At 43.7% G+C, this 72089-nt stretch overlaps 1 protein-coding gene across 4 annotated transcripts; it reads left to right on the top strand.

Moving 5' to 3' along the window:
- Positions 1-17667: 17667 nt before the first annotated feature.
- On the top strand, positions 17668-47668 carry LOC132394468 (uncharacterized). Of its 4 annotated transcripts, none has more exons than XM_059970664.1 (3): positions 17668-17744; positions 38944-39078; positions 39908-47668. In XM_059970664.1, exons 2-3 carry the CDS (start codon positions 38991-38993, stop codon positions 43678-43680), a joined length of 3861 nt encoding a protein of 1286 aa, XP_059826647.1. In that variant the 5' UTR covers positions 17668-17744; positions 38944-38990; the 3' UTR covers positions 43681-47668. The 4 variants fall into 4 exon arrangements, with proteins under 4 accessions (XP_059826647.1, XP_059826646.1, XP_059826648.1 ...); XM_059970663.1 differs by lacking the exon at positions 17668-17744 and adding an exon at positions 22677-22750; XM_059970665.1 differs by lacking the exon at positions 17668-17744 and adding an exon at positions 29681-29776.
- Positions 47669-72089: the final 24421 nt, after the last annotated feature.

Consider the following 72089-nt stretch of genomic DNA (forward strand, 5'->3'; position numbering starts at 1 on the left):
TGGTCACATGGGTATAGTTAGGTGATATGGGCTCATGGGGCCGGAAGGGCCTGTCACTGTGCTACGTCTCTTAATAACGAATAAATAAATCGTGTGTGTGTGCGCGCACAAATTTTTGCCACTGTGCAAAATGCCCAGCTATACATACATTGGTGTGTGTACATAGTGCTGCCAATTAAACACAACATATGGTAAAACACACCAGAAAATGACTTTTCCCAGCACCTATATTGCTTCAAACAACTCAGAAGTTCACCACATTTTTTTGAATAGTCACCTATTTCCAGTTACACAACTCTGGTTTACTCTGGTCCTGACGAAGGGCCTCGGCCCGAAACATTGACTGCTCATTTTGGGATGCTGCCCGACCTGCTGAAGTACATGTTGCTTTAACCACAGCATCTGCAGTGTACTTTTGTGTTTCTGGTTTACTCTAACAGCTTCCAAATTCAAAGGATTCAAAGGTACATTTAATGGCAGAGCAATGCATACAATACACATCCTGAAATGCTTTTTCTTCGCAACCATCCACAAAAAACAGAGGCGTGCCGCAAAGTGTTTGAACCCCAATCCCCCATAGCTCCCCTCCCTCCTGCATGTAAGTGGCAACAAGCAATGATCTCCCTTCCCCCACTGGCAACAAAAAGCATCGGCACCACCACTGTGCACTCAAGCGTGAGCAAAGCACAGCAAAGACAAGTCTTGCAGCTGCTCCAAAAACTGCTCATTTACCCAGTACTCGACATACCACAGGCTCTCTCTCTCCCTAATAGGGGAGAAAGCGGTGCCTCTGTTTCACAGCAAGAGGGAAGACATAACAAATAACTTGCTGGATTATAATGTTAAAAGTCCATTGTTTCCAAGCTCTGTGCCCAAAGATCTTGGGCCCCTGGGCACACAGCCTTAGATCTTCCATCTCCCACGACACGCTGATCTCCTGCCTGGACACCGACCTCCCGATCCCTCATCTCCAGAGCCACGAAATCTCGGACCTCTGAAGCTGAGCGAAGTTCTTAGGCCGTGCCTTTGGTGTGTCAAATAACGGCCAGTCATGAAACCCTGAGAGCGGGTCCCATTCCACATAAAGAATCGTAGTCAGCGCCCTCTAAAGAACCCTGAAAGGGAAAAATGGAGATTTTAAAGAAGGAAATAGAGCTGTTTCCGAAGATGTAAGCAAAGGAATTGCTGTTAGACGCCACTGACTCTTCCTAAGTTCCTCCTTATCCGGAACATATATTCAGATTTTACCCACTCTTGAGAGACCTGCTTCTGGTTTAATCTTGGCAAGTTAGTGTCTGAGTCCCCGGCTCAGGGTCTACTTCTGCGACTGATCACTGCTGCTGGTCATCACATATTGTGACTTTTACCCCATTTCTTCACATACTTCCCAAACGTTGATTAGGCCTTTGTTGTTGTTGTTGTTGAGTGCTGGTGACTCTATGGATAGTGCAGTAATCCATAGGGTTTTCGTGGCAAGATGTGGAAGCAGGTTGCCAGGCCATTCTTCTGCACAGATACTGCTGCTGTCCAGGCCAGGTTGGGACCTGGCCAGATTCGAGCTCAGGTCCTTCCACCTGGACATCCAGTGTTGATGCCACTGCAGCCGTAACACAGTCTTAATCCTAATTCCTATCTTTAGAAACATGTATTTCCTTAACTTCATCACATTCTTGCTGATGGCATTCTACAGTTAACTTTTAGATCACCAAAAGGTTTATCTGAGGTTTGTAATCTCTTAAGTTGCACTTTCCCACAATATTTCAGGTTCCAAGAACTTCTTTCTGCCGGTTTTGGAGTGCTTACAATGATCTTATCCACAAAGCTGTAAAGGTATCTCTGCTGTATTCTCACTTGATGCTGAATAGGAGCCCATGACATGAATTTCATTCCCTGTGGCTCTTTTACTGTAATTCTAAACATAGAACACGGAATATCGAAATTTACAGCCCATTACAGGCCCTTCGGCCCACAATGTTGTGCTGACCATGTAACCTACTCTAGAGACTGCCTAGAATTTCCCTAGCGCGTAGTCCTCTATTTTCCTAAGCTTCATGTACCTATCTAAGAGGATCTTAAAAGACCCTATTGCATCCGGTTCCAACACCATCAATGGTAGTGCATTCCATGCAGCCACCACTCTGTGTGAAAAACTTACCCCTGACATCCCCTTGGTACCTATTTCCAAGCACTTTAAAACCATGCCCCCTCATGTTAGCCATTTCAGCCCAGGGAAAAAACCTCTGGCTAGCTTCATGATCAATGACCCTCATCATCTTACACAGCTTTATCAGGTCACCTCTCGTTCTACATTGCTCCAAGGAGAAAAGGCCAAGTACATCAGCCTATTCTCATAAGGTACACGCCCCCCAATCCAGGAAAAATCCTTGTAAATCTCCTCTGCACTCTCATAATGGTATCCACATCCTTCCTTTAGTAAGGTGACCAGACCTGAACACAATACTCCAAGTGGGGTCTGAACGACGTCTTACACAGCTGTAACATTATCCACAGCTCTTGAGCTCAATCCCAGGGTTGATGATGGCCAACATTGTATACGCCTTCTTAACAACACTGTCAACCTGCGCAGCAGCTTTGAGTGTCCTATGGACATGGACTTCAAGATTTCTCAGATCCTCCACACTGCCAGGAGTCTTACCATTAATGTTATATTCTGTCTTCACATTGGACCAATCAAAATCAACTTATGTGGGTGAAGGAGATTCTCAACATCTCCTCCACAGCAACGGAGTATCCTCCCAATATCTTACTTGAAGTCACCCTGGCTGCTGCAGTTCATGTGTGTATGTGTGTGCCTGTCTGACTAGCCATTATTGAGATCTTTTTGGTACTTTCATTATTGAACTATTTTGTGCGTCTCTAATATTACTGACAGGGCACTGCCCCAGATCTCGTCACTGAGCTGATCTCCTGCAAAAGGATGGTGCTGGTTTTGCCTTGGGTGCCAGCTTTATGTTCCCTCTTATGGTGTGCGCATGTGCGGATGCACACATCTTTTGCTATGAGCGCACAAAGGAATTTAAACTACGCACAAAAGGTTATCACCATCTGCCTCATTGGCATGTTAAGTATACTTCACGATCGTACACAATCATATTTCCTTTTCCGGTTTCTGCTGCCGACGGTGTTGACAACGTGGAATTTGAGATGATTTCTCTGCAGATTTGAGAACTGGCTTATTTATATTGTTTTGAATACATTATTCAGTGCGCACATATTGCACAGCACAAGATTTTTGCGCCACTAGTTTTACAAATTTGGCGGAACGTTGCCTGCCATTGACCCTGGCATGCAGCTGAAGATCCGGACCCCTCTGCTGAAGAAGTAGACCGATGATTTTGGGGGCTGTTTGGTGAAATGGTCAGGCTGTTAACCACCGCCATCTAGTGGTAGCTAAGGGAACTGCAGCAGCAACGGCTACGGAACACTGGAAAAATACACAATGTATTAGTGTTTCTTTAAAGCAAAACTTGTGGAGGGAAATGAGCAATCGATCTTTCCGGACAAGATTTTTCATCTGGACACTGAATTGGTCATATCGTTAAACCACTCTCGGGGGCATGATTGAGGCATACAGAATTATGAGGTGGATAATAAGAAATTCGTCCCCTTAGCAGAATTAACTAAAACCAGACGCCATAGATTAAAGTAGGAGATAAGTGGCTCAGAGAGGTTCTGTAAAAGGTAGTCGGGATATCTTCCTGGCTATCTGAACTTTATCTTCCAGCCCAGATGAAGGGTCTAAGTTCCTCCAGCACATTTAGTGTTTCCACCAATCATTCACATGTTAGGGGCTATTTATGATAATCAATTAAATGATCAATCCACATACCTTTGGGATGTTGGAGGAAACTGTACCCAAGGGAAACTGACAACATCATGCCTCAGGATCTAATGGGGTAGACACCATATTATTATAGAAAGTGAGGGAAGAGGTTGCTGCATCTTTGGCGGTCATAATTGCATCCTCACTGGCCACAGGGTTAATACCAGATGATTAAAGGGTGGCAAATGTATATTCCTTTGTTCAAGAAAGGTGTAGGAATAACTCTTCTAATTAGAGACCAGTGAGCTTTAGTGGTGGGCAAATTATTGGAGAATGTTCTTAGAAACAGGACTTACAAGCATTTGTAGAAGCATAGTCTGATTAGGGATAATCAGGGTACTGATTGTGTATGATCAGCCATGATCATAGTGAATGGTGGTGCTGGCTAGAAGGGCCGAATGGCCTACCCCTGCACCAATTGTCAATTGTCTAATCAGCATGGCTTTGCGAGGGGAAGGTCTTTCCTCATAAGCCTGTATGAATTCTTTGAGAATGTGAAAAAACACATTGAAGGTAGAGCAGTGATTGTGGTGTAAATGGTGTAAGGAGTTTGATAAGGTTTCCCATCGTAGGAGTCATGGAATCCAGGGAAACCAGAGTGTGCGGATTCAGAATGGTTTTTCCCATATAATGTAGAGGGTGGCTGCAGATGGAATATATTCTGTTTGGAGATCGGTGACCAGTGGTGTAGCGCAGGGATCTGGTCTGTTACTCTTGCTTATTGAGACATAGTTTGGATGAGGAAGTGGAAGGGAGGGTCAGAAATTTTTCAGATGACATGAAGATTGAATTGTAGATATTGTAGAAGGTCATCGTAGGTGACAATGGAACATTGACTAGAGGCAGAGCTGGGCTGAGAAGTGACAGATGAGGTTCAATCAGTAGGAGTGTGAAGTGATACACGTAGGAAGGTCAAGCTTGAATGCAGAGTGCAAGATTAATGGAAGGATTCTCAGCAACATGGAGGAACAGTGAGATACATGAATTCCCCAAAATTGCTGCACAAGTTGGTAGGGTTGTTCAGAAGACATACGATGTGTTGTTTTGATGAACGGTCTTGGCCTGAAACGATGACTGTACATTCCCATCCATAGATGGTGCGTGAGCTGCTGATCTCCTCCAGAACAATGTGTGTATATGTAGTGTTGGCCTTCATTATTCAGAAACTGAGTTCAAGAGCCACATGGTAATGTTGCAATTCTACAAAACCCTGAATAAACCACACTTGTAATATTGGGTTCAGTTCTGGTCACCCATTATAGGAAGAACATGGAAGCTTTAGAGCGGGTGCTGAGTAGATCCACCAGGATGCAATCTGGATTAGGGAGCATGTCTCATGAGGTTAATTTGAATGAGCTAGAGCTTTTTTCTCTGGAGCACAGGAGCATGAGAGATGACTTGATAGATATTAACAAGATATTAACAAGCAGAGATCGAGTGGACATTTATAGACTTTTTCCCCCAAGACAAAATAGCTAATATGAGGGGTCATAGTTCTAAGGTAATTGAAAGAAAGTATAGAGGGGTGATGCCGGAGTTTATTTAAAAAAAAAATTAACAGAGATGTGGGTGCATGGAAACCCCTGCCAGGAGTGGCTATAGAGGCAGATAAGGGGCATTTAAGAAATTTATATACAGTACAGACATGTAGATGATAGAAAATGGAGGGGTATGTAGAAAGGAAGGGTTAGCTTGATCTTACTAGTGCCTCACCAATGCCTTATAAAGCCTCAGCATCGCATCCCTGCTGTTGTATTATAGACCCCTTGAAATGAAAGCTAATGTTCTATTTGCCTTCCTCACCATCAACACATGCAAGTTAACCTTTAGGAGTTTCTGCACAAGGACTCCAAAATTCCTTTGCATTGCAGATTTTTGGATTTTCTCCCCATTTAGAAAATAGTCTGCACATTTATTTCTCCAACCAAAGTACATGACCATGCATTTTCCAGTAATTTATTTCATTTGCTACTTTCTTGCCCATTCTCCTAATCTGTTTAAGTCCTTCTGCAGCCTACCCATTTCCTCAATACTACCTGTGTCTCCACCAATCTTCATATCATCTACAAACTTGGCAACAACGCCATCTATTCCATCAGCAAAACACCATCTATTCCATCCTACTTGTAGTCTCCTCAAAGAATTCCAACAGGTTCATCAGGCAAGATATTGCCTTAAGGACAGATTGAGGTGAGATTGAGTCACCTGGGACTGACTTGCTGGAATTCACAACATTGAGAGGAGATCTTATAGAAAGATATAAAATTATGAAAGGGGTAGTTAAGATAGAGGCAGAAAAGTTGTTTCCACTGGTAGGTGAGACTAGAACTAGGGGACATAGTCTCAAGATGTGGGGGAGTAGATTTAGGATGGAGATGAGGAGCTGCTTTTCCCAGTGAGTGGTAATCTGTGGAATTCTCTGCCCAATGAAGTAGTGGAGGCTACATCAGTAAATATATTTAAGACAAGGTTGGATAGTTTGTTGCATTGTAGAGGAATTAAGAATTACGTGGAAAAGACATGTAGGTGGAGATGAGTCCATGGCCAGATCAGCCATGATCTTATTGAATTCTGAAAATCCAAGTACATAACATCCTTTGTCTATCACGCTAGTTATTTCCTCAAAGAATTTCCGATAAATTATCAAGCAAAATTTTCCTTTAAGGAAACCATGCTGACTTTGGCCTATTTCATCATGTGTCTCCATGTACCCCGAGACCTCATCCTCAATAGACTCCAACATCTTCATAACCACCAAGGTCAGAAAAACTGGCCTACATTTTCTTTTCCGCTGCCTCCCTGCTTTCTTGGAGTGACATTTGCAATTCTTCAGTCTTCTAGAATCATGCCAGAATCCAGTGATTCTTGAAAGATCATTATTAATGCATCCAGAATCTCTTCAGCTACCTCTTGCAGAACCCTGGAGTGCAGTCCATGTGGTCTATGTGATTTATCTACCTTCAGACCATTCAGCCTACCAAGCACCTTCTCCCTAGCAATTACAACTGCAATCACCTCTGTCCCCTGACACTATTGGACTTCCAGCATGCTGCCAGTGACTTTCACAGTGAAGAGGGATGTCAAATACTTTTTCAGTTCATCTGCCATTTCACTGAACCTTATTACAAACTCTCCAGTGTCCTTTTCCAGTGGTCTGATATCTACTCTCATGCAGTTCCTATTCCACTGCCAGATAAGCTTAACTCTCCCCACAGCTCTCGCAAAGCTGCCGTAAGTATATCAGTCTCCCTTGAGTTCAGGTGTATCCTGTTCTTTTTGTACAAGTCATACTTTCTCCAGAAGAGATTGCACAACCAGAAGTCTGAAATTCTGCCCCCTGCTACAATTCCTCAGGCACGAATGTATCTGCTAAATCATCCTACTCTTACCCTCACTCTCATGTGGCACAGAGAGCAATCCAGAGATTACTACCACTAGAGGTGCTGCTTTTCAGTTTACTGCCTAATTCCCTATATTGCATCTTCAGGACCTCCTTGTGTTACCTACCCATGTTGCACAATGACATCCAGCTAATAAACCCTTCTCTTTTACAATGGTGTGGACCTGATCCTAGACATCCCTGACCCTGGCACCTGGGAGGCATCATTCCATTTGAGTGTCTCTTTCACGTCCACGGAACCTACTTTCCCCTATCACTATTGCACTCCTCTTCTCTTCTGAGTAGAGAGCCAGACTTGTCCCTGCGGCTTCCTCCTAATAGGTTGCCCAGCCCTCCAACAATATCCAAAATGGTATATTTATTGTTAAGGGTAATGGCCACAGCAGTACCCTGCACTGGCTACCTTTTCCCTCTCCTCCCAGTTACTCAGGTACCTCCCTGTCAGGAACAGGGACAGGACTGGACCCAAATGCAGGATGCAGGCACTGAAGTACTAGGGGTACCACAGGATGGGGATACCATGGCATGCAAGGGGTAACGCAGGTGGGGCTGGATCCCAGAGTTCAGGTGGGGCAGAAGAAGTCCTCAGGGCAGGCCACATTGATCCCAGGCAGGGCTGCCTCCCAGGCAGAAACTCAGAGACCTGGGCAAGGTGCAGACACCTGGGCAGCTGCAGGGCACAACCCATGGGAAACAAGGGGAGGAAAGGGTAGGAGTCCTCAGGGTGGGCCACATGGATCCTGGGCAGAGCCACCTCCCAGGCAAGAAACATGCAGGCCTGGGCAGGTGCAGGACACAACCCATGGGAAACAATGGGTGGAATGGGGCAGAACCCCCACCAGACAGCAGCAGTCCAGCCAGACCTGCCCAACAGAGGCAAGGGATCAGAAGGAAGCTGGGTCCAGGGGGAGCAGCAGGGCTACCGTGATACACCAGGTACATTGGGAAAAGCAACCGACACTGTGACAGCACAGGCAAGGCAAATAAGGCAGAACAGCAGGACCAGCACACATGAGAGAAACAGGTGAACAAGACCAACCAGACAGAACAGATACAGAACAGGCCAGCAAGCAGGGCAGAACAGGATTCAGAACAGGCCAGCAAGCAGGGCACAGAGCAGAATGGCAACCAGAACAGAACTGGATCCAGAGCAGGATTCAAAGTTGGCAAAACAGGTACAGAGCAGGATTCAGAGCCAGCCATCCAAGTACAGAGTGGGTTAAACCAGCTTCAATCCCACAACTAGGCTCAGTCCCCAAGCCCCTTATAAACACCAGCCCCCTAATAGGCGACAGGTGTACCTCCTTAAGCCAAGATGATCCAATGGCTCCTGGTGACAGGAAGGCTGGCTGCAAGGCCCGGGCTCCAGGCCAGACCCTAACACTCCCTCCTGCAATTTAGGGGTGACTACATCCCTGCAGCTCCCATCTATCACCTCCTTTTCCTGTAAGAGCTGAGGGTCATCCGGCTGCAGCTCCAGTTTCTTCACGCGGTCTCTAAGGAGCTGTAGCTTGATGCACTTCATGCAGCTTTCATTATCATGGAGATTGGAGGTCTCCCAAATTTTTCACCACTCACACAAAGAATATAACACTACATCCAGACCCATTCTCTGTGCACTAGCTGTGTACCAACAGAGAGAAAACAAATCTTACTGGAAACTTACTTACTTGCTTGCTTCCTTAGAACTTGTGACGCTGCTCGCCTCAGTCGTTTCCTGCCTGCACATGCTGAGCCAAAGGCAGACAAATCTAACACTGTCCCGCTCACACAACGGCTGCTCAAACACCGCTTGCACTTCCTTTCTTTTAATTATCCACACCCCCCCCCCCCCACGCTGATTTCAGCCCACAGACACAGTTACGGATTTCATCAATGAAATATAGAAACATAAAAAACCTAGAGTAGAATACAGGCTCTTCAGCCCACAAAGCTGTGCCGAACATGTCCCTACCTTAGAACTACCTAGGCTTTACCCATAGCCCTCTATTTTTCTAAGCACAAAGTAGCCATCCAGGAGTTGCTTAAAAGACCCTATTGTTTCCGCGTCCACCACTGCCACTGGCAGCCCACTCCACGCACTCACCACTCTCTGCGTGAAAAACTCACCCCATTAAAAGACCGCATTAAGGAGCTGGAGCTGGAGTTAGATGAACAAAGGATCATTTGGCAGGCAGAGCAATTGATAGATAAGACTTTTGAGCAAGTAATTGCATACAGAGGGCAGGATTTGAGGAGTAGATGAACAGCAAGAGAGGTAAAGGGAGAAAGAAGTCAGTGCAGGGTACCCCTTTGGCCATACCCCTTAAGCAACAGGTATACCCTTTTGGATACTACTGTGGACTACTGTGTAAAGCAGCAGCAGCCGGAGCAATATTATTGTGGTCAGCTCTGGGCCTCAGAATGGTGGGATGAAGTCAGGCTGAGCTATAATCATAGGGGACTTGATAGTTAGGGGAAGAGATAGGAGATTCTCTGGCAGCAAAAGGGATGCCAGTGTGTTGCCACCTGGGTGCTAGGGTCCAGGATATCTCTGAGTGATTGCAGCATATTCTTGAAGGGGAAGGTGAGCAGCCAGAGGATGTGGTACATGTTGGTACCAAAGGCTTTGGCAGGAGAGGATCGATGTCATACGCAGTAAGTTTAAGGAGTTCGGAAGGAGGCTGAAGAGCAAGACTTCCAAGGTGGTATTCTCTGGATTACTCCTGGTGCCATGAGCTAAGGAAGGGAAGAACAGAAAGACAGCACAGAGGAATGAGTGGTTGAAGAGATGGTGCAGGGGCAGGGTTTCAAGTTCTTGGATTGTTGGAAACTTTTCTGGGAATGGAATGACCTGTACAAGTAGGATGGGTTACAACTGAACTGGAGGGGAGCCAATATCCTCAGAAGGAGGTTTGTTAATGTTATTGGGGAGGGTTTAAACTAGATTTGCATGGGGGTAGGAACCGAAGTGAAGAGGCAGAGAATGGTGCACAAGTAGAGACAGCTTGTAGGGAGTTTGAGAGGATAGAGAAGATGCATTCAGCCTGATGGTTTGAGATGTATCTATTTTACCTATCCACATAGAAGGTGAGTTAAGACCACATGGAAGGTTAGTTAAGAAGGTTCAGTCGTTAGGTATTAATGCTGGAGTAATAAAATGGATTCAACAGTGGCTAGATGGGAGATGCCAGAGAGTAGTGGTGGATAATTGTTTATCGGGATGGAGGCTGGTGACTAGCGGGGTGCCTCAGGGATCTGTTTTGGGCCCAATGTTGTTTGTAATATACATAAATGATCTGGATGATGGGGTGGTAAATTGGATTAGTAAGTACGCCGATGATACGAAGGTAGGAGGTGTTGTGGATAATGAGGTGGATTTTCAAAGCTTGCAGGGAGAGTTATGCCGGTTAGAAGAATGGGCTGAACGTTGGCAGATGGAGTTTAATGCTGAGAAGTGTGAGGTTCTACATTTTGGCAGGAATAATCCAAATAGAACATACAGAGTAAATGGTAGGGCATTGAGGAATGCAGAGGAACAGAGAGATCTAGGAATAACTGCATAGTTCCCTGAAAGTGGAGTCTCATGTAGATAGGGTGGTGAAGAGGGCTTTTGGAACGCTGGCCTTTATAAATCAAAGCATTGAGTACAGAAGTTGGGATGTAATGCTAAAGTTGTACAAGGCATTGGTAAGGCCAAATTTGGAATATTGTGTGCAGTTCTGGTCACCGAATTATAGGAAAGATATCAATAAATTAGAGAGAGTGCAGAGACGATTTACTGGGATGTTACCTGGGTTTCAGCAATTAAGTTACAGAGAAAGGTTGAACAAGTTAGGTCTCTATTCATTGGAGCATAGAAGGTTGAGGGGGGATTTGATCGAGGTATTTAAAATTTTGAGAGGGATAGATAGAGTTGACGTGAACAGGCTGTTTCCATTGAGAGTAGGGGAGATTCAAACTAGAGGACATGATTTGAGAGTTAGGGGGCAGAAGTTTAAGGGAAACACGAGGGAGTATTTCTTTACTCAAAGAGTGATAGCTGTGTGGAATGAGCTTCCTGTAGAAGTAGTAGAGGCCAGTTCAGTTGTGTCATTTAAGGTAAAATTGGATAGGTATATGGACAGGAAAGGAGTGGAGGGTTATGGGCTGAGTGCGGGTAGGTGGGACTAGGTGAGATTAAGGGTTCGGCACGGACTAGGAGGGCCAAGATGGCCTGTTTCCGTGTTGTGATTGTTATATGGTTATATGGTTATTTTACTGCAAAGAGTATCATAAACAAGGCAGATGAACTTAGAGCATTGATCAATATCTGGAACTATGACGATGTGGCCATTACAGGGATGTCACAGGGGCAGGAATGGTTGATGTGTGGTCGGGCATTAGGTGTTTCAAAATGGAAAAGGAGGGAGGCAAAAGAGATGGGGGAGTGGCATTGCTAACCAGGAATATTATCTTGGCTGCAGAAAAGGAGGAAGTCATGGAGGGATTGTCTACTGAGTCATTGTGGGTGGAAGTCAGAACTAGGAAGGGACAATATTTCTATGGGGTGTTTTTATAGAACTTCCAATAGTAACAAAAATATCAAGGACCGGATAAGGAGGCAGATTCTGGAACAGTTGCTGTGATGGGTGATTTTAATCTTCCTATTGTTATGAAGGATGAACAACTCTGATGGGCAGAAGGGTACAGAGTTGCCCATGTTCCCCCCCCCCACAGAATCACAAACTGCTACTGTTACCACGCTGCTAATGACACAGAAAGAGAGACAAAGGGAAAACATACTGGGACTAGAACATCTGCTTCAGACAAGGAAGAGATAACACCGGGGGAGAGAGACTTGTTGACTATTATGACTCCTGAAAGACTTATGGCTCCAGAGAGGGCTGTTTACTTGGTACCATTCTGTTCATTAAAATTCCTCAGTGGACAGCCGGAGTGGGCTGGTTTTATGGGCTAAGCCATTCAAAACTGATTGACTCCTGAGACTCCGTGAGTGGGGATAAAAGTGAGGTCTGGGGAGACACCCCTCAGACACACCAGGAGACACACTAGTGAGCACTGCTTGAGTGTTGGAACCCACGAGAAGGTGTGGGGCATCGGGGACCGAACAAAGGATTGGTCAGTTTAACTCAGTGTTTATAGCAGGGCCGGTGGGGGCTTGTGTATGTGTCCACTCATGCCAGAGAGACGAGTCCACCACAGAAGAACGGTCTAGCAGAAGGATGGAGAGGTCATAACTGAATGACCACACCAATACGATGGATTAAGAAAGCAAAGGAAAGTTTGCCTGACTGTAGCTGTTACATCTCGCTCGCTCTCTCTCTCTCTCTCTCTCTCTCCAACGATTACAATACAACAACTATAACTACCTCAGCACGTATGAACTGAACTGAACTTTATATTCATATATGACAATTTATTATCCCCCTAGACATTGACAGAGCTTGCTTATTATTGATTATTATTATACCCACACTTTTAGCTTTAGTATTGCTAATGTGTATTATCTATATATTTGCATTGTTGATATTGATTTGTATATTTTACTAATAAACACTGTTTGAAAATAGTACCAAGGATTCTTCCATCTTTGCTGGTCAGACACCCAGTTACGGGGTACGTAACACTATTATTCACTGGCATCTCCTTGGAGCAAGAGGTTTAGTTAGGATGAAGTTTATTAGGTGTGTTCAGGAAGGTTACCTGATACAATATGTAGATACACCAAGTAGAGGAGAGCCTGTACTTGATCTGGTATTGGGAAATGAACCTGATCAGGTGTTGGACCTCTCAGTGGGACAGCATTTTAGAGATAGTGATCACAGCTCTATCTCCTTTACCATGGTGCCAGAGAGAGACAGGAGTAGACAATTTGGGAAAACATTTAATTGGGATCGGGAAAAATATGATGCTGTTAGAAGGAACTTGGGAACATAAACTGGGAGTGGACTTTCTCAGTGAAATACATGGTAGAACTATGGCAAATGGCCAGAGAACATTTTCATGGCATTCTGTTGAGATATGTTCCATTGAGGCAGGGAAAGGATGGTAAGGTAAAAGAACCATGGTGTACAAAGGATAGTGTAGAAAATATAGTTAAGAAGATAAGAAAAGCTTACAAAAGGTTCCAGAAACTATGTACTTTTAGAGCTCTAGGAATTTACAAGGGTGCCTGGAAGGAGCTCAAGAATGAAATTAGCAGAGCAAGAAGCAGCCATGAGAAGGCTTTTGTGAGCAGGATTAAAGAAAATCCCAAGGCATTCTACAAGTATGTGAAAAGCAAGAGGATGAGCTGTGTAAGAAAGGAGTATTTAGGAACACTAGTGGGCATGTGTGCATGGAGTCAGAGAAAGCATAGGTACTTGATGAATACTTTGCTTCGGTATTCACCAGTGAAAAGGACCTTGGCAATTGTGGGGATGATGAACAGTGGACTGAAATATACTAAGGAGGATGTGCTGAAGCTTTTGAAAAGCACTGTTCGATAAGTGAACGGGACTGGACGAGATATGCAACAGGCTTCTGTGGGAAGTGAGGGAGGAGACTGCTGAGCCTCTGGCAATGATCTTTGCATTATCAATAGGGATGGGAGAGGTACCAGAAGATTGGAGGAATGCAAATGTTATTCCCATGTTCAAGAAAGGGAATAACAAAAACCCAGGAAATTATAGACTAACGAGTCTTACTTTAGTGGTGGGCAAGTTATTGGAGAACCCAAGAGGAAGGATTTATGAGCATTTGGAATGACATAATCTGATAAGGGATAGTCAGCATGAATATATCAAGGGCAGGTCATGCCTGATTTAATTCTTTGAGGATATAACAAAATACATTGATGAAAGTAGAGCAGTGGATATAGTGTATATGGATTTCAGTAAGGCATTTGATATGTTTGCCCACGCAAGGCTCATTCAGAACGTAAGGAGGAATGGGATCGTAGGAGACCTTGGATGGGTTAGTAAGATAGTCTGGAGGGTTGTCCAAGATTATAGCATGATATTGACAGGATGTAGAATTGGACTGAAAAGAGGCAGATAGAGTTCAACCCAAATAATTGTGAAGTGGTTCATTTCAGTAGGTCAAATTTGAAGACAATATATAATAGTAATATTAAGACTCTTAGCAGTGTGGAAGATCAGTGAAATCTTGGGATCCACATTGATAGGACACTCAAAACAGCTGTGCAGGTTGACAGTGTTGTTAAGAAGGTGTATGATGTGCTGGCATTCATCAGCCATCGGACTGAGTTCAGGAGCTGCGAGGCAATGTTAAATCTACATAAGACCTTAGACACCACTTAGAGTAGTGTGTTCAGTTCTGGTCACATCACTACAGGAAGGATGTGGATAGTATAGAGAGAGTGAAGAGGAGATTTACAAGGATGTTTCCTGGATAAGAGAGTGTGCCTTATGAGAATAGGTTGAGTGAACTTGGCCTTTTCTCCTTGGACGGAAGAACCTGAGAGGTGACCTGATAGAGGAGTATAAGATGATAAGATTGATCACTTGGATAGCCAGAGGATTTTTCCCAGGGCTGAACTATGTCCCAAGGGGATATAGTTTTAAAGTGCTTGGAGGTACGTAAAGGGGGATATAAGAGGTAAATTGTTCACATGAGTGGTGGGAGTGTGGAATGCACTGCCAGCGAAGGTGGTAGAGGTGAATACAATGGGGTCTTTTAAGTGATACTGAGGTAGGTACATGAAGCTTAGAAGATTTGAGGGCTATGCAGTAGGGTCATTCTGGGCAGCTCCTGGAATAGGTTACATGGTCCGCTGGTCGGGACAACATTGTGGGCCAAAGGGCTTGTAATGTGCTAAAGAGTTTCTATGTTTCTATGATTCCATGTTTCAATAACCCACTTTGTCTCTTCTCCTGTCAGTAGAAATGGTTCATGAAGACCAGGATGCTGGACTTGGTTGACCGAGGCTATTTGAGTCACACACCATTGGGAGCATTTAATAGGTAGTGGTGGAGTGCATAATGAAGAAAGCTATCAAAATTTCAGGGCAATCTTTATCAGCTGTGTAGGTGAGCTGAGGAATAGCTATTAGAGTTTACTTCACTGAAGTGTGAGGTGTTGCAATATGCAAAGTGAAATCCAGGTAGGACTTAAAGAGTAAATGGCAGGGACTTGTGGATTGTTGTAGAATGGAGTTTGATTTGTTGTATATGGGATTACTGGAAGAGATCGTGGTAAAGAAAGCTTTTAGCATGCTGGCCTTCATTAGTAAGTCATTGAGTATAGAAGTTGGGAGGTCATGATGTAGCTTGTTCTGGTGATGTGGTAATTGCAGTGTTGGGTTTGGATTTGATCACCCTGCTATAGGAAATATGTTACTAAATTGGAAAGAGTCCAGAAATAATTTACAAGGAAGCTATCGGGACTTGAGGGTCTAAGTTATGAAGGATGAGTGGGAGGGGTTTGCAAAAGCTAGCACATTATTCCATGGAGTGTTGAAGATTGAGAGGTAACCATACAGAGGTGCATAACATCTTAAAGGGATTATAGTGTGAATGCACTTAGTCTTTTTGCAACCTGTGGAATGTAGAACTGGAGGGCATAGGTATAAGGTAAGAGGGAAATATTTGATCGGAACTTGATGGATAACATCATTTTTCACCAAGAGTGCTATAGATATGGAATGAGCTGCCAGACGAAGTGTTGCCAAGCACAATAGCAACTTTTAAAAAGACAGTTAGATGATACATAGATTAGAATTGGTTAGAAGGATATTGATCAAACGGTAGAAAATTGGAACAGCTTGGATATAGCATCTTGGTTGTTACAAATAAGTTGGGCTGAAAGGGCTATTTCTGTGATGTATAACTCCAGAACTCCATCGAGGCTGCAGAAGTAGATGCTAAATGATGAACTGAGGTTCAATGCACCTGTCCAGGGGTACAGTATTGAAGATGCACACTCTTTTACTGTACTTCAAAGAGCTAACCCCATTATAATAAACCCTCAAAATCTATATGCTTTGAAGCGACCAATGGTGTGAATGGGAGTGCTGAGGCATTGTGTGTGTGTGTGTGTGTGTGTGTGTGTGTGTGTGTGTGTGTGTGTGTGTGTGTGTGTGTGTGTGTGTGTGTGTGTGTGTGTGTGTGTGTGTGTGTGTGTGTGTATGTGATAGAGAGATAGAGTGAGAGAGAGAGAAACTTTTCTCCTGTCCTATTGAAGGGTCTCGGGCCAAAACATTTTACACGTTTCCATAGATGCTGCCTGGTCTGCTGAGTTCCTCTAGCATTTGAGAGAAAATTGGGGATTGTATGCGTTAGTGTAGCATACCTCCTATGAAAATCTGCTCCACGTGGTTTTATACAAGTGTGCAGTGTACATTTCCACGATCTATTTAAAATGTCAATGCTTCTTCAAGTTATAACATCCCCGTGTAAAAAGAAAAGCTGTAATTTTTCCAATGAACAGCGTGGATATTAAGTGAAGGAAATGTGAAATCCAGCTGAAAATGCATCGTGATGGCTGTCAATGGAAAAGTGAAACTGTGTGAGGCTGGAGTCGGGAAATGTTAATGGACTGTTTTATGTTTGTTGTTGCCTGAACAGCAATCTCAAACCAACACGTCGCTACTTATTGCAAAGAACAGCTAACATTGGGTCAATTTAGGCCTTGTTACTTTCTGCTGTTCCTTCTGGCAGAGCTGTAAGAGATTCTGCAGAAGACAATAAACTAGAGCAATGCACAGAGAATGACGGAGGAACTGAGCCGGCCAGGCAACGTCCATGCCAGACAACCACGATTCTTACTGAGGACTTTAAAGGAAGAAGCAAGAACTTCGAATAAGATAATAGTGGGGTAGGGGAAGTTAAGGGGTTGGAGAAAGGGTGGGCCATGTGAAGAACTGAGACGTGAAAGGAGAGGTAAAGAGAAGAAAGGTGCCTGAAGGGAAAGGGCAATGGACCATGGAATAAACTATAGGACTGTTGCCATTTGAGGTCAGCTAGGAAATTTGAGAAGTATTTGTTGGCTTCATAGAACAGCGGAGAGTTTGCACCTCAGGAAATGGCTCTTTGACTCCATGCGCCTGCGCAGTCAATACTGGAAATTGTATTTTCTCTGCCTGCACATTATCCGTATCTGTCCGAGTTTTGCATTTTCAAACTCCTCTGTAACTGTCTCTTAAACTGTACTATCCTATCTGCGTCCATCAACTTGAGCCTCGACTGATGCCTATTGGTGTGAAGACTGAGTACAGCAGGTTTGTTGCTGCTTCTGTGTACGTGAGATGCACAGCGTCTGTGGTTCAGTGTCACTCCGGTCTGTGTCAGCGTGTTCTGTAAAGGTTCTCCGTCCAGAGAAAAGCGGAAATGTAAGAAATAGAAATCTCATCTGTAGAACTCAGTCCGAGTGTTTGAAGAAGTTGCGCAAGACAATTCTTGTACTGAATGAGGATGTGTGTTCTGACTCAGGTGCTGACAGTGTACAAAAGAACTGGCAGGCAAACGATTCCTACCATTGTCAACCCTCCTCAGCTGCGGGCGGATGCTATATCTACCAGTGAGTGAGAATTGTGGGGGCTGGATCCGGGAATATTAATTGATTGTTTTATGTTTATTGTTACCTGAACAGCAATCTCATACGTCGCTGCTTGTTGCAAAGAACAGATAACATTGAGTTAATTTATGCCTGTCTGTTTGGTGCTGGTCCTTCAGGCGGAGGCATAAGATACTCTGTAGACGCCAGTAAACCAGAGCAACGCGCAGGGAATGCCAGAGAAACTGAGGCGGCCGGGCAACCTCTCTGGTGGAGGGAGAGTAGGGCGGAGTGTGTGGAGGAGCATAAACAGACAATTGACTGAGACCTTTAATGAGGACTTGAAAGGAAGAAACAAGAGGTTAGCTTATGAAAATGGCGGGGCATTGATAGGCGAGATCACCTGAGGGAGAAGGCAGGGGGTGGGCGAATGGGGTGAGGTGAAGAGTTAAGACATGATAGAAGGAGAGTTAAAAAGAAGGGAAGTGTCTGATGTGAAAGGACCATGGATCATGGAATAAAATATCACATTGTTGTCATTTGATGTCAGCTAGAAAATCTGTGTAGTACTCTTGCTGGCTTCGTAGAACAGAAGAGACTTTGCCCCTCAGGAAATTGCTCTTTGACTCCATGCGCCTGCGCAGTCAATACTGGAAATTGTATTTTCTCTGCCTGCACATTATCCGTATCTGTCCGAGTTTTGCATTTTCAGACTCCGCTGTAACTGCCTCTGTGAGATACCAAGAACGTCCTTCAATATATGATTCCGCTTGTGAGCGACGTGAACAAGCCATCCCGCTGCTTGTTTAGTAACCAACGTTGAACTCTCTGTAGAAATCTTCTCCCAGTCTTTCTGCAGCATTGATAGGTGCACATTCCCACTTATATTTTTCAAGACAATGTTTCTTCAAGAAATAATTTCCCCGCTTAACAGTTTCAATCTGCAATATTCTGCAATGAAAAGAATAGATATTAAGTAAAGGAAATATGAGATCCAGCGGAAATTGCTGTCAATGGAAAACTGAAATTGAGGAGGCTGGAAGCGCGGAATATTAATTGACTGTTTTATTTTTATTGTTACCTGAACAGCAATCTCATACCAAATCGCCGTTACTTGTGGCAAGGAGCAGATAACATGGAGTTAACTTATGCCTGCCTGTTTTCTGCTGTTCCTTCAGGCAGAGGCATAAGCGATTCTGCAGCCGCCGGTAAACTAGAGCAACGCGCAGAGAATGCCAAAGGAACTGAACCGGCCAGGCAACCTCTCTGGTGGAGGGAGAGTAGGGCGGAGTGTGTGTGTGTGGGGGGGGGGGGGTGCAGAAACAGACAACCTCAATTCTGACTCTATTTATGTGTGAGAGAGAGGGAGAGAGAGAGAGAGAGAGAGGAGAGAGAGAGGGGAGAGAGAGAGAGAGAGAGAGAGAGAGAGAGAGAAAGAGAGAGAGAGAGAGAGAGAGAGAGAGAGAGAGAGAGAAAGAGAGAGAGAGAGAGAGAGAGAGAGAGAGAGAGAGAGAGAGAGAGAGAGAGAGAGAGAGAGAGAGAGGGAGGGAGAGGGAGGGAGAGAGAGACAGAGAGACAGAGCGAGAGAAAATCTGTGGATGCTACAATTCCAAGCAACAAATACAAAATGCTGTGGGAACTCAGCAGGCATGGCGGCTGTGGAAAAGAGTACAGTTGATGTTTCGGCCCGAGACCGTGCAGCAGGACTAGAGAAAGGGCTTTTTCCAGGCAAAGCTGAAGGGTCTGGCCCTGAACTCCTTTCCATAGATGCCGTCTGTCCTGCTGAGCTCCTCTAGCATTTGTAATAAATTGGGGTTTTGGTGCATTAGAATCAAAATCAGGTGACATGAAATTTGTTAATTTAGCAGCCGTAGATCAATGCAATACATAATCCAACAGAGAAAATAAAATAATAAATGAAATAATAATAATAATTCATCAAGTTTATCAACTACAGTATACGTAATGGAATAGAACTTGCAAAAACAGAAATACTATATGTTTAAAAAAGTGAGGCAGTGTCCAATGCTCATTTAGGAATCGGATGGCAGAGGGGTAGAAGCTGTTCCTGAGTCGCTGAGTGTGTACCTTCATGTTTCTCTACCTCCTACCTGATGGTAACACTGAGAAAAGGGCATGCCCTGGGTGTTGGAGGTCTTTAATATTGGACGCTGCCTTTCTGAGACACCGTTCTCTCAAGATGTCCTGGGTACTTTGTAGGCTAATGCCCAAGATGGAGCTTACTAGATTTACAACCTTCTGCAGCTTCGCTCGGTCCTGTGCAGTAGTCCCTCCATACCAGACAGTGATGCAGCCTGTCAGAATGCTCTCCACGGCACAACTATAGAAGTTTTCTAGTGTATTTGTTGACACGCCAAATCTCTTTAAACTCCTAATAAAGTATAGTGTGATATGCTGAAGGAGGCGTTCAGTGTTTTTAGAGAAACCAAGTGGGTCCTTTGTGTGTGAGTTGAACAGACCAGCCCCTGCTCGTTCAGTAGCCACGTTAACCCTCGATGAAATCTGCTCCTCGCGGTTTTATACCAGCGAGCAGTGTACAGTTCCATGTCCTACTTAGCATGACAATACTTCTTCAAGTGATAAACAAAGTCAAACCTGCAATATTTTGCGAGGAGCAGCATGGATATTAATAATGGAAATGTGAAATCCAATTGAAAATTAACTGATGTCTGTCAGTGGAAAACTAGAGCATCGCACGAGAGAATGCCGCAGGAAATGAGCGGGCCAGACATCCTCTATACTGGGGGGAGGGAGGGGGAGGGTGGGACGGAGGTGGAGGGGCAGGGAGAGTAAACCGAGGACCACGATTAAGACTGAAACTCTTACTGAGGACTTGAAAGGAAGCAGAAAAAAGTGAGAATAAGAGAATGGTGGAGGCGGGGGGGGGGGGGGGATGAGTTGATGATAAGTGAGAGCAGCTTAGGTGGAAGGGCTCCACAGGGGACTGTCCGGTCTCCCGTTCTCTTCAACCATCTACACCTCCGACTTCAGCTACTGCACAGAGTCTTGCCATCTTCAGAAGTTTTCTGATGACTCTGCCATAGTTGGATGCATCAGCAAGGAAGATGCGGCTGAGCACAGGGCTAAGGTGGGAAACTTTGTCACATGGTGCGAGCAGAATCATCTGCAGCTTAATGTGAAAAAGACTAAGGAGCTGGTGGTGGACCTGAGGAGGACTAAGGCACCGGTGACCACTGTTTCCATTCAAGGGGGTCAGTGTGGACATGGTGGATGATTACAAATACCTCTGTTGGCACGTGGCCTAGTGGACAAGGCATCGGAGGTCACTGAAGGTCACTGGTTCGAGCCTCAGCTGAGGCAACGTGTTTGTGTCCTTGAGCAAGGCACTTAACAACACATTGCTCTGCTACGACACCGGTCCAAGATGCTTGGGTCCTAGTGCCCTTCCCTTGGACAACATCGGTGGCGTGGAGAGGGGAAGGCCTGCAGCTTGGGCAGCTGCCGGTCTCCATACAACCCTGCCCAGGCCGGCGCCCTGGAAAAAACCTTCCATAGCGCAAACCATGGTCACATGAGACTAACGGATGCCTAAAAAAAACAAGTACCTGGGGATAAGAATTGACAATAAACTGGACTGGTCAAAGAACACTGAGGCTGTCTACAAGAAGGGTCAGAGATGTCTCGATTTCCTGAGGAGACTGAGGTCCTTTTAACATCTGCCGGACGATGCTGAGGAATGTTCTACGAGTCTGTGGTGGCCAGTGCTATCATGTTTGCTGTTGTGTGCTGGGGCAGCAGGCTGAGGGTAGCAGACACCAACAGAATCAACAAACTCATTCGTAAGGCCAGTGATGTTGTTGGGGTGGAACTGGACTCTATGACGGTGGTGTCTGAAAAGAGGATGCTGTCCAAGTTGCATGCCATCTTGGACAATGACTCCCATCCACTCCATAATGCACTGGTTAGGCACAAGAGTACATTCAACAAGAGACTCATTCCACTAAGATGTAACACTGAGCGTCATAGGAAGTCATTCCTGCCTGTGGCCATCAAACTTTACAACTCCTCCCTCAGAGTGTCAGACACCCTGAGCCAATAGGCTGGTCCTGGACTTATTTCCACTTGGCATGATAAACTTATTATTATTTAATTATTCATGGTTTTATATTGCTATATTCAACACTATTCTGGTTGGTGCAGCTGTAATGAAACCCAATGTCCCTCGGGATCAATAAAGTATGTCTGTGTGTCTGTCTGTAGGTGGATGGGGGAAAGGGTTTATGTGAAAGACTGAGATGTGTTAGAAGGAGAGGTAAGGAGAAGGGAGGTGTCTGATGGGAAAGGACAATGGACCGTGTAATAAACTATAGGACTGTTGTCATTTGATGTCGGTTAGGAGTTCTGAGTAGCATTTGCTCGCTATATAGGATAGAGGAGAGTTTACACCTGAGGAAATGGCTCTTCGTCTCTCTGCCTCGGTGCAGTTCATATTGGAATTCTAATCCTCACTGCCTGCACATTACCGTATCTGTCTGTGGTTTTTATTTTCAAACTCCTCTGTAAATGCCTCTTAAACTGTACTACCCTATCTGCCTCCAACAACTTGATCTCGACTTGTGCCTATTGGTGCGAATACTGAGTTAGTTGCTGCTTCTGTGTACGTGAGATGCACAGCGTCTGTGGTTCGGTGACACTCTGATCTGTGTCAGCGTGTTCTGTAAAGGTTCTCCGTCCAGAGAAAAAGCGGAAATGAAAGAAATAGAAATCTCATCTGCAGAATTCCGTCCCAGTGTGCGAAGAAGGAGCGCAGAGATTGTTGTACTGAATGAGGATGTGTGTTCGCTGCAAGCATCATCACTTTACATTGGTCATAAAGCGAAGATTCGCTGAAAGCACCTGAGCACATCAAGTTAGAAACACTGGGCCTTTAGTGAGCCCAACTCGGGTCAGATTCAGACTCACGTGCTGAAGTGTACAAAAGCACCGGGAGGGAAACGATTCGAACCATTGCCGACCGTCCTGACCACAGACAAACGCTTCATCTATCAGTGAGTGAGACTTGTTTATGTCCAAAGGTTTCTGTTGAGTATGAGTGCGGATCCGCGGATTGTGTGTGTGTGTGTGTGTGTGTGTGTGTGTGTGTGTGTGTGTGTGTGTGTGTGTGTGTGTGTGTGTGTGTGTGTGTGTTGTGTGTGAGTGTGTGTGTGTGTGTGAGAGAGAGAGAGAGAGAGAGGGAGAGATAGATAGATGGGGATATTACGCATTACCTTGGGATGTTGAGTGAAGCAGTCAGCTTTTCTGTGAGATACTGTGAGAATAGCGGAAATGTAAGAAATAGAAATCTCATCTGTAGAACTCAGTCCGAGTGTTTGAAGAAGTTGCGCAAGACAATTCTTGTACTGAATGAGGATGTGTGTTCTGACTCAGGTGCTGACAGTGTACAAAAGAACTGGCAGGCAAACGATTCCTACCATTGTCAAACCTCCTCAGCTGCGGGCGGATGCTTCATCTACCAGTGAGTGAGAATTGTGGGGGCTGGATCCGGAATATTAATTGACTGTTTTATGTTTATTGTTACCTGAACAGCAATCTCATACGTCGCTGCTTGTTGCAAAGAACAGATAACATTGAGTTAATTTATGCCTGTCTGTTTCGTGCTGATCCTTCGGGGGAGGCATAAGATACTCTGTAGACGCCAGTAAACCAGAGCAACGCACCAGGGAATGCCAGAGGAACTGTGGCAGCCGGACAACCTCTCTGGTGGAGGGAGAGTAGGGCGGAGTGTGTGGAGGAGCATAAACAGACAATTGACTGAGACCTTTAATGAGGACTTGAAAGGAAGAAACAAGAGGTTAGCTTATGAAAATGGCGGGGCATTGATAGGCGAGATCACCTGAGGGAGAAGGCAGGGGTTGGGCGAAGGGGGTGAGGTGAAGAGCTAAGACATGATAGAAGGAGAGTTAAAGAGAAGGGAAGTGTCTAGATGTGAAAGGACCATGGATCATGGAATAAAATATCACATTGTTATAATTTGATGTCAGCTAGAAAATCTGTGTAGTACTTGCTGGCTTCGTAGAACAGAAGAGACTTTGCACCTCAGGAAATTGCTCTTTGACTCCCATGCGCCTGCGCAGTCAATATTGGAAATTGAATTTTCTCTGCCTGCACATTATCTGTATCTGTCCGAGTTTTGCATTTCAGACTCCGCTGTAACTGTCTCTTTAACTGTACTATCCTATCTGCGTCCACCAACCTGAGCCTCGACTGATGCCTATTGGTGTGAAGACTGAGTACAGCAGGTTAGTTGCTGCTTCTGTGTCCGTGAGATGCACAGCGTCTGTGGTTCAGTGATATTCCGGTCTGTGTCAGCGTCTTCTGTAAAGGTTCTCGTCCTGAGAAAAGCGGAAATGAAAGAAATAGAAAGCTCATCTGCAGAATTCCGTCCCAGTGTGCGAAGAAGGAGCGCAAGAGAATTGTTGTACTGAATGAGGACGTGTGTTCGCTGCAAGTATCATCACTTTACATTGGTCATAACGCGAAGATTCGCTGAAAGCACCTGAGCACATCAAAGTTAGAAACACTGGGCCTTTAGTGAGCCAACTCGGGTTCAGATTCAGACTCACGTGCTGAAGTGTACAAAAGCACCGGGAGGGAAACGATTCGTACCATTGTCGACCGTCTTCAGCTGCAGACGATTGCTTCATCTAGCAGTGGGTGAGACTTGTTCATGTCGAAACGGTAACTGTTGTGTAGGAGTACCGATCGACGTATTGTGTGTGTGTGTGTGTGTGTGTGTGTGTGTGTGTGTGTGTGTGTGTGTGTGTGTGTGTGTGTGTGTGTGTGTGAGAGAGAGAGTGAGAGAGAGAGATATGGGGATATTACGCATTACCCTGGAATACTCAGTGAAGCAGTCAATATTTCTGTGAGATACCAAGAAAGTCCTTCAATCTATGATTCTGCTTGTGAGCGACGTGAACAAGCCATCCCGCTGCTTGTTTAGTAACCAACGTTGAACTCTCTGTAGAAATCTTCTCCCAGTCTTTCTACAGCATTGATAGGTGCACATTCCCACTTATATTTTTCAAGACAATGTTTCTTCAAGAAATAATTTCCCCGCTTAACAGTTTCAATCTACAATATTCTGCAATGAAAAGAATAGATATTAAGTAAAGGAAATGTGAGATCCAGCGGCAAATGCAGTCAATGGAAAACTGAAATTGAGGAGGCTGGAAGCGCGGAATATTAATTGACTGTTTTATTTTTATTGTTACCTGAACAGCAATCTCATACCAAATCGCCGTTACTTGTGGCAAGGAGCAGATAACATGGAGTTAATTTATGCCTGTCTGTTTTCTGCTGTTCCTTCAGGCAGAGGCATAAGCGATTCTGCAGCCGCCGGTAAACTAGAGCAACGCGCAGAGAATGCCAGAGGAACTGAGACGGCCAGGCAACCTCTCTGGTGGAGGGAGAGTAGGGCGGAGTGTGTGTGTGTGTGGGGGGGGGGGTGCAGAAACAGACAACCTCAATTCTGACTCTATTTATGTGTGAGAGAGAGGGAGAGAGAGAGAGAGAGAGAGAGAGAGAGAGAGAGAGAGAGAGAGAGAGAGAGAGAGAGAGAGAGAGAGAGAGAGAGAGAGAGAGAGAGAGAGAGAGAGACAGAGAGAGACAGAGAGAGACAGAGAGACAGAGCGAGAGAAAATCTGTGGATGCTACAATTCCAAGCAACAAATACAAAAATGCTGTGAGAACTCAGCAGGCATGGCGGCTGTGGAAAAGAGTACAGTTGATGTTTCGGCCCGAGACCATGCAGCAGGACTAGAGAAAGGGCTTTTTCCAGGCAAGCTGAAGGGTCTGGCCCTGAACTCCTTTCCATAGATGCCGTCTGTCCTGCTGAGCTCCTCTAGCATTTGTAATAAATTGGGGTTTTGGTGCATTAGAATCAAAATCAGGTGACGTGAAATTTGTTAATTTAGCAGCCGTAGATCAATGCAATACATAATCCCACAGAGAAAATAAAATAATAAATGAAATAATAATAATAATTCATCAAGTTAATCAATTACAGTATACGTAAAAGGAATAGAACGTGCAAAAACAGAAATACTACATGTTAAAAAAGTAAGGCAGTGTCCAATGCCCATTTAGGAATCGGATGGCAGAGGGGTAGAAGCTGTTCCTGAGTCGCTGAGTGTGTACTCTCATGTTTCTCTACCTCCTACCTGATGGTAACACTGAGAAAAGGGCATGCCCTGGGTGTTGGAGGTCTTCAATATTGGACGCTGCCTTTCTGAGACACCGTTCTCTCAAGATGTTCTGGGTACTTTGTAGGCTAATGCCCAAGATGGAGCTGACTAGATTTACAACCTTCTGCAGCTTCGCTCGGTCCTGTGCAGTAGTCCCTCCATACCAGACAGTGATGCAGCCTGTCAGAATGCTCTCCACGGCACAACTATAGAAGTTTTCTAGTGTATTTGTTGACACGCCAAATCACTTTAAACTCCTAATAAAGTATAGTTTGATATGCTGAAGGAGGCGTTCAGTGTTTTTAGAGAAACCAAGTGGGTCCTTTGTGTGTGAGTTGAACAGACCAGCCCGTACTTGTTCAGTAGCCACGTTAAACCCTCGATGAAAATCTGCTCCTCGCGGTTTTATACCAGTGAGCAGTGTACATTTCCATGTCCTACTTAGCATGACAATACTTCTTCAAGTGATAAACAAAGTTAAACCTGCAATATTTTGCGAGGAGCAGCATGGATATTAATAATGGAAATGTGAAATCCAATTGAAAATTAACAGATTTTATCAGTGGAAAACTAGAGCATCGCACAGAGAATGCCACAGGAAATGAGCGGGCCAGACATCCTCTATACTGGGGGGGAGGGAGGGGGAGGGTGGGACGGAGGTGGAGGGGCAGGGAGAGTAAACCGAGGACCACGATTAAGACTGAAACTCTTACTGAGGACTTGAAAGGAAGCAGAAAAAAGTGAGAATAAGAGAATGGTGGGGGCGGGGGGGGTATGAGTTGATGATAAGTGAGAGCAGCTTAGTAGAAGGGCTCCACAGGGGACTGTCCGGTCTCCCTTTCTCTTCACCATCTACACCTCCGACTTCAGCTACTGCACAGAGTCTTGCCATCTTCAGAAGTTTTCTGATGACTCTACCATAGTTGGATTCATCAGCAAGGGAGATGAGGCTGAGTACAGGGCTACGGTGGGAAACTTTGTCACATGGTGCGAGCAGAATCATCTGCAGCTTAATGTGAAAAAGACTAAGGAGCTGGTGGTGGGCCTGAGGAGGGCTAAGGCACTGGTGACCACTGTTTCCATCCAAGGGGGTCAGTGTGGACGTGGTGGATGATTACAAATACCTGTATTGGCACGTGGCCTAGTGGACAAGGCATCGGAGGTCACTGAAGGTCACTGGTTCGAGCCTCAGCTGAGGCAACGTGTTTGTGTCCCTGAGCAAGGCACTTAACAATACATTGCTCTGCGTTGACACCGGTCCAAGATGCTTGGGTCCTAGTGCCCTTCCCTTGGACAACATCGGTGGTGTGGAGAGGGGAAGGCCTGCAGCTTGGGCAGCTGCCAGTCTCCCATACAACCCTGCCCAGGCCTGCGCCCTGGAAAAACCTTCCAAAGCGCAAACCATGGTCACATGAGACTAACGGATGCCTAAAAAAAAAGTACCTGGGGATAAGAATTGACAATAAACTAGACTGGTCAAAGAACACTGAGGCTGTCTACAAGAAGGGTCAGAGACGTCTCAATTTCCTGAGGAGACTGAGGTCCTTTTAACATCTGCCGGACGATGCTGAGGATGTTCTACGAGTCTGTGGTGGCCAGTGCCATCATGTTTGCTGTTGTGTGCTGGGGCAGCAGGCTGAGGGTAGCAGACACAAACAGAATCAACAAACTCATTCGTAAGGCCAGTGATGTTGTGGGGATGGAACTGGACCCTCTGACGGTGGTGTCTGAAAAGAGGATGCTGTCCAAGTTGCATGCCATCTTGGACAATGACTCCCATCCACTCCATAATGCACTGGTTAGGCACAAGAGTACATTCAACAAGAGACTCATTCCACTAAGATGTAACACTGAGCGTCATAGGAAGTCATTCCTGCCTGTGGCCATCAAACTTTACAACTCCTCCCTCAGAGTGTCAGACACCCTGAGCCAATAGGCTGGTCCTGGACTTATTTCCACTTGGCATGATAAACTTATTATTATTTAATTATTTATGGTTTTATATTGCTATATTCCAACACTATTCCTGGTTGGTGCAGCTGTAATGAAACCCAATTTCCCTCAGGATCAATAAAGTATGTCTGTGTGTCTGTCTGTAGGTGGATGGGGGAAAGGGTTGATGTGAAAGACTGAGATGTGTTAGAAGGAGAGGTAAGGAGAAGGGAGGTGTCTGATGGGAAAGGACAATGGACCGTGTAATAAACTATAGGACTGTTGTCATTTGATGTCGGTTAGGAGTTCTGAGTAGCATTTGCTTGCTATATAGGATAGAGGAGAGCTTACACCTGAGGAAATGGCTCTTCGTCTCTCTGCCTCTGTGCAGTTCATATTGGAATTCTAATCCTCACTGCCTGCACATTACCGTATCTGTCTGTGGTTTTTATTTTCAAACTCCTCTGTAAGTGCCTCTTAAACTGTACTACCCTATCTGCCTCCAACAATTTTGAGTCTCGACTTGTGCCTATTGGTGCGAATACTGAGTTAGTTGCTGCTTCTGTGTACGTGAGATGCACAGCGTCTGTGGTTCGGTGACACTCTGCTCTGTGTCAGCGTGTTCTGTAAAGGTTCTCTGTCTGGAGAAAAGCGGAAATGAAAGAGATGGAAAGCTCATCTGCAGAAGTGTCTGATGTGAAAGGACCATGGATCATGGAATAAAATATCACATTGTTGTCATTTGATGTCAGCTAGAAAATCTGTGTAGTACTTGCTGGCTTCGTAGAACAGAAGAGACTTTGCACCTCAGGAAATTGCTCTTTGACTCCATGCGCCTGCGCAGTCAATATTGGAAATTGAATTTTCTCTGCCTGCACATTATCTGTATCTGTCCGAGTTTTGCATTTTCAGACTCCGCTGTAACTGTCTCTTAAACTGTACTATCCTATCTGCGTCCACCAACCTGAGCCTCGACTGATGCCTATTGGTGTGAAGACTGAGTACAGCAGGTTTGTTGCTGCTTCTGTGTCCATGAGATGCACAGCGTCTGTGGTTCAGTGATATTCCGGTTTGTGTCAGCGTCTTCTGTAAAGGTTCTCCGTCCTGAGAAAAGCGGAAATGAAAGAAATAGAAATCTCATCTGCAGAATTCCGTCCCAGTGTGCGAAGAAGGAGCGCAAGAGAATTGTTGTACTGAATGAGGATGTGTGTTCGCTGCAAGTATCATCACTTTACATTGGTCATAACGCGAGGATTCGCTGAAAGCACCTGAGCACATCAAAGTTAGAAACACTGGGCCTTTAGTGAGCCAACTCGGGTTCAGATTCAGACTCACGTGCTGAAGTGTACAAAAGCACCGGGAGGGAAACGATTCGAATCATTGTCGACCGTCTTGAACCACAGACAAACGCTTCATCTATCAGTGAGTGAGACTTGTTTATGTCCAAAGGTTTCTGTTGAGTGTGAGTGCGGATCGGCGTTGTGTGTGTGTGGGTGAGACAGACAGAAAGATAAATTGATAGAGATAAAGAGAGATTAAGAGAGAAAGAGAAATGGGGATATTACGCATTGCCCTGGATGCTCAGTGAAACAGTCAGTGTTTCTGTGAGATACCAAGAACTTCCTTCAGCAGATGATTCTGCTTGTGAGTGATGTGAAGAAACTGCTTGTTCAGTAACCAACGGTAAACTCTCCATAGCAATCTTCTCCCCGTCTTTCACGCAAGCGCGAGCGCGGGCTTTAAACAGCGGCCCACGTTCAGGAGCGGGCAGTGTCGGTGCGAGCAGCGGAGCGGGAGTAAGGAGTGCTCGTGATCGAAAGACGACTGGAAATCAGAGGATCAGCCGTTGTAGGTAGGCCGAGACCCTCGGACCTACCTGGAGAGTACCTGAGGAGGAAGGTAAAGCTGCGCAGGCGCGGGTGACGTCAGCGGCGAGCGCGGGCTTTAAAAAGCGGCCCACTTTCAGGAGCGGGCAGCGTCGGTGCGGGCAGCGGAGTGCGCAGGAGCCGAGTGCTGGGCTTTGGCTCAGCGGGCTTCCGCGCAAGAGGACTTCGGCAAGAAGCATGCTTTCATTTATTCTGACTAATCTGGGATCAGGTAATGGGGGAGACAGTTAGAGCAGTGCTCTGCTCCGTATGCAGTATGTGGGAGGTCAGGGTCAACACAGATGTCCCTGATGACCACACCTGCAAGAGGTGCATCCAGCTGCAGCTATCAGACCGAGTTCGGGAATTGGAGCAGGAGCTGGATGAACTACGGATCATTCGGGAAGCAGAGGCTGAGATAGATAAGAGTTATCGGGAGGTAGTCACACCGAAAAGACAGGAGGTAGGCAAATGGGTGAGAGTCAATAGAGGCAGGGGGAGCAGACAGAGAGAGAAGAGCACCCCTGTGGCCATTCCCATCAAAAATAAGTATACCGTTTTGGATACTGTTGATGAGGATGACCTACCAGGAACAAGCTGCAGTGGTCCAGTCTCTGGCACTGAGGTTGGACCCTCGACTAGGAAGGGGAGAAGAGAAGAGAGCGGTATTGATAGGGGATTCTATAGTCGGGGGGCGGATAGGAGATTTTGTGGGGAAGATCGGGAGTCTCGGATGGTATGTTGCTTCCCTGGTGCTGGGGTCCGAGACATCTCAGATTGGGTGCAGTTATTCTCGAGAGGGAGGGCAGGAATCCAGATGTTGTGGTCCATGTAGGGACCAGTGACGTGGGTAGGATGAGTGAGGGTGTCCTGCGTAGGGAGTTCAGGGAGTTAGGAGCGAAGCTGAAGAGCAGGACCTCCAAGGTATCAATCTCAGGATTGCTACCTGTGCCACGTGCGAGTGTGGGAAGGAACAGAAAGATTATAAAGATTAATAAGTGGCTGAGAGGATGGTGCAGGAGGGAGGGCTTCAGGTTTGTTCCAGGGAAGGTGGGATCTGTTCCGAAGGGACGGTTTACACCTGAACTGGAGCGGTACTAACATTCTTGCAGGGAAGTTTGCTAGTGCTTCTTGGGGGGGGGGGGGGGTTAAACTAAATTTGCAGGGGGCGGGGATCCAGAATGTGAGAGAGGATAGCGAGAGGAAGAATAAAGGACAGGTGGGGACTACACGGTTCCAGAATATTAAGTGTGTAGTAGAGAAAGGTGAGGCAGAACAAGTGATAAGGAGGACACACGTACAGAGGGATGGTCTGACGGAACATGGAGTTAAATGTGTTGAATGAATAAGTAAATTTAGGAAGGACAACAAAATTCTAGGGGTGTATAGCCTGATGGGAGTTCGGGGAGCTGGGTTAAGCACAATAGGCAGCGATTCAAACAGAGAGAGGAGAAATGGGCTAAAAGATCTATATCTGAATGCACGAAGTGTCAGAAATAAGGCGGATGAGCTTGAAGCTCAGGTGCGAATGGGTAACTATGATGTTGTTGGGATAACGGAGACATGGCTGCAGGGAGATCAGACCTGGGAAATGAATGTACAAGGGTATACGTGCTATCGTAGGGACAGAATTGTGGGCAAAGGGGGTGTGGTGGCCCTGTTGGTGAGGAATGAGATTCAGTCCTTTGCAAGGGGGGACGTAGGGTCAGGAGAAATAGAGTCTGTGTGGATAGAACTGAGGAACAGTAAGGGCAAAAGGACCCAAATGGGTGTTGTCTACGGGCCACCAAACAGTAGCATGGATACTGGGTGCAAGTTGAATAGGGAGTTAACATTGGCATGTGGCAAAGGTAATGTCGCAGTAGTTATGGGGGATTTCAACATGCAGGTGAACTGGGAGAATCAGGTTGGTGCTGGACCACAGGATAGGGAGTTTGTAGAGTGCCTATGGGATGCATTCTTGGAACAGCTTGTACGAGAGCCGACCAGGGACAAGACTATTCTGGGTCTAGTGTTATGTAATGAACAGGATTTGATAAGTGATCTTGCAGTAAAGGAGCCATTAGGAGGTAGTGATCATAATATGATAAGTTTTTATCTGCAATTTGAGAAGGATAAGGGCAGCTCGGAGGTGTCAGTGTTGCAGATGAACAAGGGAAACTATGGAGCCATGAGGGAGGAGCTGGCCAAAGTTAACTGGATGGATATCCTAGCAGAAAAGACAGTGGAACAGCAATGGCAAGTATTCTTGGGAATAATGCACAAGGTGCAAAATCAGTTCATCCCCCAGAGAAGGAAGGATTCAAAGGGGGGAAAGGGGCCACAGTGGTTGACAAAGGAAGTCAGAGATTGCATAGCATTAAAAAAAAAAGGAAGTATGACAGAGCTAAGGTGAGTAGGAGGACAGATGATTGGGAAGTTTTTAAGGAACAACAGAACTTAACTAAAAAGGCAATATGGGGAGAAAAAATGAGGTACGAGCACAAGCTAGCCAGGAATATAAAGGATATAAAGCTTTTTTAGGTATGTGAAGAGAAAGAAGATAGTTAAGAACAATGTTGGGCCCTTGAAGAATGAATTGGGTGAAATTGTTATGGGAAACAGAGAAATGGCAGAAGAATTTAATGAGTACTTTAGATCTGTCTTCACTAGGGAAGACACAAGTAATCTCCCAGATGTATGGATGGGCCAGGGACATAGGGTAACAGAGGAAATGAAACAGATTGACATTAGGAAGGAAATGGTGATGAGTAGACTGATGGGACTGAAGGCTGACAAATCCCTAGGTCCAGATGGTCTGCATCCTAGGGTACTAAAGGAAGTGGCCCTGGAAATTGCGGATATATTGGTAATCATTTTCCAATGTTCCTTAGATTCAGGATTAGTTCCTGAGGATTGGAGAATGGCTAATGTTATCCCACTTTTTAAGAAAGGAGGGAGGGAGAAAACAGAGAACTATCGACCTGTCAGCCTGGCATCGGTGGTGGGGAAGATGCTAGAGTCCATTATTAAGGATGAAATAGTGGCATATCTAGATAGCAGTGATAAGATTGGGTAATCATGCTTGACTAATCTATTGGAGTTTTTCGAGGATGTGACAAGGAAGATCCAGTGGACGTAGTGTACCTCGATTTTCAGAAGGCATTTGATAAGGTCTCACATAGGAGATTGGTGGGTAAAATCAAAGCTCATGGCATTGGGGAGAAGACAATGACATGGATAGAAAACTGGTTGGCAGATAGAAAGCAAAGGGTAGCAGTGAATGGGTGTTTCTCGGAATGGCAGGTGGTGACTAGTGGGGTGCCACAGGGCTCGGTATTGGGACCACAGCTGTTTACGATTTACATCAACGATTTAAATGAAGGCATTGAGAATAACATCAGCAAATCTGCTGATGATACTAGGCTGGGTGGCAGTGTGACATGTGATGAGGATGTTAGGAGAATTCAGGGTGACTTGGATAGGCTGGGTGAGTGGGCAGATACTTGGCAGATGACGTTTAATGTGAATAAGTGTGAGGTTATCCACTTTGGGAGTAAGAACAGGAAGGCAGATTATTATCTGAACGGTGTAGAGTTAGGTAAGGGAGAAATACAAAGAGATCTAGGAGTCCTTGTTCATCAGTCACTGAAGGTGAATGAGCAAGTGCAGCAGGCAGTGAAGAAGGCTAATGGAATGTTGGCCTTTATTACAAAGGGAATTGAGTACAAGAGCAAGAGCATTTGTACAGAGCCCTGGTGAGACACACCTGGTGTATTGTGTACAGTTTTGGTATCCAGGGTTAAGGAGGGACATCCTGGCTGTAGAGGAAGATTCATGAGGTTAATTCCTGAGATGTCTGGACTGTCTTACGCAGAGAGGTTAGAGAGACTGGGCTTGTACATGCTGGAATTAAGGAGATTGAGAGGGGATCTGATTGAAACATATAAGATTATTAATGGATTGGACAAGATAGAGGCAGGAAATATGTTCCAGATGCTGGGAGAGTCCAGTACCAGAGGGCATGGTTTGAGAATAAGGGGTAGGTCATTTAGGACAGAGTTAAGGAAAAACATCTTCTCCCAGAGAGTTGTGGGGGTCTGGAATGCACTGCCTCAGAAGGTAGTGGAGACCAATTCTCTGGATGCTTTCAAGAAGGAGCTAGATAGGTATCTTATGGACAGGGGAATCAAGGGATATGGGGACAAGGCAGGAACCGGGTATTGATAGTAGTTGATCAGCCATGATCTCAAAATGGCGGTGCAGGCTCAAAGGGCCAAATGGTCTACTTCTGCACCTATTGTCTATTTTATTGATCGGTGTAAATTCCCACTTATATTTTTCATGACAATGTTTCTTAAAGAAATAACTTTCCCGCTTAACAATTTCAATCTGCAATATTCTGCAATTAAAAGACTGGGTATTAGTAAAGGAAATGCGAAATCTATCGGAAAATGCTGTCAATGGAAAACTGAAATTGAGGAGGCTGGAAACACAGAAAACTAATTGACTGTTTTATTTTATTGTTACCTGAACAGCAATCTCATACCAAATCGCCGTTACTTGTGGCAAGGAGCAGATAACATGGAGTTAATTTATGCCTGTCTATTTTCTGCTGTTCCTTCAGGCAGAGGCATAAGCGATTCTGCAGCCGCCAGTAAACTAGAGCAACGCGCAGAGAATGCCAGAGGAACTGAGCCGGCCGGGCAACCTCTCTGGTGGAGGGAGAGTAGGACGGAGTGTGTGTGTGTGGGGGGGGGGGCATAAACAGACAACCTCAATTCTGTTTGTGTGTTTGAGAGAGAGAGGGAGAAAGAGAGAGAGAGAGAGAGAAAAGAAAATCTGCGGATGCTGGAATTCCTAGCAACAAATACAAAATGCTGTGGGAACTCAGCAGGCATGGTGTCTATGGAAAAGAGTACAGTAGATGTTTTGGCCTGAGACCCTGCAGCAGGACTAGAGAAGGGGCTTTTCCCAGTTAAGATGAAGGGTCTGGCCCCGAAATCTTTTGCATAGATGCTGTCTGGGCTGCCGAGTTCCTCTAGCATTTGTGAGAAAATTGGGGGTTGGGTGCATTAGATCAGAATCACGTGACGTGAAATTTGTTAACTTAGCAGCAGCAGATCAATGCAATACATAATCAAGCAGAGAAACTAAAATAATAATAAATAAAATAATAGTAATAAATAATCAATGTAATCGATTACAGTATATGTAAATGGAAATGAAAATGCAAAAACAGAAATACTGTATATTTAAAAAAGTGAGGTAGTGTCCATAGCTTCAATGCCCATTTAGGAATCGGATGACAGAGGGGAAGAAGCTGTTCCTGAATCATTGAGTGTGTGCCTTCAGGCATCTGTACCTCCTACCTGATGCTAAGAGTGAGAAAAGGGCATGCCCTGGGTGCTGGAGGCCTTTAATAATGGACAGCTCTCTCAAGATGTCCTGGGTACTTTGTAGGCTAATGCCCAAGATGGAGCTGACTAGATTTACAACCTTCTGCAGCTTCTTTCGGTCCTGTGCAGTAGCCCCCCCCCACCCCCCCCCCCCCATCCCCCCCATACCAGACAGTGATGCAGCCTGTCAGAATGCTCTCCACGGCACAACTATAGAAGTTTTCTAGTGTATTTGTTGACACGCCAAATCTCTTTAAACTCCTAATAAAGTATAGTTTGATATGCTGAAGGAGGCGTTCAGTGTTTTTAGAGAAACCAGGTGGGTCCTTTGTGTGTGAGTTGAACAGACCAGCCCCTACTTGTTCAGTAGCCACGTTAAACCCTCGATGAAAATCTGTTCCTCGTGGTTTTATACCAGTGAGCAGTGTACATTTCCATGTCCTACTTAGCATGACATTACTTCTTCAAGTGTTAAACAAAGTCAAAACTGCAATATTTTGCGAGGAGCAGCATGGATATTAGTAATGGAAATGTGAAACCCAACTGAAAATTAACTGATGGCTTTCAATGGGAAACTAGGGCAAAGCACAGAGAATGCCGCAGGAAATGAGCGGGCCAGACATCCTCTATACTGGGGGGGGGAGGGGGGGCGGAGGAGGAGGGGCAGGGATAGTAAACCGACGACTGCGATTCTGACTGAGACCTAAACTGAGGACTTGAAAGGAAGCAGAAAAAACTGAGAATAAGAGAATGGTGGGGCGGGGGAGTGGGTGATAAGTGAGAGCAGCTTAGTGGAAGGTAGGTGGGTGGGGGAAAGGGTTGATGTGAAAGACTGAGATGTGTTAGAAGGAGAGGTAAGGAGAAGGGAGGTGTCTGATGGGAAAGGACAATGGACCGTGTAATAAACTATAGGACTGTTGTCATTTGATGTCGATTAGGAGTTCTGAGTAGCATTTGCTCGCTATATAGGATAGAGGAGAGTTTACACCTGAGGAAATGGCTCTTCGTCTCTCTGCCTCTGTGCAGTTCATATTGGAATTCTAATCCTCACTGCCTGCACATTACCGTATCTGTCTGTGGTTTTTATTTTCAAACTCCTCTGTAAATGCCTATTAAGTTGTACTACCCTACTTGTTTCCACCAACCTGAGTATCAACTAATGCTTATTGGTGTGAAGACTGAGTACAGCAGGTTTGTTGCTGCTTCTGTGTACGTGAGACGCACAGCGTCTGTGGTTCGGTGACACTCTGGTCTGTGTCAGCGTGTTCTGTAAAGGTTCTCCGTCCAGAGAAAAGCGGAAATGAAAGAAATAGAAAGCTCATCTGCAGAATTCCGTCCCAGTGTGCGAAGAAGGAGCGCAAGAGAATTGTTGTACTGAATGAGGACGTGTGTTCGCTGCAAGTATCATCACTTTACATTGGTCATAACGCGAAGATTCGCTGAAAGCACCTGAGCACATCAAAGTTAGAAACACTGGGCCTTTAGTGAGCCAACTCGGGTTCAGATTCAGAATCACGTGCTGAAGTGTACAAAAGCACCGGGAGGGAAACGATTCGTACCATTGTCGACCGTCTTCAGCTGCAGACGATTGCTTCATCTAGCAGTGGGTGAGACTTGTTCATGTCGAAACGGTAACTGTTGTGTTGGAGTGCCGATCGACGTATTGTGTGTGTGTGTGTGTGTGTGTGTGTGTGTGTGAGAGAGAGAGAGAGGGAGGAGAGGAAAGAGAGAGAGAGAGATTGGGATTTTACGTATTACCCTGGGATGCTCAGTGAAACAGTCAATATTTCTGTGAGATACCAAGAACGTCCTTCAATATATGATTCCGCTTGTGAGTGACGTGAACAAGCCATCCCGCTGCTTGTTTAGTAACCAACGTTGAACTCTCTGTAGAAATCTTCTCCCAGTCTTTCTACAGTATTGATAGGTGCACATTCCCACTTATATTTTTCATGACAATGTTTCTTCAAGAAATAATTTCCCTGCTTAACAATTTCAATCTGCAATATTCTGCAGTGAAAAGAATGGGTTTTAGTAAAGGAAATGTGAAATCTAACGGAAAATGCTGTCAATGGAAAACTGAAATTGAGGAGGCTGGAATCTCGGAATATTAGTTGACTGTTTTATTTTTATTGTTACCTGAACAACAAACTCATACCAGAATACTGTTTCTAGTGGCAAGGAGCAGATAACATGGAGTTAATTTATGCCTGTCTGCTTTCTGCTGTTCCTTCAGGCAGAGGCATATGAGTTTCCGCAGCCGCCGGTAAACTAGAGCAACGCACAGAATGCCAGAAGAACCGAGGCAACCTCTCTGGTGGAGGGAGAGTAGGGCGTAGTGTGTGTGTGTGGGGAGGGGCATAAAGAGACAACTTCAATTGTGACCGAGACCTTTAATGAGGACTTGAAAGGAAGGATCAAGAGGTTCGCGTATGAAAATGGCGGGGCATTGATAGGCCAGATCACCTGAGGGAGAAGGCAGGGGGTGGGCGAAGGGGGTGATGTGAAGAGCTAAGACATGATAGAAGGAGAGTTAAAGAGAAGGGAAGTGTCTGTTGTGAAAGGACAATGGATCGTGGAATAAAATATCACATTGTTGTCATTTGATGTCAGTTAGGAACCCTGTGTAGTATTTGCAGGCTTAATTCTCTGCCTGCAAATTGTCTGTATCTGTTCGTGCTTTGCATTTTGAAGATCTTCTGTAACTGCCTCTTAAACAGTACTATTCTACCTGCTTCCACCAACTTGAGAGTCCACTGATGCATATTGGTGCAAAGACTGAGTAGACCAGGTTTGTTGCTGCTTCTGTGTACGTGAGATGCACGGCGTCTGTGGTTCAGTGACACTCCGGTCTATGTCAACGTGTCCTGTAAAGGTTCTCTGTCTAGAAGAAAGCGGAATTGAAAGAAATAAATTCAAAAGAATTCATTAAGTACCTCTCCCATCTCCTCCAGTTCCATACACACTTTTCCACTGTCACGCTTGATTGGTCCTATTCTCTCACCTCTTATCATCTTGCTCTTCACATTCTTGTAGAATGCCTTGGAATTTTCCTTAACCCTGTCCGCCGAGGCCTTCTCATGGTCCCTTCTGGCTCTCCTAATTTCATTCTTAAGCTCCTTCCTGCTAGCCTTATAATCTTCTAGGTCTCTGTCATTACTTGGTTTTTTGAACCTATCGTAAGCTCTTCTTTTCTTCTTGACTAGATTTACAACAACCTTTGTACACCACGGTTCCTGCACCCTACATCCTTTCCCTGTCTCATTGGACCATATCTGTACAGAACCCCATGCAAATACCCCTGAACATTTGCCACATTTCTTCTGTATGTTACCCTGAGAACATCTGTTCCAAGTTCCTACCTGAAAGCCTCATATTTCCCTTACTCCATTTAAACATTTCCCTAACTTGTCTGTTTCTATTACTCTCCAATGCTATGGTAAAGGAGACAGAATTGTGATTTACTATACCCACTAAGCTTCATGGCTGTGCAGCCATCTAGTAGCCGAAATGCTTCCATGCACATAGTCTTTGTTGGTGCACAGCTGGCACTTTCTTTTATATCAAAGTGCCAGGCCACTTTGAGGTTTCTACTCAGAGCAATGGTTAGTCCATCCAGCTGTAAAGAACAATTAGAGGGAACCCTGGATGATGAACAGACAGGTCTGCATATGGCAGGACTCATGAGCAGGCAAATTACAAATTCAGTCTATTGCATCTTGAGGTAATCTCAAATACTTTATATCTAAAGGAGGCCATCTGCAATACATTGACTGATGTATGCCAACTGAATTCAGCTTTTTTAAGTGTAATTATATTTTAGGTTTCAGGTGAGCGGTGTTGCCTGAGTCTCCAGCTCCTGGTGCAGACATGAGTGAGGTGATACAACTTGCTACCCTGGGCCGTCCTTTCCAGTTGGGAATGCTGTACGACTGCCGTTCAGATGTTCTGATCCCAGGTATAGGAATACAATCATATTAATCAGTTTAGATCAATGCAGCACGGTTGATTCAGGTTACCAATCTCAAGAGAGCCACCAGATTCTCTAGTTAAGCAAGGGAATAAGGATAGTCTGGGAATAAAGATTCTGAATTGTGGTATGGCTGATTTCAACATCATACAGAACCACTTGACAAAAGTAGACTAGTAGCAGCCAGCTGCAGATAAATCTCCATCTGACAAATCACCCAGTAACCAAGGAGGTAAGGAGTGATGCAAGTGAGAAAAGGTACAATATCTGACAGGGTGTGGGCAATGGTTTAATGCAGCAGTTAGACACAAATTATGGTATTGTGTTATGTATCTCTCATGAGGCCCATATATGTCTCATAAGGTCCATGCAGATAAACTCCACACCAGCAGAACTTCTTGATGAGAGCAATAATTTTCAATTGCTGTTGTAATTCCTTCTATCATAAGGCTAGTATTGCTGAAATCCACAAAACAGACCATGTTTAAAGCAGCAAGACCTGGATGACAGTCAGCCACGAGCTGATGTTGTAAATTACATTCCTGCCTCTGTAGTGTGGAACTGGGGACCCATTTTGTACCAGCTGGTGAGCAGAGGTGCTGTCAGTTGGCTCAGGGGTGAGGAAAAATTTTCTGTTTTAAACCAGTGAAATATTTAGTTCAGTGAGGGCAAAGGATTGTACAGTCAGTTCAAAATACAGCCAGTTTAGGAAGATAAACATAAGCACAATAGATGCTGATGTGTTGGTCGACTAAATATCAATTAGCTTAAGCACTTTACCTCAATTTAACAATTTTTAATGCTGTTTTCTTTGTAGGCATCACATTGTGGGATTTACAGACACTCCAAAGCAACGTTGGCACGCGTGATCAGCCCAGCACTGAGTTTCACATCATTGCATCTGATGCCATGGATGAGAAAGCTTCTGCACTTAATGTGTCAGGATCTATGAAAGTCAGTCTCATGTGTGGGCTAGTGGAAGTGAAAGGGTCTGCAAAATATCTCAAAGACACAAAGAGATCAAAGCAACAAGCACGAGTTACTCTTCAGTACAAAACAACCACCAGGTTTGAACAACTGACGATGAGTCACTTAGGGAGGCAGAATATCACCTATCGGAGTGTGTTTGATGAGGGATCAGCAACCCATGTTATAACAGCAGTGCTCTATGGGGCCCAGGCTTTCTTTGTGTTTGATCGAATGGTTTCTTCAGCAGAGAAATTGCAGGATATCCAGGGTAATATGGAGTCGGCTATTAAACGTCTCCCTAAGATTGCAATTGAGGGTGAGGCCTCCTTAAAAATGACAGAAGTACAAAAATCAAATGCTGAGAAATTTAGCTGCACCTTTTATGGGGATTTCTCACTGAAGAACAATCCCACCACATTCCAAGATGCCATCAGCATCTATGCAACACTTCCAAGCTTACTGGGACCAGATGGGGAACATGCAGTGCCCATGACAGTCTGGCTTTATCCTCTCAATAAACTAGACTCAACTGCTGTTCAACTGGTGAGGGAGGTAAGTGTGGGGTTGCTGACTCGCTGCCAGCATGTCCTAGAACAGCTCAGTGAGTCAGTGATGAGATGTAACGACATGCAGAAAGACAGAGTTGCCATTCAGTTTCCCGAGGTCAGGGACAGGATAGTACAATTCCGAGAGTTGTGTCAGGAATGCAAACTAGTTTTCCAGAAGACTTTAGCGAAAGATCTTCCAATCATCCGGGGTGGTGTGGGTGAGGAACAGTTACTGGTGGATATACTGAAAGAAAAAGCAGAGTCACCTCTCAGACACCAGTTGCTGATCACATGGCTGGATGACAAGGAAAGAGAGCTGAAGGTACTGGGACATTATCTCAGGATATTTGAAGACATACCTTATGTGAAAATTGTGCGTGATTTGGAGGATGAATTGATGGATTGCACAATGGACTATGTGGTTTGCTTTGCCTTTACAACGCTGCATCAGGAGGATATCCATCTGTCAGAGGCAATCAATTACCTCCAATCGAACGCAGCTCCGAAGATGCAGACACCTATTCCTGCTGATGGAGACTGCCGAGCACAACGTGGTGAGCAGTGGTTTCATTCAGAAGTTGTAAAACGAAAGATGAAAGAACAATCTCAGTTATTCCTTGATTTTGCCGTAGCCAACAAATCACATGGGAACGTAAAATTCCTTGTTGCTTCTGTGAAGGATGATAGCCACATAGGAGCATCAATTTACTTGTATGAGGGTTCGTGTATAAAGAACCGATGCTTTGAACCTCCATCGCAGCCCCCAAGAGCTATGGCTATTGGAACAACACATGACAGTGTGACACTGCAGATACATCCTCCTAGGTATGGTATGGGTGAGATTGTGGGTTACAAGATAGAGTACAAAGGTACCCAGCAGGAGGAATGGACAACTGTGAATACACATGATAAATCTGAGTCTTTTACAATATCTGGGTTACAACCACATCAGGAATATTATTTCCAATGCAGAGCTGTGACCAAGGTGGGGGTCAGCAAGGCCAGTGATAGCTATAGGGTGATCACACTTCCTACAAGTTCACCTGGTAAACTGGTCTTTGAAGATTGTTCACCCATTGCAAAACTATCCTGGGATAGCCCAAGTCATATTGGAGATGGTGTTAAAATAGTTCAGTACAGGATTGAATATAGAGAAGAAACAGCACTTGCATCCAACACAGAGGCTTCATTCTGGATTAAAGTAATTACAGCAGAGAGTGAATGTCGCTATAATTTAATGGGACTGCAACTTCAGACAAATTACAGAGTCCGAGTGACTGCTGACTGTGGAGAAGCAGGTTCTAGTGTCCCAAGTGAAGAGATTGTAATAAAAATAGGAGAAACAACAAAGGAAATACCCCAGACTCTTCCCACAGAAGGGCAATTAATATCTACAGGAAACCCTTCCATTTACATGTTGAACCTCCAGAAGGAGGTATTTAATGAGTCGAAGCATCTTGTGAACTGCTTCTTTGGAAAACCCAGAAGAGGAGAAAGAATGAAGACAATTATGGTTATGGGAGCTACAGGGTCAGGAAAGACAACCCTTATTAATGGGATGATTAATTACATTTTGGGTGTGGAATGGGGTGATAACTTCAGATACAAGTTAATACAGGAAGAGACAGGAAAGTCCCAGGCTGAAAGTCAGACATCCTCCATCACTGCATACAACCTACACTATCAGGTGGGATTTAAAATTGATTACTCGTTGACAATAATTGATACACCAGGATTTGGGGATACCAGGGGGATAAGCCAGGATAAAATGATTACTGACAACATTCGTGAGTTTTTCACCTCCCCACATGGGGTTGATCAGATCGATGCCATATGTTTTGTTGCTCAAGCATCTTTGGCTCGCCTGACTCAGACACAGAAATATGTCTTTGATTCGATTCTTTCTATTTTTGGCAAAGATATTGCAGAGAACATTCAGATATTGGTGACATTTGCAGATGGAAAGCATCCCCCTGTTCTGGAGGCTTTGAAGGTAGCTGAGGTACCATGTCCCAAAGATAAAAATGGTATGCCAGTTCACTTCAAGTTTAACAATTCTGTCATATTTGCCCAACGTCCAGTATCTGGAAATGCTGCCAACAAGAGGAGCTCTGATGACAGTGAAGAAGAAGGGGATGATGATAACTTTGATGCAATGTTCTGGAAGATGGGAACTAACAGTATGAAGAAATTCTTTAGAGCTCTTGACACAATGGAACCAAAAAGCTTAGTTTTGACCAAAGAAGTTCTGAGGGAACGTAACCAGTTGGAAGCTACAATGAAGGGTTTGCAGAATCAGATCCAAGTTGGGCTGACCAAATTGGAGGAACTTAAGAAAACACAAGAGGTTCTGGAACAGCATCAGAACAAACTGGATGAAAATAAAGACTTCGAGTTTGAAGTTGAGGTCACGTATAAAGTACGGAAGAATCTTGAACGCAATGCTTCAATGGTAAATGTTTGTAAGAAATGTGAATTTAATTGCCATGATCCCTGTACTTATGCAGCATCTATTTTAAAATATTGGTGTGTATCAATGGATAAGTGGGGCAATTGCAAAGTCTGTCCTAAAAATTGTGGCATGAGTGATCACTCAAGGGAAAGGTACAAGTATGACTATGAAAAGATAAAGAAGAAGAAAACCTTGGGTGACATAAAGAAGAAGTATGAGAAGGCCTGTGGTGAGAAGATAACACAGGAGAAGATCATGGAAGAGCTTAAGCAGGAATTTGAGGGGGTTCGGAATGCAGTGCTGGATTTGATTGTACAATTATCAGAGAGCATTAGAAGACTTGAAGAAGTAGCTCTGAGACCAAATCCTCTTTCCACCCCAGCTTACATTGACCTCCTGATTCAGTCTGAGAAAGATGAAGGAAAACATGGGTACATGGAGCGAATTCAGTCACTGATGATGGTGAAAAAACAGGCAGAGTTAATTGAACAGCTAGCCTGCAATGACGAGCAGTTATCAGAGGATATGGAACAAAATCTATTGACAGGAAAGAAAGATGTTCGTCAATTGATCAAAAGTAAATGTTCTAAATTTTCTGATTGGGTGTTCGGTGATAAGTAACCGGCAGACATTTCAAATGTTTTTGATGTAGGAAGTCAAAGCTTTATATAGCTGATTTAAAAAAAATGCTTATTATATATTGCCTCCATTCCATTCCCCGTCTTCCCTCAGTGTTTAATAGTGCATCATCCATCCACAGTGCTGACTTCCTCCAACCAGCCTGGTGTGTCATCCAGGTGGAGTTATCACCAGAGATTCTTCTGAAACTAGCTGACATGAGCTGTTCCCTATCTGTGTCCGTTGCTTGGAGGCAAACCTGCACAACATCAATGCTTTCCTTTTTCACAGGGTGCCCTAAGATGTATTTCCTTACTTCCTCCCTCAGTACCCTCTGTCTCTGTACCTCCATCCATGCAGGGTGACTGGAAAACTTCTCCCAAGTGATGTCAAAGAACATAGAAGGTCATTCAGCCCACTGACCCAATGTTGGCTTTCAAATCATCCCATTTCCCTGATATGCTTGTCATTTGCTCTCGATTAAATGCCAACCAACCCACTCATTCACATGTAAAGGAAAGTGAATAAAGCTGCAGATGTTGAATATCTGAAATTAAAACAGAAAAGTTTGGAACTGCTCAGTGGGTCGGACAGCATATAGTGAGAGTGAACTAGTTAATGTTTCAGATCTTTGATCTTCATCAGAACTTTCAGAGGCATCTCAGCATGAGAACAAATACAGCAGAGATGTAGATTAAAGTGAACAGCCCAGACCCAGTCTTTAACAGTCTCTTTCTTCAGAAATGCTGCCTGCCTAACTGAGTGCTCCTAGCATTTCCTGTATTTACAGTAATTCTCCCATCAATCACATCCATGGGGGCTGGGTGAGGCAATGGGTGTCTGATGGAGAGATTTACAATAACCAATTAGTTTATTGACAATAAGATAGTCTAAAAGTCATAAATCTAAATGAGGAACATAGGGGTTTGGGGTACAGATGCTTCAAAATTTGCAAATGGTAGATCAGAATCAGATTTTAATGAAGACTCAGATCAAACCTCGATGCAAAAACCTGCACATGTTTAAAGTCTGAAACAAAGAGACATTGATTCAATTCATAACATGATTTACGCCTCCTTAAAATTAGCAAAATTTAAAATTGATCAGTGCTGTGAACTTTACTCAGGGTTGCACTCCAGGCAACTCTCGGTTCCTGCAACTCCCTCCGAAGCTAAAGAACAACTGGACATTGGTCAACAGCCATGGAGCTCAGCAGGGATGAATGGTCATAAATGTGGTAAATTCCTGGAATGGTAGGATTTCATCTGAAATTATTGACTGGAGGGAATATTTCCATTCAGACCCATCTACCTCCTGAACCTCGGAGTGACTTCGATAACCCATGCTAAAACGAAGAAGCTGTCTCCACAAGGTGTGCGGGTATCCATTATTGACTTCAGAGGAATCTCCTATGACTTTGAGTTGTGTGCAGTAGATTCTTTTGGCAATGGAGAATATCTAGTGCCTTCAAGTATTTCTGAAGGATTCAGTCCTTCCACTTGGATGTTCAATGTCATGAATCAGTCTCTAAGCCACTCCTCATTCATTGCAGAAGTCCACACATCTGTGTCCTCTCTCTTTGTTGTTTGGGATTTGCTCTAGCTTCCTCCTCCAACATCTGACTGGGAAACTGGAGGGAAATGTATTCCCTCAGAAGGTCAATTAGAAACGTTCCCAACCCCTCATGCCTTAAGGGCAAATACAGAGGATGTATCGATCACACCAGGAATTGACAGTGATGGTAACTCAGAGGAACTTCTCACCTCACAAACATATTTTGCATTGATTTCATCATCACACCGAGAAGGACAAATGGAATGGGACATGACATGAATGAGTACCCTCCTTCCCATTCCCTATCCTGACCACTGGGGAAACGGCTCCTTTGACTGCTGGGCACTGTTGTATGAGGAATAATGAGAGAATTCCCGTGGACAACCTCTATAGAGGACATGCCTCAAGGGAAGGACAGTCATTGGACCCCACGTACACTGGAGAAACATTTGTAAGAGGATCTTTAAAGTATCAGACATCAAAATGCAGCTGGAAGTCAAGTGTTGCAATTATTAGAATGTGTTTCAATTCAGCACAGATTCCACTGTGATGTTTACAAAGAACTGTGCAAGTATGAAGAAGTACACAGAAATTTTGGGATCAGATGGACTGCTCTTGTACAGACTGGCTGGACTTAAAGGAATCTCCCTGTGCTCAAACCCTTGGGTATACATCCTCAATCTCTGTATTTTATTTCACCAGGCAGTGAGGTTCCATTAGTGAGTCCTTATTCAATGTCTCAAAATCGGAAATCAGAAGATTTGATGAGGTACAGCTTGATGCATTCCTGACCATTTGCTCACTTGGGATGGAGGCAGAGTGTCCGTAGCCTAGCTCATGATGAGAGTGAGTGTTCCTGCTTCTTAGTGTTGTTGTGGCACCAGCCCAACCTGTAGCTCATGTATATTGGAATGGAGAAGGGAAGAGCTTGAGGCACTCGCTCTATCGTGCTCCCACCAGTACCCCCAATACCAGCCAAGGAGATTACAGCTCTGACTTTGCTGCTGTCCTCAAAAACTTGCAATAAAGACCTCTAGGGATGCAGGGAAACCACCGTGTATACTCAGAATCCTTTGTTATGTGACCACTAATGCCAGGCAGACAATCTCTAAAGAAAATTGATAATATCTGGGGTCACCCGTCTTATAAAAACACTGCCCAGAAAAAAGCAATGGCATACCACTTTTGTATAAAAAGTTGTCAAGACCAATCATGGTCATGGAAAGACTATGATCGCCCACGTTATAGGACACGGCAGGAAACGAACGGAATACTCTGTATTAAGCCTGCCAGTACAGAAACAGGCCTCCATCTGTGTCTATGTTAGCGAAGTATTATCTCTATTGATGTAATTGCACAGTATTTGGCACGCAGTCTCCTATACTTTGGCATTACAAGTATTTGAAGGGCTCATCTAAATTCTTCCTAAGTGTGAGATTCTCTGCCTCGAAGATCCCGTTCGGCAGTTTGTTCCAGTTTTCAGCCACCATCTGTGGCAAAATGATTTTCCTCAAACCCGTCTGAATCTTCTACTTCTCTACAATCTTTTACTGCGTGAGGGAGTCTTTACCTTTAATGCGAGCCAGCGAATCCTGTAGGGATGTTAATACGTGCTCCTCAAAGAACGTATTTCTCTATCAGGAGCCCGCTGTAGCATTGTTTTGCCCAACTGGGAAAAAAAAAGTCTATGCTGTCTCTCCTTAGGACTGAAATGCTACAAATTTCAGCCAGCATGCTAGTGACTCTGCTCTGCATTCTGTCCCATACAATCGCATTCTCCCTGCGGCGTGTCAGCCAGAATGACACACAATAATCCAGATCTTTCTTGAAGGATGTTATATAAACTGTACTGTAACCACTCTTTACTAAGAATCTATGACTTGGAGTACAAAGACAAGAATACCCTTTGGCTTCTCTGCTATCTCTGCTGGGACTGCAAGGTCACAAGCGTCGAAACAGAAACCAAAGGTTTCGTCCGATCAAGATGGCGCCAGCGAACAACGATTCCGCGGGCAACAACTTCCAGATAGCCAATCATTTCAGCTGTTCTATATCTACCACTTTTTAACTTAATTTTATTTTCGAAATTGTTGGAGCCCAGGACTTACAGTCTGTAGTTCGATCGAGTGAGCTAGCTCTCTGCTACGAGGAGAAGCTCAGGGACGAGATGGGGGGTCATGATTGACTACATCTGTCGCGGATTAAAGCGTCGAGGTAGATTGGAACATCGAAGGAGAGCGAGCTGTTCTCAGAGAGCCCGCTGGTTCGAGTTGCTGCCGTCGGAGAGGTCGTTGCGTCCCGAAGCTGATAGGTGATAGATGATATCGAAATTCTGAGACATATCGTTTGGACTGTAGTTCACGTTGGCCTCTTTCAGTCTATGTTTTTTCGCTCATTCTTTCTTGTTGGGGATTGGCAGGCTAGCGGGAGGGGTTGGGTGAGCTGTTAGTTTTTGTCTGAGGGAGGGTTGGTGGGCTTTTTTTTGGGAGGGGGGTTTGCGAGTTTTTGTTTCTTTATCAATTCTTCCGGGGCGGGTGGCGGGGGTGATGGGTAATTGATGTCTTTCTTTCAACTACCTATATGGCTTTCTGTATTCTACGGCTGTCTGGAGAAGAGACAGATTACAGAGTTGTATTTTGCATACGTACTTCGATAATAAACTGAACCTTTGAACTTCAGAATGTCACAACATCACCCTTCCCTTCCTTTACCAAATCAATTTTGGAGCCAATTTGTATTGGATTCTACGTGCTCTAAACTTTTGATTTCTTTTCCACATGTGGTCTTGTCCAAGTCAACATGTATCAATCACAACAATACATTTTGCCCCTTTAAGTTTTCAATCAAACTGATCAAAGAGGAACTACTCGGAACACCCCTTCCCTGACAATCTGACTAATTCCTGACTTTGGTGTGTAAATGAAACCCGTCCTCCAGTATTCATCCCCATACCTTCCTGACTACTGATTTAAGTCATTTATCCCTGTAATTAGCTGGTTTATCCCCGGTGCTCTTCTTAAAACAAACCTATCAGATTTGCTGTCCTTACCTTTCTCCTTTCTGTGGACACGTTGCCCCTGAACTACTATTCCAGTCTTACATGATTTTCAGATGTCAGAGAGTTTAGACTGATCACTTAAGAGTTCAAACCTTTCAAGTATGATTAATCTCTAATCTAAAGAGCAGGAGGACAGTGGTACATAACGTGAACCAAACATTATCCAATGTAAATTTTTAGAAACATAGAAAACCTACATCACAAAGCTGTGTCGAGCATGTCCTTAGCTTAGAACTACCTAGGCTTACCCATAGCCCTCTATTTTCCTAAGCTCCAGGTATCCATCCAGGATACTCTTAAAAGACCATATCTTTACCACCTCCACAACCGCCACTGGCAGCCTATTCCACGCACTCACCATTCTCTGCGTAAAAAACTTACCCCTGACATCTCCTCTGTACCTGCTTCCAAGCACCTTAAGACTATGCTCTCTCATGCTAGCTATTTCAGCCCTGGGAAAAAGCCTCTGTCTGTCCACATGATCAATGCCTCTCAGTACCCTGTACACCTCTATCGGGTCTCCTCTAATCCTCCGTTACTCCAAGGAGAAAAGGCTGAGTTCACTCAACCCATTCTCATAAGGCACACTCCCCAATCCAGGCAACGTCCTTGTAAATTTCCTCTGCACCTTTTCTATGGTTTCCATGTCCTTCCTGTAGGGTTGCGACCAGAATTGAGCACAGTACTCCAAGTGGGGTCTGGCCAGGGTCCTATATAGCTGCAACATTACCTCTCGGCTCTTAAATTCGATCCCACAATTGATGAAAGCCAATATACCATATCCCTTCTTAACCACAGAGTCAATCTGCATAGAAGCTTTGAGTGTCCTATGGATGCAGACCCCAAGATCCCTTTGATCCCCCACTCTTCCACCATTAATGCTATATTCTGCCATCATACTTGACCTACCAAAATGAACCACATCGCACTTATCTGGGTTAAACTCCATCTGCCACTTCTCAGCCCAGTTTTGCATCCTATCAATATCCTGTTGTAACCTCTGACAGCCCTCCACACTATCCACAACACCACGAACCTTTGAGCCATCAGCAAATTCACTCACCCATCCTTCCACTTCCTCATCCAGGTCATTTATAAAAAACACAAAGAGTAGGGGTCCCAGAACAGATCCTTGAGGCACACCACTGGTCACCAGCCTGCATGCAGACAAGGAACCGTCTACAACCACTCTTTGCCTTTTGTGGGCAAACCAGTTATGGATCCACAAAACAATGTTCCCTGGAATCCAATGCATCCTTACTTTCTCAATAAGTCTTGCATGGGGTACCTTATCAAATGTCTTGCTAAAATCCAGATACACTGCATTTACGGAACTATCTATTTAGTCACATCCTCAAAAAATTCAGTCAGGCTTGTAAGGCACGACCTGCCTTTGACAAAGTCATGCTGACTATTCCTAATCATATTATGCTTCTACAATTTACCTAGGGACTATTCATCTGAAGAATTTACATTGTTAGTACTGTACTGCATGTTAAAACGTGCAAACCTTATAGACAGTGTATTGTTAAAAATGTCTCATTTGCGGAATTAGCAGCAAATTTGGAAATAAAATCTATGTATTAAGGTCAATTAGTGAACTGCACGTGCAAACTTAGAACGATTTGTGTAGAAGCCAACTTCTTGTTCTGGGAGAAATAACTAGATTCGCCAAAGGCTGCAATCAAAGTGATTGACACTCCTTTCGAGTATTGATCAGGTGATTTCAAACTGGGTAGGAGGAACAAGACGAGTGTTTGCAGGGAAGAATATCTACTTGGAAAACACGAATGCATGAGGGAAAAGCAATGGATAGAGAGGCAACAAATAGGGGGATGGGTAGAAAGCAGCGAGATGTAGAGAAAGAGGGAGGCAATGAGGTAACAGGAAGAGCAAGACAAATTGGAGAAAGAAAAAGGGCGGAAGAGTAAGGACAGTGAGATTACATGAGATGAGTTGGAAAGTGGAAGAGAGACAACAGGTGGAAGAGAATCAAAGTTGCAGTGGTGGGGTTGTGAGAGGGTGCTGATGGGTTGAGATAGGAGGGGTTGGAGATTGAGAGAAATAAAGTAGGAGAACTGGTAAGCTGTGTGAGGGAGACATTGGAAGGAAACAGAAGACGAAGGAATCGAACAACTGTTTTGTATTTCGACATTGATCTCTTCCCCTGGGGTGTGAGCTTCAGCTTGCAATGATCTTCAATGAAATAAAATGCATCTTATCCTCAGTACCAGTCTTTATCATGGCTGCTTCCGCAAAGAAATAAAAGAAATGTGGTTAATATTTCTGAATAACCATCCATAATGAAAATGATGATTAGCTGACACAAAAGCACCGTGAACAGTGCAATCAGTTATAAAATTTACCAGCAAAAGCAGAGAATGGTGTAGTGGGCACATAATGATAATTGTGATTTGATTGAAAGAAGGGTAAAATAATTCCGTTTCTCAGTCAATGAGGAACAACAACAAATATAGTATTTGTTAGTTTTAATTGGGTGGGTGGAGTGAGAAGTAACAGCCATGTCAGCTCACATATAAGCTAGCAAATACACAGAGGAGCTGAGCATGAGTGGACAGGAAACTGCAGCTTGGCCCATTACAAGTCTTGATAAAGGAGAATTTCACACTGAAATCAACCAAGTGCTGGGATGACGAGATGGAGAAAGAGGGATGGCCAAAGGAGCAACTAGTGAAGTGCCTTGTTTGGGACACCTTACAGTTTTCAGTGAAGTACAGATTGAACTGTGGCTGTTCATTGAATGAACATGGTGCCTTTTTAATGCTTACACCAAAATGGCAGACCAAGCCAAAACAGGAGATGAGGATATCGAGCTCTGGTCACCCAAAAGGGATAACTTGTAACCGTGGAAGCACAGCTCACTGCACAGGCAAGAGGGGCAGAATGGTCTACTCCTGTTTCACCACCGGAGACCAGATGATCTCCATTACTAATGGAGGTTATCTGGAGCTGACGTCTTTCTGAAGAGACAACACTGTCATCAGGATCCGAGAGTAAGTTGGACATCGGATCTCAACTAAAGGGATGGAACATGCAACAGGTGAGGGCCCCCAGGGGCGGTGGCATAAGCCTTCACCATAACAGGTAGTACTCAGGCACAGATGAACCATGTTCTTTCTAAGGTGTGTGCCTGTGTGCGCACACACATATTTTGCTTTTAGCACACAAAAGAATTCAAACTGCGCATAATGGGTTGTCACCTTTTACGTCGTTGGCACGTTAGGCATATTTCACGATTGGACACAAACACACTCCCTTTTCCGGTTTTTGTTGTGGATGATGTTGATAATGTGGTGTTTGTGATGATTTGGCTGCAGAGTTTAGAACTGGCTTATTTATACTGTTTTTATTGAAGAAATTATTGATTCACCATGTTGAATTTCAAAGAAGCAAAGCACACGAAGTGAAAAACACAACTGCTAGTTCATTTAAATGGCAATGGTTTAATGTAACAGTAGAAACTGCTACAACGAAAGCTCATGAGGTCAGGAGCATGCAACTGACCTGATGGAAGTGTATCATTTTATGAGAGGCAGAGATAGTCAGAATCTGCTGAATTTGCTGATGATACAACCATTGTTAGTAGAATCTCAGATGATGATGAGAGGGCATACAGGAGCGAGATATGTCAGCTAGTGGAGTGGTGTCACAGCAACTACCTAGCATTCAATGTCAGTAAATCGAAAGAGCTGATTGTGGACTTCAGGAAGTGTAAGACGAAGGAACACACACCAATCTACATAGAGGGATCAGAAGTGGAGAGAGTGAGAAATTTCAAGTTCCTGGCTGTCAAGTCTTTGAGGACCTAATCTGGTCCCAACATATCGATGCAGCTATGATTTTTGGTATGTCAACAAAAACACTTTATATAGAGGTACCGTGCCCAGAATTCTGACAGGCTGCATCAGTATCTGGTATGGGGGAGGAGGGCCACTGCACAGGACCGAAAGTAAATGCACAGGGTTGTAAATTTAGTGAGATTCATCTTTGGCACTAGCCTACGAAGTAGCCAGGACATCTTCAAGGAGAGGTGCCTCAGAAAGGCAACAATCATTATTAAGGAACCCCAGCACAAAGGGAATGCTCTTTTCTCACTGTTGCCATCAAGTAGGAGGTACAGAAGACTGAAGGCACAAACTCAGCGATCCAGGAACAGCTTCTTCCCCTCTGCCACCCGATTCTTAAATGGACATTGAACCTATGAACACTACCTCACTTTTTAAACATATGCTATTTTTGTTTGAGCATGATTTTTAATCTATTCAATATATTATACAGTACTCGTTTTATCTATCTGTCTATCTATCTATTTATTTATTTATTAATTATTGTTATTTTTATTTGCTTCCATCATATGTATTGCATTGTACTGCTGCTGGAAGTTAACAAATTCCACAACACATGCCGGTGATAATAAACCTGATTCAAATCCTGATTCTAAAAATAAATGAGGAAGTTATCGGTTGGTGAGCCTGACATCAGCAGTGAGAATGTTATTGGAAGGTCTTCTAAATGACTGGATATATGAATATTAGGATAGAACATTTATCTAATGATCTGTGACTAATTACTACCTTTGCAAACGTAAGCGAAACCTGTTTGTCAGTAGTCCCCAGAGCATACCGCCTACTGGTATAAGATTGGCATTCTTGCAATTATCTGGTTTATCCCTGCTACCCTTCTCTAACAAAGTATCAGATTTGCGGCCCTTCTGTCTTATGCCAGATCTCTCGACATCTAAGTTGCGCTGGACCTGCTGCCCTCACCTTCAATCTTTCTAGAAACACCTTCTCCCTGAACAGTAACTATTCCAGTTTTATATGATTATCACAAGATCTTAGATGGATCAGCTTTGAATTCAACCCATTCTTGAAAGACTAATATTTCATCCCAGCAGTACACATAGTGATACATCACCCGAACCAAGTATTATCCATTCTGAAGTACCACGGGCCATTCTTCTGATGAAACTAGTTTGTCAGTCCTGCACGTTAAATAATGTAAACCTGATAAACGGACATCGCATTGGAAAACGTGCACTTTCAGGGAGCGGCACAGTAGACTGCCCGTTTCATTGACTAAAGGTTGTGGTGGAGACTGAAACGTCACGACAGTAACGGTGTGCGCTGCTGTCAGAATAAAGCTCCTGTACTCGAGCGATTTCTCTCCCTTTCCCTCCTTTGATAGTGAGTGAGAGCCTGTCAGTCCTTGAGTTGTGGGGCTTGGAGAATCGACACGGAAGATTGTAACATTGGAACAGTGAGCTGCTGGTCTTGTTTCAGGAGCAATCACTAGTGAGTAAGCGAGCCTGTCTGAGACACCGAAGTGCCAGGTTATGGACTGTAGTTTTTGATGGACTCCAGTTCAAGGTCTCTTTAGGGAACATTGCTATCACCATTTTGCTATTGAAATTGTGCGGGGTGGGGTTGGTACTTCTGCTGGAGCGCGTAGGATGAGGGGGAGGGGGAAGGTTGATGGTTCTGCTGCTGTTTATGTGTGGGAAGGGTAGAGGGCTTTGGTTTTGGTGTTATTATCCTTCATTCTTTGGTGTTTCTTGTTTCGTGGATGTCTCTGTCAAGATTAAGGATATTAGACTTCAGACCATAAGACCATAAGATGTAGGAGCTATACTGGAAAGACTGTTACTGTTTTTTATTGGCTCCCCTCCATTATGTCATGTCTAAGCTTGGAGGAAATTAGAAGCTGGACATTTGATACATCTTTTAATTTTGAACAAGTCTGGTGACCATTTATTCAATAATTTCACATGAATAAATAAATAAATTAATTAATTTTTATTCTCTTTAGGGAAAATCCTTATCCGTGAAGTTTCAGAGATGATTGGAAGAATGTTTTTTTCTTTTTCTCTTTTTTTTCTGATTTTATACTCAAATGGACTGCCCAATCTTTCTTCTTTTTCTTTTAGTTTATTTAGTGGGTTTTCCCCTTTATTAAATAAAATTTACAATTTTTTTATGATTGTTATGAGGTTGTAGTTTTTTCAATTATATTGTATATATAACAGCGTAACATTTTACCTATCTGATTTTGACAATATGTACTTCTTTTTTACTGCTGTTTGGATATGTCTTTTGTATTATCTGTTTGCTAAACTTGTCCTCTGATTTGTATATTCTTTATTGGAAAATCAATAAAAAGATAGAAAAATGAAATGAAGATGTAGGAGTAGAATTAGGCCATTTTGCCCGTTGAATCTGTTGCACCATTTAGTCATGTCTGATCCCTTTATACCTCCTTGACCTGCACACCTCAGCTTTCTCCCCGTAATCTTTTATGCCGTGTCCAATCAACCTATCAAACTCTGCCTTAAATACATCAAATGACCCACAGTTGCATGTAATAATAAATTCTGCAATTTGTACTATCGTGTCCTGTGTCTCCAAGAACTCCATAACCTCATCTTTAACAACTGACTTCAACATCTTCCCAACCACTAACTGTTCCCAAACACTAACTGTTCCCAAACTCTAACTGAGGTCAGGCTAACTGCTCTATAATTTCCTTTTTGCTGCCTTCCTCCTTTCCTAAGGACTGGAATGACATTTCCAGTGCTCTGTCACCATACCAGAACCCAATGATCTTTGAAAGATCATTACTAATACCTCCAGAATGTATTCTTTTTCAAAGCCCTAGGGTGCAGTACATCTGGTGACTTATGTACCCTTCGGTCTTTCACCGTTTGAGCACCTTCTCCCTTGTAATAGTAACTGCACCCACTTCTCTTCTCTCACAACCTTCAACATCTGGCACACTGCTAGAGTTGACCATATTAAAGACTGAGGCAAAATACTCATTGAGAATCAGAATCAGGTTTATTGTCACCAGCGACTGTCGTGAAATTTGTCAAACCAGCAGCAGCATAAATTGTAATACATAATGCAATACAATGCAATACATAATACAGAAGAATATAGATATACAGCAATGCAATATACATAATTCATAATATACATAAGAATATAGAAGAATATAGAATATGTAGAATATATGAAGAATATGTAGAAGAATATACATAATACAGCAATGCAATACATAATACAGAAGAAAAATAAATGAATAAATAAACAAATCAATTGAAGTATATGTATACTGAATAGATTAAAAATTGTGCAAAACGGAAATAATTTCTTAAAGAAGTGAGGTAATGGTCGTGGGTTCCATGTCCATTTAGTAATCGGATGGCAGAGTGTAAGAAGCTGCTCCTGAATCGCCGAGTGTGTGCCTTCAGGTTTCTATACCTCCTACCTGATGGTAGCAGAGTTCATTTGCCATCTCCTTATCCCTGTTAATATTTCTGTGGCATCATTTTCTAGCAGTCCTATAGTATGATCTTCCTATTAAAGGACAGGCAGTAAAGCATAGGTGGTGGCATGGCTCTGTTGGTAAGATATGGAATTACATCTTTAGAAACAGATGACAGAGCCAGAGAATGTTGAATCTTTGTGGGTGGAGTTACGAAATTGCATGGGTTAAAAAAAAAACATGGATATCATATACAAAGGCCTCCAAATATGAACCAGGATGTGGGATTGAGATCGCAAAGTGAGCTGGAAAAGGCATATAATGAGGGTAATAACACAATAGTAATGGGGGACTTCAATATGCAAGGGGATTAGGAAAATTCAGGTCGGTGTTGCATCGTGAGAGAAAATTTGTTGAATGCCTAAGAGATGGCTTTTTAGAACAGGTTGTTTTTGTGCCTATTTGGGGAAAGGGTATCTTAGATTGGGTATTGTGTAATAACTCAGATCTCATTAGAGAGCTTAAGGTAAAGGAACCCTTAGAAATGAGAGATCATAATATGATTGAATTCATTCTGCAATTTGAAAGGGTGAAGCATAACTGACATACTTGTATAGCAATAGAATAAAGGGGATTACAGAGGCATGAGAGAGGAGCTTGCTCAGGCGGATTGGAGGAAGATACCGGCGGGGATGATGGCAGAGCAGAGATGGCTATAGATTCTAGGAATAGTTCACAAGGCGCATGATAGATATGTCCCACAGGGGAAGAAGTTCTCAAATGGCCAGGGTAGGCAACTGTGGCTGATAAAGGAAGTTAAGGACCTCATAAAATCCAAAGAGAGGACATATAAGGTAGTAAAACTGTGTGGTAAGTTAGATGCTTTTAAAATTCAAGAAAAACAACTTAAAAGCTATAAGAAGGGAAAAAAATGAAATATGAGGGCAGACTAGATAATGATATAAAGCAGGATACAAGTTTTTTTCAGTTATATAAAGGACAAAAGGGAGGTGAGAGTTGATATTTGGCACTAGAAAATGATTCTGGGAAGGTAGTAAAGGGGGACAAAGAAATGGCAGATGAACTTAATGATACGTTGCATCTGTCGTCACTGTGGAAGACACTAGCACAGTGTGCAAGTGGTACATGCGTGTCAGGGAGCAGGAGTGAGTGCCATTGCTATCACAAAAGAAAAGGTGCTAGGCCAACTCAAGGGTCATAAAGTAGATAAATCACCTGGACCAGATGCACTACATCCCAGAGTCCTGAGAGAGGTTGCTGAAGAGATAACGGATTTATTGGTCATGATTTTTCATGAATCACTCGATTCCAGGATGGTCCTGGAGGACTGGAAAATTGCAAATGTCACCCCATTCCTTAAGAACGGAGGAAGGCAAAATAAAGGAAATTATAGGCCAGTTAGCCTAACCTCAGTAGTTGGGATAGTATTGGACATTATTGTTAAAGATGAGGTTTTGGGGTTCTTGGAGACTAATTATAAAACGTGTCAAAGTCAACATGGTTTCTGTGAATGGGAATCTTGCCTGTCAAACCTGTTAGAGTTTTTCGAGGAAGTAACAAGCAGAGTGAACAAAGGAGAGGCAGTGGATGCCTTTTAGTTGGATTTTCAAAAGGTGTTTGATAAAGTGCCAGACATGAGGCTGCTTAACAAGATAAAATTCTATGGTGTTATAGGCAAGATACTGACGGATAGCGGAATTGCTGATAGGGAGGAAGAAGCGAGTGGGAATAAAAGGGGCCCTTTTCTGGTTGGCTACCAGTGACTAGTGGTGTTCCTCAATGGTCAGTAATGGGATCGCTGTTATTCATATTGTTTGTGAATGATTTAGTTAATGGTGTTGATGGCTATGTGGCAAAGTTTGCAGATGATAAGAAGATAGGTGGAGAGGTAGGCAGTCTGAGGAAGCAGTGCAATTGAAGCAGGACTTAGACAAATTGGAAAAATGGGTAAAATGTGGCAGATGAAATACTGTATTAGGAAATGTATTATAATGCATTTTGGTGAAAAAGAAGAATACTGTGGACTAATATTTAAATGGAGAGAAGGTTCAAACATCAGAGGTGCAGAGGGACTTAAGAGTCCTTGTGCAAGACTCCCAGAAAGTTAACTTACAGGTTGCTAGTCTAGTCTGGTCTCGTAGTAGTCTCGAAGTCCAAGGAAGATGAATGTGTTGCACAGTCAATGTCTGTGGGCACGCATATGACTTCTGAGGCCGAAATCAGAAGCGCAGATACGGTTACAGATGGGGCAAGGAACACCGCCTGTTGGGGCAGGAGTGGACGCCTTCTCTTGACTCACCTTGAGGCGCTGCCTGCGCCAGTTGGCTTGGAAGTTGTCTGCTGCCTTGGAGCATAGATCGCGCCACTTGGACCGATCAGCAGCAGTGTGTTCGAGATCGCGGGGCTGGAGTTCGGCCCACTTAAGGTTTGACTTGAGGTTGTCCTTGTACCTCTTCCTTGGGAGACCTTGGGCATGGTTGCCCTGCTCCAGTTCTCCGTAGAACAACTGACGCGGCATTCTGGACTCATCCATGCGGATCACACGGCCGGACCATCTGAGCTGAGCCTTCAAAACCTTGGATTCAATGCTTGTGGAATTGGCTCGGTCCAGGACTGTCAGGTTGGAGATACGGTCTTGCCAGCGGATTTGCATGATTGATCACAGCACAATTGTGGAATTGTTCAAGCTGTTTAACATGTATGCGATACAGTGTCCAGGTTTCACAGCCGTATAGAAGTGATGAGACCACAACAGCATTGTAAACCTTCAGTTTAGCAGAGAGGCGAATGTCTTTCTGCTGCAGAACTTTGACCCGGAGCCTTCTGAGTACCTGGCTTGCTTTCTGGATCCTTGACGTGATTTCTTTATCAAGGGCACCGTCGCTGGAGATGGTACTCCCCAGGCTGAGTCTATGTTAAATAACACAAATACAACGTTTTTTTCTGTTGAAGGCCAATGCACCATATGCCTTCTTAGCTACAGAGACAACCTGTGTAGCAGCTTTGAGTGTCCTATGGACTCGAGCCCTAAGATCCCTCTGATCCTCCACACTGCCAGGAGTATTACCATTAATGCTATATTCTGCCATCATATTTGACCTACCAAAATGAACTACCTCACACTTAACTGGGTTAAACTCCATCTGCCTCTTCTCAGCCCAGTTTTTCATCCTATCAGTGTTCCACTGTAACCTCTGACAGCCCTCCACACGATCCACAACACCTCCAACCTTTGTGTCATCAGCAAACTTACTAACCCAACCCTCCACTTCTTCATCCACGCCTCCTTACTTTCTCAATAAGCCTTGCATGGGGTACCTTATCAAATGCCTTACTAAAATCCATATACTCTACTTTCATCAATTTGTTTAGTCACATCCTCAAAAAATTCAATCAGGCACGTAAGACACGACCTGCCTTTGACAAAGCCATGCTGACTATTCCTAATCATATTATGCCTGTCCAAATGTTCATAAATCCTGCCTCTCAGGATCTTCTCTATTTTATTCACCTTGCTAGCAAATCTCGTTCACTGGGAGCAGTTCAAATCCTGAAAACTGCCTCGAAGTGTTGCTTTTTTTAATGTTCAATTACAGACCTAAGTGAAGTCGCCTTTTCTTGGCACACTCCTGTTCATGGATAGGATGCAATTGAAACTCCAAAAACTGCCATGAAGCGCTGCACTTTTTATCTTCAATCGTGGACCTCTGTGAAGTCTACTCTCCTTCTTGCACTTCTGTACACTGATTGGAAGCAATTCAAACTCTGAAAAATACCCAGGGTATATTACCCAGGGTATATTACCTCACACCTTGTAGGAGTCTAATTCAGAGACTGCTGAAGCCCTAGCTGAAGTATTGAATTGTTCAATGGTTCAATTTACTATCGGAGAATGTATACATGAAGTTCTTGTTCTTCACAGACATTAGAGAGAGTTCTGTCTAAGATCCTATTAAGTGCCTCCACAACTGCAGTGGCTGAGCATACTATGCAGCTAATACACACTGCAAAAATAAATCTTGCCATGCACACTTCTTTTGAACTTACCCTTCTAATATTAAATGTATTCCTTCTACTATTATACATTTTGATCCTGGAAAAAGCAACCCGATGAACTGGTCAATTTCCACCAACTCCTTCCCCTTTCTAGAACTCTTTGTCTCTGGAGGCAGTTTATCTACTGATCAACTTTTATAAACCTACTGATTCTCACAGCTACCAGGACTATACCTCTTCCCACCCTGTCACTTGTAAAAATGACATCCCCTTCTTTCAATTCCTGCATCTCCACCTCTTCTGCTCTTAGTATGAGGCTTTTCATTCCAGAACTATTGAGATATCCTCTTCCTTCAAAGAAAAGGGCTTTCCTTCCTTCACAATCAATGCTGTCTCACCCATATCTCTTCCATGTTGCACATGTTTGTCCTCACCCCATCGACCTGCCAGTCCATTAGGGATAGGGTTCCTCGCGTCCTCACCTACCACCCCACCAGCCTTCATGTGCAGTGTATAATTCACTGTAACTTCCACAATATCGACTGGGATCCCACCACCGAGCATATTTTTCCCTCACCCCTTCCCTCCACTTTCCACAGGCACTATTCCCTTCATGACTCCCTTGTCTACTTGTCCCTCCTCACTTATTTCCCTCATGGATCCTTGCAACAGGAACGTGGCACAACTGATCCTACACCTCCTTCCTCTTTACCATTCAGCACCCCAAACAGTCCTTCCAGGTGAGGTGGCACTTCACCTGTGAGTCTGTTGGGGTCAACTACTGTGACTGATGAACCCAGTGTGGCCCACTGTATATTGGTGATACCCGCCAAAGATTGAGAGACCACTTCGTTGATAATGGTTGTCTCTCAGGGTCTGAGGAAGACTACATTGTGCAGGGTGGCAGTGCTTTTTTTTAATGAGGCCAAGTTGCGAGCTCGACATCAACCCAGCACAGATGGAGAGCGCGCTTGGGGGCGGCCTGTCACTGGATCGAACTCGGGAACCTCCGTTCAATGTGTCACCAGCTGACCTTTACTGAGCACTTACCAGAAAAAGCAGTATCTCCCAGTAGCCACCAGTTTCAATTCTACTGCCCATTCCCATTCTGTCATGACAGTCCATGGCCTCCTCTACTGTCATAATGAGTCCACATCAGGTTGGTGGGGCAACATCTTATATTCCATCTGGGTAGCCTGCAATCTGATGACATGAACATCAATTTCTCGAACTTCTAGTAATTGCCTATCTACTCCTTCACCATTCCCTATTCCCATCTCCCTCTCATGTTATCTCCTTACCTTCCCATCACCTCCCTCTGGTGCTCCTCCCCCTTCCTTTTCTTCCATAGCCTCTATTCTCTCCTATCATATTCCCAGTTCTCCAGCCCGCTATCTATTTCACCAATTGACTTCCCAGTTCATTACTTAACCCCTCCCTCTCTCCTGGTTTCACCTATCAGCTACTACACTTCTTCCACCCTTCCCCCCACCTTTTAACTCTGACCTCATCTCTTTTTTCCAGTCCTGATGAAGGGTCTCGGCCCAAAACGTTGACTATTTACTCTTATCCATAGGTGGTGGCTGTCCTGATGAGTTCCTCCAGCATTTAGTATGTAATGCAGTAGCTGTCTGTGAATCTAGAATACTTGTCCCTTCAGCATCCTTCACTCCAGTCAAGGCAGCCCATGTTTAAGAGTACTACAGCACAGGAAAAGTTTCTGAAAATGTCCACATCCATTCTATAATGAGGTGACAGGAGTTCAAAGCAATACTCCAGATATGGCTGCAGCATAATTTGCCAACTATTGAAATCAGTCCCCTGAGTAATAAAGGCATGTACATCATGTGTATTCTTTACAACACAATCAACCTGTGTTGTGAGGGAGCTATGGACACAGACTCCAAGATCCCCCTCTATATCAATACTGTTAATTGTCTTGTCACATAATGTCCCTATATATTTGATCTTCCAAAGGTCAACATCTTCTGTTTGGCCCAGTTACACTCTATGCTATTTTTCCACCTGTGTCTGCAACCGATCCAAACCTGTTATATCCTTTCGTTATCTTCAATGCAATTCATCTTTGAATCATCTGTTCAAAACTGTACATGAATTGTCCTGGTTGGGATTCCCATTTCATTGTACACAGGGTTAGTGATACTGATCACATAATATGTAAACACACTGATGTATGGATCTTAATGCACATGTGGAGGAAGGTACTGATTTCCCTGTATATAACTGTGGGCAATATGTAAAGCATGGGAGATTTGACGTGTTAGCAAACATACAAGTTTCTGGGATTTATAAACATAGCCACAGGGTATAAGAGAAGGAAGTCAGGATGAACCTCCAAAAAATATGAATTTATCCAGAACTATGTTGAGACCCATGGGAGACAGTCTAGGAAAGATGTGAAGACTACAGAGAGGACGCTGAAGAAGTTTAGCTGAAAGTTTCCAGGAATGCTGATCGTTTGTTTATGTCAAGGCTGGGATGTTCTTGGAATTCAGCAGACTGGAAGCAGACATTACAGAGATATTTAAAACCATAAGGTATAGAGAGTACAGAACTTTTGCTACTTAGGAAGCTGGGTGACATCAGATGGCAGTTGTGATGTGGACATCAAAAGAAGAATGGGGATGGCAAAAGACACCCTTACAAGAATGAAGAGTATACGGACCAATACTAAGCCAGGCATGACAACCCTCCTCAGAGTACTGAAATGTTACTCCAGTTATGCTTATCCAGTTATGTTATATGGCTCAGAATGTTGGACAATATCTAGTAACATGAGGAAATGAATTGAAGCAGCAGAGATGTGGTTTTTGAGGAGGATGCAAAGAATATCATGGACAAAACAAATATCTAATGATGATGTCATGAACAGAGCAAGAACAAAAAGAGAAATAATCTATGAGATCATGAAAAGGCAACGTAACTTTATTGGAACACACACAAAATGCTGGTGGAACACAGCAGGCCATGCAGCATCTATAGGGAGAAGTGCTGTCAAGGCCGAGGCCCTTCGTCAGGACTAACTGAAAGAAAAGATAGTAAGAGATTTGAAAGTAGGAGGGGGAAATCCGAAATGATTGGACAAGACCTGAGGGGGAGGGGTGAAGCTAAGAGCTGGTAAGTTGATTGGCAAAAGTGATACAGAGCTGGAGAAGGGAAAGGATCATGGGACGGGAGGCCTCGGGAGAAAGAAAGGGGGTGGGAAGAACCAGAGGCAGATGGAGAACAGGCAAACCACTAAATATGTCAGGGATTGGGTAAGAAGGGGAGGAGGGGCATTATCGGAAGTTAGAGAAGTCCATGATCATGCCATCAGGTTGGAGGCTACCCAGTCAGTATATAAAGTGTTGTTCCTCCAACCTGAGTTTGGATTCATTTTGACAATAGAGGAGGCCATGCATAGACATATCAGAATGGGAATGGGACGTGGAATTAAAATGCGTGGCCACTGGGAGATCCTGCTTTCTCTGGCAGGCCGAGCGTAGGTGTTCAGCGAAACCATCTCCCAGTCTGCGTCGGGTCTCACTGATATATAAAAGGCCACACCGGGAGCACAGGACGCAGTATACCACACCAGCCGACTCACAGGTGAAGTGTTGCCTCACCTGGAAGGACTGTCTGGGGCCCTGAATGGTGGTGAGGGAGGAAGTGTAAGAGCAGGTGTAGCACTTGTTCCGTTTACAAGGATAAGTGCCAGGAGGGAGATCAGTGGGAAGGGATGGGGGGGAAGAGTGGACAAGGGTGTCTCATAGGGAGCAATCCCTGTGAAAAGCAGAAAGAGGGGGGAGGGAAAAATGTGTTCGGTAGTGGGATCCCGTTGGAGGTGGCGGAAGTTACAGAGAATTATACATTGGACCTGGAGGCTGGTGGGGTGGTAGGTAAGGACAAGGGGAACCCTATCCCGAGTGGGGTGGCGGGTGGATGGGGTGAGGGCAGATGTACGGGAAATGGGAGAGATGCATTTGAGTACGTTGGACCTGGCATTCCCATTCTGATATGTCTATCCATGGTCATTCCCATTCTGATATGTCTATCCATGGTCATTCCCATTCTGATATGTCTATCCATGGCTTGTAAATGGAACAAGTGCTACACCTGCCCTTACACTTCCTCCCTCACCACCATTCAGGGCCCCAGACAGTCCTTCCAGGTGAAGCGACACTTCACCTGTGAGCCGGATGGTGTGGTATACTGCGTCTGGTGCTCCCGGTGTGGCCTTTTATATATTGGTGAGACACGATGCAGACTGGGAGACTAGGAGAAGACAGGAGGGGGTGGAGTGAAACTAAGAGCTGGAAAGGTTCATGGGATGGGAGGCATAGGGAGAAAGAAAGGGGGAGGGGAGCACCAGAGGGAGATGGAGAACAGGTAAAGAGTGTTCAGCGAAACAGTGTCCCAGTCTGCATTCACTGAACACCGTGCAGACTGGGAGACCATTTCGCTGAACACCTATGCTCTGTCTGCCAGAGAAAGCGGGATCTCCCAGAGGCCACACATTTTAATTCCACGTCCCATTCCCATTCTGATATGTCTATCCATGGCCTCCTCTACTGTCAAGATGAAGCCACACTCAGGTTAGAGGAACAACACCTTATATACCGGCTGGGTAGCCTCCAACCTGATGGCATGAACATTGATTTCTCTAACTTCTGTTAATGCCCCTCCTCCCCTTCTTACCCCATCCCTGATTTATTTATTTTCCCTCTCTTTCTTTTTTTTTCTCTCTCTGCCCATCGTCCTTTGCCTGTTCTCCATCTCCCTCTGGTGCTCCCCTCCCCCTTTCTTTTTCGCTCGGCCTCCCATCCCATGATCCTTTACAGATCTACATCCCTTTTGCCTATCACCTTTCCAGCTCTTAGCTTCACCCACCCCCTCCTGTCTTCTCCTATCATTTCGGATTTCTCCCTCACCCTCTTATTTTCAAATCTCTTACTATCTTTTCATTCAGTTAGTCCCGATGAAGGGTCTCAGTCAGAAACTTCAATTGTACTTCTTCCTATAGATGCTCCCTGGCCTGCTGCATTCCACAGGCATTTTGTGTGTGTTTCTTGAATTTCCAGCATCTGCAGATTTCCTCATGTTTGCACTTTGAACACCATGTTTCCTGTACCCTGCCATCCTTTCCCTGTCTCTCTGCAGAACAGCATGCAAATATCCCCTGAACATTAGCCACAATTCTGCCTTACATTTCCCAGAGAACATCTTTTCCCAACTTACGCTTCCAATTTCCTACCTAACAGCTTCATTTTCCCCCTTACTCCAATTAAACATTTTCCTAACTTGTCTGTTCCTATCCTTCGCCAATGCTATGGTAAAGGAGATAGAATTGTGATCACTTTCTCCAAAATGGTGTCCCACTGAGAGATCTGACACCTGACCAGGTACATTTCCCAATATGAGATCAAGTACAGCTTCTCCTCTTGCAGGCGTATCTACATATTGTGTCAGGAAACCTTCCTGAACACACCTAACAAACTCCACCCCATCTAAACCCCTTGCTCTATGGAGATGCCAATCAATATCTGGGAAATCAAAATCTCCCACCACAACAACCCTGGTATTATTACACCTTTCCAGAATCTGTCTCCCTATCTGCTCCTCAATGTTCCTTTGATGGAAGAAATAAATGGGCAGACTATTATTGAGATGGGAATTTAAATGGATTGATGCAGAGGGACTTGGGAGTCCTTGTGCAGAATACCCTAAAGGTTAACCTGTAGGTTGATGCAGTGGTGAAGAAGGTGAATGCAATGTTGGAATTCCTTTCTAGAGGTATAGAATATAAGAGCAGGGATGTGATGTTGAGGCTCTATAAGGCACTCGTGAAACTACACTTGGAATATTGTGTGCAGGTTTGGCCTCATTATACTGACATTGGAGAGTGTTCAGAGAAGATTCACGAGAATGGTTCCAGGAATGAAAGGGTTACAGTATGAAGAACGTCTGGCAGCTCTTGGGGTGTAGTTCAGGAAAATGAGAGGGGCTCTCACAGCAAGATTCCGAATGTTTAAAAGGCCTGAACAGATTAGATATGGAAAAGTTATTTCCCATGGTAGTGGAGTCTAGGACAAGAGGGCACGATTTCAGGATTGATGGACGTCCATTTAGAACAGAGATGCGGAGAAATCACTTTACTCAGAGGTGGTAAATCTGTGGAATTTGTTGCTAGTGGAGGTCAAGTCACTGGGTGCATTTAAGGCAGAGATATATAAGTTCTTTATTAGCCAGGGCATCAAAGGCTATAGGGAGATGGCAGGGGAGTGGGGACGACTGGAAGAATTGGATCAGTCCATGATTGAATGGCGGAGCAGACTCGATGGGCCGAATTGCCTACTTCTGCTCCTATATCTTATGGTCTGATGTAATCTTATGGAGGTCTATAAAATCATGAGGACAATATACTGTATGTACTCTTTTTGCTTACTTGTGGAACAGAGAACTAAAAGGCATAGTGAGTGAGAGGGTAAAGATTGAATAGAAACTTGATGGATTTTTTTTTACATGAATGAGCTGCCAGTGAAAGTCATCAAGGCACTTCCCGTTTCTACACTTCCAGTAATATAGAGAAAGCATTACGAATGGACAGATCTGTAGACAGTCAGGTCTCATTAGCAGGCAAATACTAAATTATTAGTTTCAGTGCATTAGATCATGAGCTTGTTATCATATACTTAATATCTAAACAGGAACAACTGCCTGATGTGTGCCAACTGAATTCAGCTTTTTATATATAATTGTATTTTCAGTTGCAGCATTTCCGTTGTTCCCCGAGTCTTTAGCCCCAGATGCAGTCATGAGTATCATTATGCATCTAGCAATCTCAGGCCATCCTTTCTAGTTGTGAATGCTGTAAAATGGCCAAAAAGGGACTGTGATCCGGGGTATTTGAATAACATCATATGATTCCGTGGTAGTCAATGCAGTGCAGTACATTCAGATTACCAATCCCAAGATAGCTGTCATCTTTCTAGGCCTGTGGAAATGTAGTTACGTATTATTCTGTACTTCCAGGACTAAGGATAATTTGGGAATAAACATCAGGATAAAACTGGCCGATTTCCCACTCCCTCTTGTTAGATGGTGATTTACCAGCAAGTGGTGCTTTCTGTCTAATTTAGCTAGGTGCTTCTGTATGATACTGAAATCAGCTACAGCTCAGTTCAAGGTCTTTTTTTCAGAAAAAATAACAATCAGAGATCAGGTTCGAGAGATCTTACTGGCTGTTGATGGAGAAGCAGCATTTTTGTAGATGCTCCTGCTCTTTTTAATTTACTGCTTTTAACTTGTTTTGCAAACTTGCTTTTAAACACAATATTGCTTTATGATGAGTTGTGCTAAAGCTACTAAAAAAGAAGAGGACCCTCCTGTAACTTTGGAATCCATTATGGTGACATGCCTGAAGCATAAGAATGAACTTTTGGAGGAGTTCCAGCAACTGAGCACTGAATTTAAATGGATGGATGGAAAATTGGATTCTATTCAAAAAACTTTAATTGAACATGATAAATGGAGAAAAGAGAACAAATTTACTTTGACGATGTTCAACGCGAAGATTGATGACCTGGAACACAGATCTGTGATAAACAGCTAAAGGTTAATGAAGCATTGAGACAGAGGATTATCGACCAAGAAAATAGAAACAGTAGACATAATCTACGTATTCTGGGTTTTAAAAGAATCATTGGAAGGCAACCAGCCTTCAGACATTTTTTTGTAAACCTTTTGGCTAAATTCTGAACATTTAAAAATCTCCACCTAAAATAGACCAAGTTCACAGATCGCCTGTACAAAGAACTCTTCCGGGTGGATGAACCCGTTCAGTAATAATTTGTCTTCATGACTTTCAAACAAAGGAACTTTTAATTCATGTATCTCATCAGAAAGGTATGATTGATTATGAAGACCAGAAGTTCAGAATTGTGGAAGATATTTCACCCGAGGTATTGAATGAACGCTTCAAGTTTAAAAAAGTCATGTCTGAACTGTATAATAAAGGTTTTAAACCCTCTCTTCGATACCCACCCATCTTAGAATCATTTTGAAAAATGGCTCTCACAGATGGTTTCGTTCGACTGAAGAGGTGCAGGATTTCTTGAGTGCCGAATTGATTTCAAAAGTTTAACTGTTCAATAATTATTTACAAAATTTATGTTCCATCTGCCTGATGGATCTTTTTTTTTAGAATCAGCAGTCTATTACATTCATTACTTTCTCTTATGAATATTTCTTCTTTTTACTTTTGGTATACCTTTGTATCTAATTTTTTTGTACTTTTAGTTCCTTGTTTAGAAAATCAAGGATTTAATATTAGTAAGTTTTCTTTGAGTTAATACTTTCTAAGTTAATATGTTTTGAACTTTCATATTTCTTTCTAATATTTTTATACTATAATTCTTGATGAGGTTTTTTAATATGTTTAATTTTGCTCTGTTTTTTGTTGTGTCTTGTTGGAATGCAGTTTTGCCTTGAAAAATTTTTTTGGAGCTTAGCCTGTAGATCATTTTGGAAGGGATCATAGGTTTAGCTATCGACTGCCCTTTGGTCGATTTTCTCTCTTCGGGCGGGGGTTGGAGGTGGTTTTCATTCTTACTATCAGCTGTTTGGCTCTCTTAGCTTCATTTGTTGCTTGGTTACTTTTTTTTTAAAGCTCATTGTTTGGATTTAATATATATTCCAGCGGTTTTTATTCAAACATCTCCTTTAAGCAATATTTGAAATGGACTATATTTTTAATTTACTTAGTTTTAATGTGAAAGGACTAAACCATCCTGTGAAATGTAATAAGATATTTAATTATATTAAGAAATTGAATGTCAATTTTTTTTTATAAGAAACACATGTCCATGGAGGGGGACACCCATTCTTACGTCTTGGCTTGTTCCATCTGTGCCTGGGGAAAGGTCTCTCATTGACCACTTCAACTGTGGGTCCTCTTCATCTTCTACCCGTCCCTTGTCGTCCCTCATCACACATCACCCTAGACTTCGTCATTGGTCTACCCCCTTCCCGCGGAAACACCACTGTCCTCACCGTGGTAGACCGATTCTCCAAGGCGGTGCACTTCGTGGCCCTCCCTAACTCCCTTCCTCTCAAGAAACTGCAGATCTTCTCGTCCGCCACATCTTCGGCCTCCATGGAATCCCCACGGACATGGTCTCCAATTGAGGTCCCCAGTTTGTCTCGCAGGTATGGAAGGCCTTCTGTTAAGCCTTTAGGTGCATCAGTCAGCCTGTCATCCGGCTTCCACCCCCAGACAAACAGGCAGACAGAACGGGTCAACCAAGAGCTGGAGGCGACGCTATGTTGTGAAACGGCAAACAACCCGTCGACCTGGAGCGACCACCTCCCGTGAGTTGAGTACGCTCACAACTCTCTGGTGAGCTCTGCCATTGGGAGGTCTCCATTCGAGTGCTCCCTTGTGTACCAACCCCCGCTGTTCCCTGCGCAAGAAGAGGAGATTGTAGTACCGTCCGTTCTGGACCACATTGATCGGTGCCTTAAGATTTGGGAGGAAACACGCACAGCCCTACTCAGATCAACAAATCAAAATAGGAAGACAGCCGACCGACACCGGGCTCCGGCACCGGAGGACCAACCTGGGCAGATGATGTGTCTTTCCTCCAAGGATATCCGCTCAAAAACGAGCATAGGAAACTCGCCCCTCGCTTCCTGGGACCATTCAAAGTTTAAAGGGTTATCAATCCCACAGCGGTCTGCCTAAAGCTGCGAAGGTCCATGCTTTTCGTGTTTCTCAGTTAAATCCAGTTTCTGTCAGCCCCTTGTGTCCCCCAGCTGAGACTCCCCCACCTCCCCGTATCATTGACAACCATCTGGCATACACCGTCCAATGACTACTAGATGTGTGTTGTCAGGGCAGGGGTCTCCAATCCCTGGTGGACTGGGAAGGGTAAAGTCCAGAAGAGTGTTACTGGGTCACCCGCTCCTTCATCCTAGACCTTTTCTTCATCCAGGATTTTCAATGGGACTATCCAGACAGGCCTGGAGGATCGCCACGAGGCTCCCATTGAGGGGAGGGGGGTACTGTCATGGTCCCTTCTGCATCTTGCTATTTACCTCAGGAATTGGGTCTCAATCACTTCATTTAATTTCCAATCATTCCCACGTTCCACTGAGCTACACACACCTGCTTCCCATTAGAAACTGCTGGATAAAGACCCCAAGGAGCTGCCAGTTCGTTGGTCGACTCCTGTATGAGTAACCTTGTTCCATGGTTCTGAGGACTATCATTTCTATGCCTAGCATCGTTCCTGAATTCTCTACTAAAACCAAGACTCCGGCTAAAGACTCCCTTGTCACCAATTCCACACACATGTTCAGCACTTGGGTTCGTTCCACCGCCATGTCCTTGTAACATTACTAGGAATTATAAATTCCTTATTAAAGAAAATTTTTTTAAGCTTCTGAATTATGTTAAGAAGGAACTTTTAATTTAGTCACCCCTCTCTTTATCATAGATTGGCCGAATCAATTCCAATAAAATTAATATTTTGCCTATATTTTTCTATTTATTTCAAGCCATGCCTGTTTTTGTTCCTAAATCCTGTTTTGATTCTTTGGATTCTATTATATCTTATATATGGAAAAATAAAATTTCTCAATTAAATAATGTTCATCTTCAAAAAGCTAAAAAGAATGAAGGTTTAGCCTTATCCAATTTTAGGTTTTATTACTGGGCAGTCAATATTCAAAATCTTACATTTTGGTTATATTATATTAATCGAGAGTACTGTCCAGTCTTGGTTTCTTTACAAGCTAACTCTGTTAATAAATTCTCTATCATTTCTCTTCTCAGATCCTCAATTCCTCTACCCTTAAGTAATTTAACTGATAATTTTGTAGTTAAACGCACTTTGGGGATTTGGGTACAATTTAGAAAATATTTTGCTTTATTGAGTTTTTCACTTTCCAGTCCCATTTTTTCTATTTGTTTAAAACTTCATTGTCTAATGAGTTTTTAAAGAGTGGAATAGATTGGGTATTAAATGTTTTCATGATTGGTTTGTTGGAGATTGTCTCTCTTCAGTTGAACAATTGTCAGTTAAGTATAGCCCACCAAGAATTCACTTTTTTCGATATTTACAAATTAGAGATCTTTTGCATTCTCAAATACATACATTTCCTAAAAGCCCAGATAAAAATTTACTTTATATAATTTTTAATTTGAAACCCTTCTATAATGCATCTATATCTACTATTTATGGTATGTTGTTAGGAATGAGAAATATTCCTTTAGATAAAATTAAAAATGTTTGGGAACAAGATTTACAGATTTCAGTTTCTGAGGACACTTGGAATGAAAAGTTTAAATTGGTTAATACGTTATCATTATGTGCTCATCATTTCCTTCTTCAATTTAAAGTGGATTGCAGAGCCCATATATCTAAAGATAAGCTGTCTCATTTTTACTCGGATATATATCCCTTTTGTGATAGATGTAATAGTGGAGAAGCTTCACTAATCCATAGGTTTTGGACTTGTCCGAGTCTTGGAAAATATTGGAAGGCAGTATTTAAAACTTTTTCAGTGCTTTTGAAAGTAAATTTTAAACCTAATCCTTTGACTGCCTTATTTGGTATTGTTCGAGGAAATGATATTATTTTGGAGATACATGATCTGCATATTTTGGCCTTTATTTTTCTTATAGCCTGGAGGGTATTGTTGCTTAAGTGGAAGGATGCCACTCCGCCTACTCATACTCATTGGTTACATGATGTTATGTCTTGGTTAAATTTAGAGAAGATTCGCTGTTCAATTTCTGAACCTAGACAAGATTTTTTAACATTGTGGGGACCTTTTTAAAATTATTTTCAAAATCTTTGATTTGCTATTAATCACAGATGTTGGCAAATATTATGTTTTACTATATGTTAAGGATTTCTTTCTTTTCTTTTTGAAACCTAACAGCAGTATTTTTTTCTGGTAGTGGATTTAAATATTTTGTATAAGAAAATTATCACTTTTCAATATTACGTTTAAATTTAATTTTATATGGATATGGGGTAATTACACTTTATCTGTGATTTCAATATATTATCAATATATATTATATATCCTACTGTACTCTATATTCTTTTATGTAAGAAATTAATAAAAATATTGAAAAAGAGATCAGGGTCAATGCATTCCTATCAAGGAGGGAAGGCAAGGTCAATATGTCCAAGGAAACTTGGATGTCAAAGAGTCAAGCATTGGATAAAGGAACAGCAACAACAGGTATAAAAATCTAAAACATGGAAGTGGCTTCAGAAGAACTTGGATGTGTTGGGATATAAAATGTGGAGGCTGGTGTAATAAAAGAAGGATAATTAGCAGGACAAACATGGGAGGGCTTCACAATAATATTACAGGTAAACAGTAAAGAAAAATTACCCAAATCCTTCATTTATTACAAAGAATAGGGTGACCAGGCAAAGAGTAGGGCCCAGTAAGGACCAAAGTCTATTTATGCAAACAAGGC

The sequence above is a fragment of the Hypanus sabinus genome, chromosome 5 (assembly GCF_030144855.1).
Source record: "Hypanus sabinus isolate sHypSab1 chromosome 5, sHypSab1.hap1, whole genome shotgun sequence".
Taxonomy (NCBI): domain Eukaryota; kingdom Metazoa; phylum Chordata; class Chondrichthyes; order Myliobatiformes; family Dasyatidae; genus Hypanus; species Hypanus sabinus.

Coding starts and splice junctions, on each gene's coding strand:
- LOC132394468 (XM_059970664.1), top strand. CDS start 38,991: ATGAGTGAGGTGATACAACTTGCTACCCTGGGCCGTCCTTTCCAGTTG. Junction 39,079..39,907: donor TTCAGATGTTCTGATCCCAG/GTATAGGAATAC, acceptor TTTTCTTTGTAG/GCATCACATTGTGGGATTTA.